This window comes from Melanotaenia boesemani, chromosome 20 (genome assembly GCF_017639745.1).
Source record: "Melanotaenia boesemani isolate fMelBoe1 chromosome 20, fMelBoe1.pri, whole genome shotgun sequence".
NCBI lineage: Eukaryota > Metazoa > Chordata > Actinopteri > Atheriniformes > Melanotaeniidae > Melanotaenia > Melanotaenia boesemani.
In genome coordinates, this window is record NC_055701.1 from 14,384,497 (window position 1) to 14,456,585 (window position 72,089).

At 40.2% G+C, this 72,089-nt stretch overlaps 1 protein-coding gene across 1 annotated transcript; it reads left to right on the forward strand.

The window, feature by feature from the left end:
* Nucleotides 1–35,091: 35,091 nt before the first annotated feature.
* sox11a (SRY-box transcription factor 11a) lies at nt 35,092–38,072 on the forward strand. The gene has a single exon (XM_041972903.1). It carries the CDS (start codon nt 35,222–35,224, stop codon nt 36,311–36,313), a length of 1,092 nt encoding a protein of 363 aa, XP_041828837.1. The 5' UTR covers nt 35,092–35,221; the 3' UTR covers nt 36,314–38,072.
* The last annotated feature ends 34,017 nt before the right edge of the window (nt 38,073–72,089 follow it).

Consider the following 72,089-nt stretch of genomic DNA (forward strand, 5'->3'; position numbering starts at 1 on the left):
AAACAAACCCACCACAGGTCAAACATTTCACACACAACCTGGGAATGTGGACATTTGAAATATTGTATGCAGGTGGTAGGGGTGGGAATGGGGACAATCAGCTTCACAGTATATTTGATTTAGATACGGTATGTAATGCTCTTGGGGATAGAGGGCTGACATTCAAATTAAGGTTTGAAAGCAAAGATTTAAAACTAGATCAATTAAAGCCCTGTGAGCAGCTGAATGTCCTGCACATGGCTCTTCTTGCATCTCTCTTTTGTTGCTACTGATGTCCGGGGGCCTTTCTTCCACAGTGAGTGTAAGGTGGCACCATGCTGCATTTTAATTTCTCTTGTTTTTAGGCAGCAGACTCCATCACTGTCAATGGCCCATATAATAACCTTTTATTGGTGCACACAGTGTGGCTTGCTGATACTCCACAATAAAGACGAGGTAGAAACAGAGAAAGAAAAAGAGAGGCCTCAGTGCCCCCATCGCTGTAGGGCACTCTTATCCGTACCATCAACTCAGATTGTAATTCAAGAAGCAACAGTGTGGAGGGCCCAGCCCTTTTTTATGCACAGCCATTATTGGGGCAGTGAGATGCAGTAGTGGCTTTTAGCACAGGAGATGCCAGATATAGATGGGCCGTCCAAGTGTTTTACAATTGAATGTGCTAAACTACTGCCACTGTGTAGCCACACCGGCAGCCAACGATGGGCCCCGATTCAGGTCTTTTGCTCCCCCTCCTGCTGTCCTCTGCTCTGGGCCTCAGTGATGGGCAGAGAGGACTGAGCTGTTATCCCCTCTGGTAATTACCACCATTAAAGCTAATCCTGGTCCAATTCAGGCTGCTTTTGTTTTGAGCTTTATCTCCTCAGTGCTGGAGAGTTTCTCCTTTCAGAGCAGCACACAAAGACACAGTTTTTAGAGTTGGTAATTATCTGTTATATCCCCTCTGCTGGGAATAGGATGAAAAGTACTTGAGATGGACAGGAGCATATTTCCTCTCTTTCTTTTTTCGCTCCCTCTTTCCATCCTCTCCTTTCCTTTCTCCTCATCTTTCTGTCTCAGGCTGACGAAGAACATAATTGTTAAATTCCGTGCTGGATGTTATTGAGAGATTAACGAGATTGAGCATGAATTTATCAATCTCTTTGACAATACTGCGATAAATGTAATTATAGTCAGTACTTATTAGCATGATGGTAACGCTGGCCCCTAATTTTCCGCTGTAATTGCGGCTCTATTTTTATGAGGTGTTAACTGCTATTAATCACGTTGATGATTCAGTAAATGTAGCGCAAAGATTTTCATTCAATTCTATTTCCTCTGACCTATCTCTCAGCATATCTGTCTGTTTTCAAAGAAATTAAAGATCACTGTTACATAAAAGAGGAAAAAAAAGACTAAAAGAGATTATTTCAAGAAGAACTTGGTGTAATAGAATTTTTTTTTCATTTTTCACCCTCATATTCATGTGATAATTTTCAATTTTATATTTTCCACTTCAATTTTTAATGCTATGAGCTGGCAAATTGTCAGCTGTCTAAGTGACACCCTGCAGCTAGAAATAGATAATGATATCAGTCTGATAAATATGCTCTGTGTGTGTGATGGAAGGTCTGTTAGACTAATCAGAGAAAGTAGCAGGATACCATGTCATGTGCACCCAGTTAATGTCAGTAACAGTATTCTACCCATCATAGTTGGCTATCAAAAAGTGGTCTTCAAACCTGGTGTGAGAGGACTGGGCGCCAGTGCACATCCTTAATAAGCTACTAGAATCAACAACATGGTGTGATAGGCAGCATGAATCCAAGTGGCCTTGTTATATCCAGGAGCACACTCCACCAGCTTTCCTCCAGCATGTCATCACTTTGTTTCACTTGCCCACTCACAGCTCATCTTCACTCCAGATGGCGCTTTACTTCCTGGTCCCGGGCCTGCTGTGTTGAGACCTTCTCTGATTGGCCAGTCCACCTGGTTCCCTGCTGCCTGAGCCATGATTGACAAGTACTTTCCCCAAACAGAGGCCCGGTGCCGCCGACTTTCAGTCATTGAATGACAGCCCCCACAGTGTCGCGCTCCCCGCTGATGATCCTGGGCATGACATCATTAGTGTCTCTCGATCAAACAGCTGTTCCTCGTTCCTGGTGTTCATAAAATGAGGTGTCTGATTCTGCAGTCTGTGTAAATAATATTAATTAAACTCTACATGCTTTGCATAAAGCATGTTTGTTGAGGTGGTATATCAATGATTTCAGTACATAACACTAATTTAGAAATAAATCATAAAGAAATCAATTATATGTGCAACAAGATGAAGAGTCCTCTATTTACCTACATAATTTTAATCCCTCTCAGTGTGTGAGAAATCTGGGTGTTCTTTTCGACTCTGAACTGGATTTTACTAAACACATCAGAACTACAACAAAATCTGGATTTTATCATCTTAAAAATATCACCCGAGTCGGCCCATTTCTCTCTCTTGCCAGCACGGAGGCGCTGATGCATGCTTTAATTTTTAGTAGATTAGATTATTGTAACACCTTGCTCTCTGGTCTTCCCAAAAAGTCCATTTCAAACCTGCAGCTACCTCAGAACTCGGCGGCATGATTTCTGATGAGGACCAGAGGATGGGAACACATTACACCAGTTTTAAAATCGCTGCATTGGCTCCCCATCCGTTTCAGGATTGATTTTAAGGTTCTTTTAGTAGTTTATAAATATCTTAATGGTTTTGGGCCCTCTTATTTATCAGGCCTTCTTTTAAATTATGAAACCTCGTGGAACCTTTGGTCCTCTGGTACTGGCTTTTTAGTCGTTCCAAAGGTGAGGACCAAGACATACGGCGAGGCCTCTTTCCATTGTTACAGCCCTCGTCTGTGAAACAGTCTGCCGGTGGGTCTCAGGGCTGCAGAGACAGTTGATGTTTTTTTTAAAGAGGCTTGAGACCTACCTTTTTAGCTTAGTGTTTAATCTAAATTTTATTTGATCTTAATTTATTTTACATAATTTTATTTCACACTTATTTTCATTTTATTCAACTGTACTACTTCTTATTTGTTTATTCATTCATGCTTAGCTGTTGTTTCTTAAGGTTATTTAATCTTTATTTTTACTCCAGTGTTTTCCTCGTGGGGATCCTCCATGCCGGGGGTATTGCCTGCTCAGTCTGGGGGCTGTTGCCGCAGTGATTGCACTTTTCGGGGTGGCTGGGGCCCTGCACTGCAGCCTTATGGCTGTGGTGTGGGCCCTGGTCTGTCCTGATGGGGATGGTTGGTGCTGTTGGACATGGGTGGACTGGCCCCTGATGGGAATGGATCCCCATGACATTGATATTGTTTCCTCACAGCAGCATCAGGCCAGATGTTTATCCCTTTTAGCATTTTATACCAACATTCAGTTCAGTCATGTTTGTACAGTATGTGTGTGTGTGTGTGTGTGCACGTGTGACTGTGTGAAATATTTTAATGAGTGTTTTTATTGTTATGTAATTCTACTTTGATGTATGTAAGGGATTGTTTTATTTTTAATATGCATAAGTGTTTTAATCATGTAAAGCACTTTGTGTTGCCTGTGGCATGAAAAGTGCTTTAGAAATAAAGTTTGATTTGATTTGATTTGATTTGATTTGATTTGATTTGATTTACTGTAGTATAAAACTACAGTAAATCTACTAAACAAGATTGCATTAGATTTTTATTGATATGTATTTAAAAAATGTATTTAACATTTGTAATTTCATGGGTGATACGATTAAAAGCAGCAGCCTGAAGCAACCTTTTCATTGTATTTTTTTTTTTCAAATCTCTTATATAATTCAGTTCTTTACAAAGCAAACACCTCCCTATAAATTACTGCGTTGAATCTCAGCAGGACATTTATAACACTGTACAGGTGCTTCTCTTTTTGAAGTCACTGCATGTATATACAGCCTAAAGCTTAACAATATCTGTCAGATTGTTCTTTTCCCAGTAGAGAAGGAATAAGAGAATGCCACCTGTGCTGACAGTATTGCCTGATGAGTCTGAGTGACAGGACGAAGGCTAAATGGTCACACCACCGGAGGCCGCAGCAACATGCTCTTCAAGTTTTAGCCAGATGGTAGGTTTCAGGTGTGTGTGCAGCTCAAGAATCTCAGCAAAGGAAGGAAAGCAGACATCAGTCTCTGTGCATCTCAGAGGAGCAGTCTACACAGGTAGCTAATGGATACGCTGCCTCAGACACCCGCGGGCATCCTCGGGCAATGCACTGGCACAGCACCAGCAGGAATCAAGCCTGTCATCATTCAGGCCACAGGCAGACGTAGGCCAAGAAGAGTGTTTAGTTTTGTGTCTCTGTTTTTTTTTTTTTTTTTTTTTGTATTTTTTAAGGGATGGAAAAAGGCATGTATACTTCCCCATTCCTACAAGTAGACAAATGATAAATAAATAAACATGTGCTGCTTTTTCTCTCAGCAATCATCCACTTCGGTTGACCCGACACCAGCCCTGAGAACACAAATGATTCCAATTTGCAGGGCCAGCCTGGAGCAATGGTGTCTGTTTTGCAAGCTAACCGAGGCCACTCCAGTGTGTCTAATTATGAGTCCGTTTTGACAAGAGAAGACTTTGTTTTATGTTGTTGTCACCTCATTCTAGGCAGCTTTTGACCACAAGGCATTTGAATTGTTATGCTGCTAGTTCATTTATTTATTTATTCATTTATCGTCGCCTTTAAATCTGATTATAAAGTATGGTTCTTATTCTGCTGAGATTAGCCATCTGGCTGTGGGATGCAGGGAGGGAATCTCTCTGCTTGTTAGTGACTGGCTTTCACAGCTCTCCCTCCGCTGAGCTCAAAGCTTGCTGAGTGACACTGCTGCCCACTCACACAGACAAAAATACCCCGCTAACTGGATGGCACATGTGAGACATTCACCACAGGGTATAGCTTTGTGTTTTTCTGTGTGTGTCCAACAGAAAGACAGACTGTGGGTGAAGGCAAAACAGAGACAGGAGAAAAACAGGCAGGACAGTGTCATTTTTTCCCCTCTCTTTCCATAGACTAATACCTTGTCCACTGGGGTGTGGAGAAAAGGGGGAATTAACTTACATGTGGAGGAAAGTTGGCTGATAGCCTTCCAAGATAAATTGAACCCCCAAGTGAAAGTCCAGGACATCTTTCCCTCAGAGGTTTGTGTGGGAAAGTGTGAATATCTGTCCAAACCTGGTGCTGAGGGCTCTGAGTAGCAAGCACATGTAGGAGAGGTGGACTGAAATATGTTGGACAAATTGGGCTTTGTCAGCTCTGCCCGTTAAACTTTTTAGATGGTCTAATTGAACTTGACATGGCTTTACTTCTGTGGCTTCCTCTTTGGCCTGGCCTCTGTTTGTCTTCTCACTCATGTTATAGTGATTAGCAGTGTACGTCTTATTGTCCTGCCGTGCTGCTAAAGCATGCAACCACTTAATAAAGCCTCCGCTGTGAATGACACAGTAGCACTTCTATGATCAAAAATAAATACTGGAAAGTGTGAAATCTGTTCAAATACTGATCGAAATGAGATTTCATTTGACTATTCATATTAGTGTTCCTAAATTTATTCTTTATTTTTTCAGCTCTCCTTGCCAATTCAAAATCAAAATTCTGTTGGCTAATGTTCCTAAAAAAATTTTTAAAAAACAAAAAAAAAAAAAAAAAAACATGTAGCTTCCACATTTTCTATGAAAAATCTAATAATTACATCCAAATGACCCCAGAATGTAACTTAAAGTAGGAAATCATCCTGTCAACAGGGGGCGCCACACTGTTCAGCACAGTCAAGGGAAGAACTGCTCTCAGTGGCCAGCTGTGTGTCTGTTCACATGCGCGCACACACACGCTCGGATCCCCACATGCACGAGGCATTCGATGCCTGCTAAGAGTTAAAAACAAGTCACCTCTCTGACATTTATGCAGGGCTGCTGCTTCTTTTCAGATGCACTGTGGGATATGACAATACCCGCTGCAGGAGAGGCATTGAAAAGACTTCTGAGGAGACAGGAAGCCTCCAGTAGCACAGTGCACCTGGACTACCTAAACAACTGGCACAAAAAAGACCCACTTGATTGAGTGAATGTGGGAGGACAATGAGCACAATAAAATAAATGGAGTGGTGAAACAATGCCAAATGATGTCACCTGGCAATCAACAAGACCCCTGCTGCCTCAGTGGTTGGGTTGTCTTGTCCTGTCTGTAACAAAGAACTTATGATGTGACTTCTGTATGCTTCAGTTTACCGATCCCGTCAGACTCCCCCCCCCCCCACACACACACACACACACACCCAGCATGGGTGAGTGAAGAGGCTGTAATTCTTGCTGTTTGGTTGGCTTACCAATGCAATTTTTCAAAACACACTTCACAGATACTACTGGTGCCATCAAAGACCCCCAGAGGAACATTAGCATAAAGGAGTGTTTATACTTTGCATTGATAGTCCATTTACTCTGGCAAACATCAAAGAGGAGAGTATCAGCTTTGTTGAATGTCATTTACTGCAGCATGAGTTGTTTCAATGAAACAAACTGAATGAGGTTATCTTTCTTGCTTCATCTCCACCAAGAAGAAACTGCAGAGAAATTATAAGGATTCAAGCAACAAAACAGCATAATCAAATAAATATAAAGGAAGTAGATGTAGACATAGTCAACTGATAAGAATTTAGTTTTTCTCATAACATAAGAAGCTTAAAACATCCTCTTCTGCTATAAACCAATGCCATATTGTGGAGCTGACTAACAGCATCATCCACTGGCACATTGACCAGCATATGCCAATAGCATACTAACATGCTAATCCTTATGCAGCTGCTAATCACTGCAGCCACATTCTCAGCACTTTGCTGTTCTGCGTCCAGGTTGGCTGATTTGATGAGCATCAGATAGTATGGAGCCAAGCTTCCTGCGTTGCCTCTCCATTTGGTTCCCATTTAACCTGTCTCACAGCTAATAAAAGACCTAGTCAATTACGGCAAACGGGGAACTTCATATGCAGGAAATAGGCCAATTACATTAAACCCAGTGAGCTCCTGCGGCCAGCAAGTGAGGGGTTAAAAGGGAAAAAAGAAAAATATGTAAAGAGGCAGTGAGTCAACCAGGAACGGCAGCAGTTTTGAGTTTCAATCTGCCAGTTAATCTTCAAACAGCAAGCTGGCAGTGTGCTGGTCACTGATAAAGGCCCTGGTCTGTCATCACACAGCGTTACCTCCAGTCACTCAGCCCTCCTGTCAGGACGTCATCTGGAATCTGGGAAACAGCTAAGGGCAAGGAGAGAAAGGCTGCAGAGAGACAGCGGGTGGAGGGGAAGATCTGTTTTTGTATGTCTGGGTGCATCTGTCTGCTCAGCTCCCTAGTCTGTGCACGGCAGCGTCTGTGTGAGCTCGCCTGTCTGTATATAAATGTGCTGGTTTTGCTCTCTCATGTCTGTGGTGCGACCCCTTTTGAGACCCCTCACTCTCCTTTTCTTCTGCCGTTGCAAGCACGCACACTCATATACATACACACAGCTTAGGTCGGACTCATAAAACCAAACACTGATTGTGTGATCATGGGTAATTGTGTGAGGAGAGGCCGTAAAGTCGAAAAAGAGGGTGTATTAGTGTTTTGTGGCTGTGTTTTATGGGAAGGTGTGCTTTTACGTCTGGGGATGGCTGTGCTGAAAGGTGAGAAGGGGAGGTATCAAAGAGCTGACTTTGTTGTCTAAAGGCAGTCCCCCTGAGGTAGACTGCCGTTGAAAGACAATGTTTACTGCCTGCTGATTGACACTGTAAAGGCACCCAGATGGCACTGAAGAACTAATTGGATATGGCAGAAAGAGTCACTGGTCTTGATGTTTATAGAACTTCATCATTAATTTTGACATAATATGATTTAAACTTCATGTTTCTGATTTGGAGAACTTAATTCATTCAGCAAACAGTATTGGAAACTTGAATGACTGCAGTAAATTCTGTGGACTCCGACAGATAAGGGTGTTTGTGTCTTTTTTGTATTTTTATATTTATGCGATACATGATCTTCACATTTAAGAACTTAATATATATTATTTATCTTTGATTATGTTATACTAAGATAAACAATAGAACTATAGATTTTGCAACAGAGGTTAAAATATAGCTAGTTGTTTTATAGCTTATATAAGAGTAATAACACAAAATAAATTCTACAGCTCATTATTACCCCTAATGATTATGTTTTTGTATCTCTGGCCCTATAATTTTATTTTTATATGCCCTAAATGGGTCCTTTTATGTCTGTGCCTTGCTTCTTACACGTGCAACCTATTTGCATTCAGTTATGATTAGCTGCTTATCCTTGCTCTGCATCATGTAGAAATGATTTATGCAGCCAAGCCAAGGCTGCTCATAGTTTGCTGTCGGTTTAATCTCTTGCTGAACATATACAAATAAACCGATTGGGATGAAGGCTGATTTACTGTAAGGGCCTGGTGTGAGGCCATTCTGCTACAGGAAGAAATACTGAACTAAAAATTTGAGGACTCTGTGGTGACAGAAACATGAAAAAATATCTAGGCTTTTTTTCTTTCAGCTGTGTTTCTAATGGAGGTTGCCGTTTTTTCTGTAAATATGCAGAAATACAGTTCAGTATAGAGTTGCCTTCTTTCAAGGTCCATTTTGCTGGTCACATTAAAGAAAGCTGAAATGTTATCACAGTGGAGTTATTCATCTGTCAACATGACCTTGTTTTCCAAGGGGAAAATAAAAACAAAGTACAGTGACAGTTTGGCTGTCACATCTAAGTAAAGATATGACACAAAACTTGGACTTGGCAGAGAACACATCAGTAGCAGAGACCCGTACGATGACTTACAACAAGTGGTTAAGAAGTTCCCTGAATTTGCAAATGCTGAAATCTTGGTGACCAGCAAAAATTCAAACATGCTGCAGGTACTGAAAGCCTACCAATCCCTTGAAGCTTACGATTAATGGAGCTGTGACCATGTTAGATGTATGGTGTCTTATCATACAACATAACTGGATAAAAGTGGGGTAGACTTCTACTTATTCACAAAAAATATAATGAAACAAATAAATCAATGTATGGACTTGTATTTAAGTGAACTCAGGTTCATTTATACAAATGATTCTAAACTGAAATGTGATAGTTAGTTACCCTTTCAGTCATGTTAATTTTGACTGGCAAACTTGGTTTTTAATGCATAATTCTACATCAAATATGTATTATCGTACCTGTAATGAAATGATCTGAGAACACTTTTGAGTGTTTAGAAGGGTGGAAATCTTTGCGGTTGCTGCGAGCAAGCCATAATATTTGTCTGCGTCTGCTTAGCTATTCTGTCTGCTCATCCTTGATCATGTGCACAGCTGGAACTGACAGGAATTTTCGCTGCACAGGGTCGGTGAAACGACTCCTACATCCATTCACAACACAACTGTGAACCACTGTTAATGTTAATCATAAAATTAATACAACAATGTGCTACTATCCTCTGCTATCATTCTCTTTGAATGAAATGGCAATGCGCACTGCGATGGCGTCATATGAATGGACTACATACCCATGTCCAACACAGACTCTGGTCTTTTTTGCTTTTATTTGAAAAAAGCTTTTAAACAACTTTAAAACATTGACTCCAGATTTAAATCAAAGCATTGGTTTATCTAGTGGCAGACAAATCTCTTTTCATTTCACTGTGCTGTGCTGTGCCTATAGAACAGAACCACAGTTCAGTTTCAGATTAGTTCACTTTATGGCCTTGCATTCATACTATGTTCTGTAATGTCCATTTTCCCTTCCCTTGTAAGCTCCTAGATCATTTCCAGGCCCTGAATCCAATAATATTTGGTCGAGCATATACACACTGGCATAGTGAGTCAGTCAATCTTTCATTAGGCCCGAGGTGAACAGGGTCACACTCCACTCCTTCACAGCTCAAAACAAGCAGCCCTTCTGCAATAGGGGTGATGCTTGGAATGATAATGCCACATTCTCCTCTCATTCCAGCCTATCTTTCCTTCTTTCTCTCCCTTCTTTATTCCCTTCTCTTTTTTCTGTTTGTCTCTTTGTCTCATCAGGAGGCTTCTGCAGAACAGGTACAGCAGCATCGCATTGGAGCTGATTATATGAGATCTGCCGACTCAGACTTGACCTTTACCATGTTATCCCTCAGACTGAGACCAACACTGGTGGACTCAAGTCCTCCCCTGTTTCCACTCTGTTCCTGCTAGTTTTTTGCTGTTGTTTTATACAGAGTTCACAGGGGAGGCATGTCTGACTGTATCCATGGAGTAATGCCCTGCTCCTGCAGTATTCCACGGTGGATTTGTGGTTTTTGTGTGTGAAGGTATGTGTGTGTACAATTTTAACAATTTAAGATTCTAATTACAGGTATGGCCCTTGTAAGTGGAATATAAAATTTGGCAATTAAATTAAATTCAGCAGATGTTGTTAAACTTGGTTTATGCTTATGGTTTATTATTTACTCTGAATTAGTGTGATGCTGTCAAAAAACCCTTTACAAGAAAAGAGAGTAATTCAGAATTTGAGCATAATCAGGTGGTTCCTTCCATTTTACCTGCATTTTAAGTGCATTGTTCTTTGTTCAGCACCAACATTCAAGGCAAATGAGACCAAGTCATGTGCAATTTACTCTGTTGTCACGAAGGGATGGCAAACATACCTCTCTCTCTTTCTGTGAGCATTGCTGTCGCAGCAGTTGCTGTCAGTTTGAGCAGTGCCTGCCCCCAAATATAATAGGGTTTTCTTGACTGCCTCCCCAGGGATTGACTGGCAGTGAAGAATTCACTATGGCTCATTTGGAGCAGTAAAGGGATGGGCCTCATAAAACTAGCTGCTCCATGTCTCCAGGCAGGTCTGTGGCATTCCAAAGAAGGTGTTAGTTTCACTGATAATACTTTCATGGAAAAATAGTACGTAGGTTTACCATGTTGTCTGTTGTGCCTGACTCAAGGCTGCCACAAGGCCTTAGAAGGAGACTGTTAAGTCTTAAGATGAGGTGAACACTAAAATCTCGGTAGATCTTAAGCAACCAAATAACTGCCATAACAAGAAGAATGATAATTTAAATTGGGAGTATATAGTTTTCATGTTAAATTTAAAATTATACTCATATGCAGAAAAAGTAATTGGTGTCTGTAATAATTGCTCGTGTCTGTAGCAGACATAAAAGTCCCGTGGTTAATGAGAGTTGAGTGATGTCTATCAAATTAGCAGATTACGATGTTTACAGTGAAACATTGCCATGGACAATGAAATTTGACTGTGAAATAGCTCCATGTGGCTAATTAGCATAAGCAGCATCAAGAGTAATGTATCATTACTTATGCACAGCTACGGTATTTTTTCAAGCCATACTGAATCTTTATTGCGTTTAAACTGTTGGTGACTGAGATGGATTTTTTTTCTACAGCCTGGAAGCTAACAATTATTTTTCTATTTATTTAAGCTCATGATCCGAGGCTGCATAATATAACCTTTACCAGCAGTTTTTCCTTTTATTTTTCTTTTTGTCATATTGGCAAGTTGTCTGCTTGAGGCACAGCACTGCGTTGTGTCAGAGGGTGGCGAACGGTGGCCCTTTAAGTAAAGTAATTATTAACAAGTGGATATATGAATCAAGTTTTATGGATGACCTGCTGTTTTTTTAAATAATCCAGCACTGCATTGCATCACACAAGTGGCATTAGATTATGGTAATATTCACTGAATAGAAATTTCTTGCCATAGTCTTTGTTACTGCTGGTGTTTCTGATGACCAGTCATAATAAGGATTGGATTTTGGCTCAAGCATGTACATAGGGATATGGCAAGTTGTGATTAACAGTTAAGAACATGACATGTTGTCATGGAACAAGTTTTAATTTGCTTTCAGAACTTCAAATTCCAACAGCAAGCTTAGATACAGGGCTTGGGATTGGGGAGACTAAGGCTATGTCCACACGGCACCGAAGCCGGTTCAGGTGTGAAAACGGTGGTGTCAACTAGAGAAAGGCTACAACATCCACACAAAACCTCTATAGTACATACTACAAGGCTGTGGGGAGGCGCTACAATGATTAAAGACTAACACTCCAAAGCTAGAACAAGACATAGCGCATGCGCAGGTAACGGCATATCTGCTTGCTCCCGCTGTTGATGATACAGTACTATGTTGTAAAAGCTGTGCATTTTGGTGCTGAAGCTATACACAAGCAAGGACTGTCTGGAGCAGCACCAACGCAGTTGGTCACAGACGCCATTATTGTTGTTGTGTTTGGCGTGTGTTCGTCACATTGACGTCATATCCTCTAGTGGTGCAGTAGCACTGTCCTCACAGTACCACAGAGGGTGGAGGTCTCAAACCTACCCACCTTTGTACCTGGTTTCAGACATGATCGGTTTCATGGAGGCTAATCCCTGGCTTCGTGGGGATAAAAGGGTGGTTTGCTAAAATACGTTTGCGCTTTCACTGCAATACTGCATCGTGGGGACGGCCCCTTAAAGAATCAGGAGCTTACATGACTTGTTTCCAGCAATGAGTGAATTAAGATAAGATAAGATAAGATAAGATAAGATAAGATAGATAAGAGAAGATAAGATAAGATAAGATAAAATAGATAAGATAAGATAAGATAGATAAGAGAAGATAAGATAAGATGAAAAAAAAAAAACAAAACTGGGGAATCGTGCAAAATTTGTACAAAACTAAAAAATATAGAGATGGAAATTAGCACAATATTCCCTCTTTAATCCTTTAGTGCCAGCATTTTTTATGATTTAGAAAGCATTCGGTGTTAGGAGGGTAAATACAACTGAAAGCTGTTTCACAGCATATGTGCAATTGGAAGTGAGAAATAGACATTTACATTAAATTATATTTTTAACTATATGAATATTGTGTGGAAAATTGAGAATTAAGCACATAAACTTTATTTATCTGTCTTTCATATAGAAACTTGTTCCTCAACTTCATAAATGTCTGTTGTCTCACCTGGTGTGGTATTCATCAACGGTCGACTTTCACAAATTTAAACCCACATTTTTAGACACACAGTAGGAACCACATACACTTTCATACTCACACTCCTTAACCACAGGCCAGTATCTGTGGAATGAGGGGTTTCTTGTTGCTAGACAGCTGCATGCCTCTGCCTCTTCACAGCAGTCAACTGAGCTCCAAGGAGCTTGACAAAGAGGCTTAAAGTCCTCCCTAAGTCTCTAGTCCCTAGGTTGTCTGCATACCCTGAGTCTAGCTCTGGAAAAGGCCTGAATGCAAGTTTAGCAGCTATGGTTACACCCCGGCAGGCCCCCGCCACCGCTCTCTAGCTTGTATTACCATTTTTTCTCTGGGCTGCTTCAGTCTCATAGCCCAGCAACAGGTTCCTCTGGTTCTCTCCTCTTATTTCATAACATGATGAAAAAACTGACAGACATGCTGCTGCTACTAAACATGAGCATGTACAGTACATCTGTGTTTGCTTCACAGTCTCTGTCAGGCTGCATTCAGACAGTGACACAGTCATTGCAGTCATGTACTCTGACAGAAATGAATCTGCATTTTTTCTTGTTTTTTTTTTTTGTTTTGTTTTTTAATCTTGCTTGGTTTGTTTGGAGTTTTCTTTGGTGGTATAGCAGAGAAGTATTTTTCATGGTTTGTTACCTGTTGTATTGCAAAGTCTTTGTGCAAAAGAGAGTATTAAGAGTGTAGACAATAACTAATCCCCATTCCAACCAGGTCTGCATAAAGGAAAGTAGACATCTGTGATAACATGCATGCTACACAAATAAAAGCTAAAGAAGGGCAAATTATGAAGCAATAAGAAACTGTTGCAGGCATTTCAACAAATGAGTGAGCTATGTGTATATGTGCATGTGCATAAAGGGCAGTCTTTGTGCATGTGTTCTATACTACTCCAGTTTGTACCTGTGTGTATGTCATTTTCGAGTGTGTGTATGTGTGGGAGTTGGTATTCAGTGTCGGCAGCTGGAAGCACTCAAGCTGCTGCTGCTGCAGAGAGAGGGAAGGAGAGAATGAAAGAGAGGAGATGTCTGCACAAGAGTGAGAGGCTAAGAGAGGTACCAGCACAGGCTCCCTCCTTACAGGGGCTGAACTCTTGCAGAGTGAAAGCCCCTATAGAAAGAAAGCAGGGTCATTGCAACGGCACAGCAGCCTTGCACACACAAACACATACTTGCTCGCATGCACGTCGGAGCAGAACAACACCAGGGCCAGCGTGAGTGCAGCGAGTGCACAGCAGTCCTCTTCAGGAAGTGGGTCTTGTTTAGACTTACAGCTATGTGCAAGGAATAATAAGGACCAGGACAATGTTGGTACAGACATGCAACACTCCTTGTCTGCCTTTTATGTCTGCATGAATCTGCCTCTTCACTGGGACAGATACTCCCATTGTATGATATTGTAGATGAAAGAGGATTAGGCATACCTATCTTATGGTCAGTGCTGAAACTCCCACCTGGCAATGCCAAAACAGTTAGATGAAAGATCTTGTGGTTTTTGAAACTCACTGCAGGTATTTTGCCATGCTTCTTTGGTTAGTTCATATCCTTTCTTCTCTCGTTTTAAGCTTTGCTGTCTCTCCCTCTTTTTCCCTTCATTTTTTTCTTGAGAAAGGTAATGAAGGGGAACTGAGTTGCTCAGCTTCGAAGTGCCAAAACTGTGATTTTCACTGTGAAGTATTAAAGTTTCAGTGCACAGCTGAACTTGTGTATCCAAGCATTTGGCAGAGTTACAGCTAGCTCCCTTATTCATCTTAACAGCAAAATGAACAGGTGTTTTAGACCAGGGTTCTCTTTCTCTTTAAAATATGTGTTTGTATGTGTCCTAACCTCCTCTTCTTTCTGTCACATTAAAACAGGTCATTCAGGATCAAGGACTCTTTTTTTCCTCTTCCCTTTTGCACAGATCTTTGCTGTAATGGACACCTCTAGCTTTGCGGGGGGAAATACAGCCCGGTACTTTGTGCTTTTCCCTGACAGAAACATCAGTGAATCAGCTTAGAGATTTCAGTGGGTCATTCCGGAAGATTTTGTTACCTTTCAACAAGCAGATTGGGCCCCCGGGCCAGGGCCAGGCTGAGGCCAGGGAAATGTACCCAAAGAGAAAAGTATTTAAATGAAGATACAGAAACCAAAGCAGCAGAGGTTGATTTTAGATATAAAAAAGAAGAAACAAACCAGAAGTGAACACTAAAGAAATAATTAGATTGTGATGGGGTGAGAGAAAAGATCTTGAGACTGAATATGAGGGTTTGAGAGTACTCAGCTCAGTGGAAATCCTTGAGTTCATACCATGTTCCAATCAAACACCATTGACCTGGCAGCCCTGTGAAAAATTATCCCAGCAGCTCTACATGTGACTCAATCAGCATGGAGGATAGCTTTCTGATGAGCAATAGGTCTCCTCGTATATCAACCAAATCACCCCCTGATGACTACATCTAGACGCAGCCTACACGTCTCTTAGTGGAGGGCAAGTTGGGATCTTGAAATCAGCTCTAACCTATTGTCTAAAGAGTACCTTTGTAGCCAGTGCTGCACTTTATTCTTTTTCCACTTCTTCACTTCTATGGTCAAGATGGAAGAACATAAAGTTCAATTTCTAAATTTCATATTTCAATATGCATGTCAACTTCATGAGGACAGGGAACACCCATTGGTGTTTCAGCTGAAAAGGAACTGGTATTAATTTTATAGAAAAAAGAAATACTGTGTAAGGACTATGTTTCATGTCATATCATTAACATCCTGGCTGGTAGTTTAATTTGAACTGCTGTTAGCTGTCCATTACATATTGTCTAGATTGAATGAATATTGGATGCCACCACATCAAGCACAGCCCCATCTGTTACTGCACGGAAGGTACACACCAATCACACATGAGAGACAAGCAAGAGGACACCTGATATGCTGCTGAAGGCAAGTGGATGGCCTTACTCTCCAGAAGCCAACAGACCCAGCAGAGCTCTGAGCCATGAGTAGTGAACATCTAAAGGCCCACCTCTCTTCTTGTAATTGAATGTGCACTCACTAGCAAAGCAGCAAGAATGTGTGTATATATCTTGCTTGAGAGATTCTCCCAGGAGGGTGTCTATGGGGCGTTTCATTTAAAGTCGGTATCTGTCACATGAGCAAATGAATCAGAGAGACAGATGAAAGGTGGGGGCCACAGGAGGGGTCAGTTACACACTGATGGTTTCCTGTGATGGCTGGATGACCCCTCACCTCTGCCAGAGGATCCTGGGTAAGGGACAAGCCATCTGTGATGATGAAACTGAGTTAGCTCCGGAGGCTGTGATGACTTAACCCAACCTGCAGGTATGTATGTATTTTTTTAAACTCAATTGACACTAATGATCTTTCTCCAATCAAATGTTTAATACTGTTAACCTTTTGCAAAGGTGAGGAGCAAGCCAGAAAACCATAAACAGAGGCTCAACTTCTCTCTGTTTCCAATTTAGGCTTGTTTGGTGTAATGAATTTTCCATCTGCCTTCAAAGCGGAGATCCAGTCATCCATTTATATATTTATAATTGGACATGTTGCACAAACCAGATTCCTGTGCTCAATGGAGCCTTTCATGGCACACTAATCAGATCAGACGCCACCAGACAACAGCTATATTTACTTGTATCATGTCAGAGCAAGCCCTCCTCGAAACAAACTACTCTTACATTTTGGATTAGGTGTCTGCACAGCAGCACACAACAACGCCAGCCACAGAGTCAGAGAGTTCAGTGCTGTGATCAGTTTACTGTCACCGTCTTCGCACTGCTGGTGAATGAATCTTATTTATACAGCTCTGAAGCACAGTAGTTGTTAAAAGAAATCCACCCCCCACTCAGCCAAAATCAGAATTCCACTGTCTTTTGGCAAAGAAGCAGCATGAACTTAATGTTCAGTAGAAAGGACATTAGACAGTTTACAGTTAATTGTTTCTGATGGAGTTACAGTCCAAATGTGACCTGCTGTTAACTACCATATAAAACATCCACATGTTCACAACATCTGGGAGCCTCTAAGTAAACAATACATTGAAATATACATACAACATTGAACTTTATTTTCTCCTTTGGCTCAAGTAGAAGTCACGTCTGCCTAAGCAGCTGCTTGGCCTTTTTAACTCCCTTAGTCATGTCAGCACATGTCCACTGTCAGGGAGCAGTGCCAAAAACGACCACTGTGTCCAATTATATTGCAGTAATTGTGCATGATACTCATTAATCAAATATGATAATCAGTTTTAAACAGCATATGGTTAGCAGGGCTGCACTATAAGTGGGCAGTATCTCTAAAATATCTCAGTTAGCAAGTAAGTATTCTGAACCAAAGAATACATTAAGTTTAAACATCATAATCAAGTTCATAATTACCATAAATATCATTTTAATGCCAGCTGATGCTTACAGATGCAGACCAGAATAGCAAACAGTTGAGGCCTCTCTCTTCAAATGTGCATGTAGCATTAAACACAAATTAAAATCTGATGTCATTAAAGTCTGCCAGAGTATTACATTATTTACATGATGTAACCTTCCGTTACCAGGACGTGTCACTCAGGTCTCCATTCGCCGTGACAGGCGCACAGACCATCACCTTGTGTGATTGTGTGTGAGTGCAAACACCAAGGTAACACAGCAGGCCCCTACTGCTTGACCCAAGTGATGGCCTAAAGCTGTCAGCTCTTTCCTGAAGAAGGAAGAGGAGTGCTAAACAACTGATTACCTGTTCCAGTTACCCACAAATACAACTAATAATACCTTGATAGTCGAGGAAGTGGCTCAAGTGTGTGTGTAATAAACATGTGTGTTTATTGTGCTTGCATGAGAAATAAGAGGAGGGCAATTTAACTCTGCAGAGAGGTTTGCTAACAATACATTTCGATGTGGTGAATATACTTAAATTCATATAAAATTAGACCCCTTAACAGTTTCATTAGACTAATTTCAAATTTCAAAGGATGAAGCTCTTTTTGGGGCAACTGGGAACAATTTGAGTCCAGAGGCATTTATGAACTGATTGAAACTTCATCTGTCAGAGCTTTGAAGTTTTCCTTAATCCTTTCTTTCCCCATATTACTCGTTAATCGTCTCCATTTTTTTACACCACAGAACTAAATGGGTCGACTATTGGGCGCCTTCATTGAGAACACCTGTTCAGTAAAAATAAGCATCCCATTACTAATACCGCTACCATTGCATGTTTATCTTTGAGCTTCTTCTGTTCCAATATAATCAAACAGGAAGGCACACATTTCCTGTCTTTGGCCCATATGGACTGAAAGTTAACATTCATGTACGCTGCTGAAAATATTTTTTTTTTTCCCTTTTCCATTCGCACTTACTCGTTTAGTTTGTCTGTCACTCTCACATGCCTCTGTGAAGTGTGTGTGCTCTCTTTCACGAAGAAAGGTAGCAAAGTTTGCTGGAGCTTTTGAGCTTTGCCTTGATCTGAATACAAAGCTCTGAGGTTCATGTCGGTTCACGTTTGGCTTCCAGTGCTGCTCAAAGAGCTAATTGTGTTCTGCAACATCACAGTGCGACATGATGGCTGACTAATGCATTAGACATCGTTGTGTTTGATAGAAGGAGAAATGCACAGACAGAATTCCCGCTGCTGTTCGAAATGCACCTCACCCCTTGTGAGGCAGCAATGGGAGCCTTGTAGTGGGTGCTCACTTGTTTTGATGGCAGCCTGCGTTCGAATGTTGTTTTGATCCCTACTGTCAGGGCCCAGTGAGCTCACCCTGACACAGCTGGTTTGGGTGGAGCCGCTAGGGTACACGGGGAGTTGAAGGACATGGATCTGTGCCAACGCATTTCATACATAGCGCATATCTTACAAGTGCAGCTGAGAATTAGAGATAGCGGACCCTCACCCTTTGCTGCCCACCCCACCATCTGCCCGCCTGGGGCTGGGGGCTCTGTGGCTTAGCTTCCATTTTACCAAGCATGACAGCCCTGCCCTCAATCAACCTCACACACACCTCTTCTCTTCTCTTCTCTTCTCTTCTCTTCTCTTCTCTTCTCACTTTTTAATGACAGAAGTATGTCTCTGTGAAACATGTCCCTCCTTAATGTCAGCGTAAATGAGAGATTACTGGCCTTTAGCAGCAGCAAAGAGGGAGGACAATATTTCCCTCTCTCTAATTTGGTCCCTACTTAAAAGGGGCTCCAAGGCCAGAAAAGGTTAGGTCACAGCACGGGTGTGTGCATGTCTATGTGTGTATATGCTGGTGAATGTGTGTCAGTGGGTGGCTGAGTGTCTCAGCAGAGATTGCAGGCCTCTGACTTGATATAATTAGAAACTTCCGTGCAGCTTCAGGAAAAATACTCGGCTTCCCCTTGCTTGTTTTCTTTGCACCGTTTATCTCTCTTCTCTGGTGACACGATTAGGGAGTGAACTGCCAAGTCCATCTTTGTGTCTCAACTTGCTCCCGTTTGTCTCTGCTGGTGTAAATCTCACATCCTGTTCCCCATCAGCCAAACAAAACAGCAGGACTCAGTAAAACACATAGAGGGGAATCCCATGAATCAGCATGCAAGACGATTCAGTGCCTCAATCCTCGGTGGAACAAAGACTGGACAGAAGAAATGTTTATATGACTTCTACAAGAAACATGAAGAGATTAAAGATGCTTCTTCTTTTAATGTAATTCATTGAATCTACATATGTCAAGATGTAGTGTGGATAGATGACTTTTTCTAAGTATGATACTATGAACCCCTTACAGCAGCTATGTGATGATATACGAGTGTGATGATGCTACCAGAGAACACAATCTCAGAATCAGTACTTCTGCATTTTGTGTTCTGCAAGTTGGTCCAGCTGTCTTTGCAAGCCTTTTATGAAGACACAAATAATACCAGAATACACAAGAGGGCACACATTTCCTTTCCATTTTCTACAATCCCCAAGGTGATGACCTCTATGAGCTTCTTAAAGTGCTTCAAGTTTGGTTCCACTTTCAGTTGGCTTTGTTTCTAACTGAGATTCTGACGTCCTGATGCAACACCCTTTGGTTGTCTTAACTCATACACTTGAGCTTAAAAAGGGTTGCAGGGTTCTGCTTCCTTCCTGGGTAAAAACAGAATAAAAAAAGAGGCAGGTTTTCATTGACTACTGTAACAAATTTGATGTTGTCTTTTCAAAAGCTACAAAAAGAAATGTGAATCAGACACAGTTCCATTCATCTGTTTGAATCAAATAAACAACACTACACAGTTTCTGGTATGGCAGTATAGCAGCATTGTGTGATATGAAGTACCAGTCAAAAGTTTGGACATACTTTCCCATAGAATCTGATGGGGAAATGTGTCCAGACGTTTGACTGGTATTGTAATTCAATAGAAGAAGTGGTTACAAAAAACTGATTTATATTTGGACATTCCCTAAGCATCCTCTCCAAACTTTTTGACAATTTAACCCCACAAACTGAAATACAAAAAGTTTTCATTGTTGTGCGTACCTTGTTACTGTCAAATTAAAACTGAAAGAAGCAAAACATTAGCCAAGAAACAGTGGATGCAGTGGGTTTGGGATCCCACCCTTCCTGCACTGATAGTGGCCCCAGTACCTGGGAAGCTCAAACCATAGTGATAAAATCAACAGGGGTTAGGAGAATGAAAGGATTATTCACTACAAATGCTAAGCTAATGCTTAGTCTGTCAGAGAGACAAGGGGATTGTTTCCATCCTTTCAGTTACGTGTCACGTACTTTGAGAATTCATTACTTAAAATTCACTTTTTATTTTCTACGTGCATTTCCCTAAAAGCAATGCCGCTGTCACACATGCATTAGAGTTGGGAACTGCTGTTGTGCAATTGGCAATCCTAAAAATCTCATATTTTTATGGGTAAAAGTAATGATTGGTGGTATTTGACTGCTTGTTAACTTACTTTAACCATTAATTTATTTTATGCTATGTACTATGCTTATGTGTCATTAGACTTAATAATATAAATGCAGATAATTCATTGCATTCTTTTACTACTGTTGCCTTTTTTCTTTCTATAAATGATTATAGGTCCTGGGATTTTGTGGGTCAAATGAGACCTAAAGAAAATCTCACAGAAGCAGCCCTAATGGCCAGAAATGTAGCCAGAATGGGAAAAAGACAACAGGGTTCTAGTAACCACCCTCTCCATAATGTGGTTGAATTACATAAAACTGCCAGTAAGCAGGCACTTTTACTTTACTTCGTGTAATTATATTGCAGCTTCATGGTTTTACTTTGTGTCTGTCAACAACTTGAAATCAACTCTATTTGAAACTCTAAATTACCTTTTTAGTCATGCATCTGAAGTTGTTAAATAGTTTTAAGCTGTTTTATCCACCTTATGCATAGTCAATCCAATCTCTAAGATGTGGAGATACTTTACATCAGGTCACTCCCTCCAACATGAAAGCCTTCTATACATTTAGAAATGACAGTTATTAGTAGAAAGCTGTTGGCAGATCACAGAGAAAATTCTCCAGTGCCTTTTATCCTCCTACAGGCTGCTATAAATAATAGCAGGTCACTAAAGATAGGCTGAATGAGTCATACACCTTCTCCTAGCCTGCTTCCTCTCCTAGGCCTTTCAGAAAAGGCTTAGCACATACAGACACACAATTTCCCGGTAGCAAAAATGCACGTATAGCTTTGCATTGTCACATATTGGGTAAGGTACTGATAAAAGCTGAAGCTGAGACACAGCAGCAGTCATTGGGACACCAGTTGATTTGAAAGATTCTTGATCTACAGATGTTTGCTCTCCTTTTCTAAGATTTTAATCACACTCTAATGCAACTAATTAAGGATTTTAATCAAGAACAGCACTATATTGTTATCAGGCTAAAAGCTGGTTAATGTTAAATACCAGTGGAATTATTACTGTTCCACCAGAGCTGTCATCCACCCAATCATTCCATCACCTGTTCTTCATCCTGTCACTGTCGCAAAAGAAGACCAGTAAAAATGAGTTGAAGCCACCCCTGGCTTGGAATTAATCACTTGTCGACTTCTATTGACACGTCCACCCTTTGATTAAATAATTACCTAAGTGCCATAAGCCTCCTTGATTGAGTCATAATCCCAAATAAGCTGTAACCAGCTATGGTCACCTCCTTCTCTACGATTAGCTCATCATTTGTTCGGCTGCTATAACAGCAACCCACCCCCATCTGCTAGGCTTTGATTATGAGACAACAGTTTTTGGAGTTTGTTGTTTATGAAGCCTGGAAGCAGGCTCTCATTTGACTCCTGTTGCAGTTAGATCGTGCGTGTGCATGTACAGACACATGCACACACATATGCCAGTGTATGCAAATACATCCACAGTCATGTCTGCATATTTTGACAAGTGCAGTTTCTCATTTTATACGATTGCTCTAAGCCACACACACTTCCCATCACATGCAAGCACATGCATGTCTACCCACCTGCCCACGCAGCACTCCCACACCTCACACAAAAACAGCCTGGCATCTGTCACAGCAGGAGGGGGTCACACGTGCATGCACACACCCACACAAAGACAGTCAGAAACACAAACACACCTCTGTTGTCTGCTGTGAGTGTCCCCTTTTGACCCTTTGACAGGTACATGGTGGATCTCAAAGAGAGAGAAGAAGCCTCAGAGCAGGTCTACAAGTCAGAGACGTGCCCTCTCCATAGGTAGCTGTCGAACTTTTCAGGGCTCCAGGGGATGGCGGTGCCTCTCCCAGGAAGCCATAACTCTCCTCTCAGGAAGTGAGGTGTGTCCAGACTGTTATCTACATCTGTCTGGGTGAGAAGCAGGAGGACAAGAGGTCAGACAAGAAAGGGACTACTGATATCATGTTTTATGTATGACATGTGGCATGTGTTTGAATATTTACATGTGTCTGAAGGTGATGCAAATAGAGAGTAAAAAAAAAAATAAAAACGGAAATAAGTTCAGAGAACTATGCTTTCTTTGTCAACAGAGAGTCTCTGTAAACAGCTGAGTGTGATGCAATCCAAGGGCTGAACCTGTAACACCTACAGCTTTTTAATCTATTGATCTGAACCAAACCTGCATATATTAACATTTTGAAAATTAGCTCTCAATTCTCTGTCAAATACTCAATTAATTATGTTCTAAAACCTGGCTTTTTATTGAGTCAGATGTGATAAAGAGAGTTAACGAAACATTTAGTTGTAATGGCCCATTAAAGCATTTTTCCCGTCTTTATCACCGCCTTTAACAACAGGGATGACCTTCAAATGTGAACATTGATTTCAACACTTTCCTTCTCTCCAACTGGTGGTTTGTCAAATTCCCTCTGGTCCTAGGTATGTTGAAAGACCCCTGAAATAACACGGTGAAAGAATATAAATGATCAGCCCCCACAAAGTGGAGTTAAAAGCTTTCGAGGTGATCCTTGTGAACTTTTAGAACACTCCCAGGCATATAATTAAAAGGTAGCGTCTAATTTCTATGAGAAGTAAATTAGCAGCCCGGCTTCATTGTTAAATCATGGCTGGTGGCACGTAGCCTGGGGAGATGGATTGAATGGATCAGAGAGGGTTGGACAGTCACTGGATAATTTTGACAATGGGGTTCGGGGGCTATCATCCATCACTCAAGAGCTTACATGAAAGTTTTGACAGGTAGAGGTCATGGAAATGTGGCAGGAGCCAACGGAGATGGATGCCTTTAATTTGGGTAATGAAGAGTTAACCATCTTGGGAGAGCAAGAGAAGCGTTAAATGGGAGAGCCATTCGCCATTAAAAGAAAGTCTTATTTAATTCCTCCAACCCTAATGAAAGACATCGAAACACAATCCTTGATTGACAATGAGGCCCCAGCTGTAATTCCCTGCAGACAGTTCACTTAAGTTCCCTCCCTTGTTAATCTCAAATATAATGAATTGCAAAACTAAGGTTAAACGTGGCAGCGTGAATTCATTATCACTAATACGTTAGCCCATAAGATTATCTACAGTTCGGTCTCTCTCTGATTTTCATTAACAGTGAATGGCTTTGATTTAGTTTGGCCTGTTCATTCTCACCATCAATCTCCCTCAGTTGGTCATTGTCCTCCTTTATATCTGACCTCTTCACTCGAAAATGGAGCAAAGAATGAAAATATGTAAGAGCAGCCAACCTGCTGAAAAAAATTATTATTCTGCTTTTTAGAGTGAGTACAAGACCCCTCTTTATCGCTTCCGTGGAAATTATATTCATCCCGAGCTGTCATTCAACTTCATCCTTGACCCTGGTCTTATTGTTGCAGGCTTAATGGTAGTGCTTTTGCTGAGATAACAGTTAATGCTTCACTGTCTTCCAGCAAAGGCCTGCATAGACTATCTCACAATAAAACACCAGGGACCCTATCTGCATACTGAGCTGATATTTATATGGACATTCAAAATGCCTGTACATGTTCCTCTATCATTCATTAACCAAAAGAAAACTATGTGAAATGCATGTTTCTTTCTGTCGTGTAAAATCAACACATCAAACGTGCGGCTTGAAGCACTGTCTATTCTTATTAATGCTAGGAGGAATTTCATGCATAACTCAGCCTCTTATGTTGATGTACCCCTCAAGCAACATGGTAAACAGGCCCAATTTAACTAACTGAAAATACTATCCTTTCATTTTTGCATTGACTTTCTAAGCATCTACACATATTCATTCATATGTCTGCTTTATAGGTGCAAGTAAGCTTGTGTGCTCACCTCCACATGGCTGCTGCACAAAGTTTAACAGTGCACTAAGCAGAGGCAGAAGCTTGGTTGAGTGACAGGAAGGATATGTGCTCCTAATGATAGGTTTTTAACGCTATAGCTACTGCTAATTGGGGTGATGTGCCCAGTCTCATGTCCCCCTAAGACATGTCTAGCTACCAGGGATTAGCCATGATTAAGGTACTGCTCTTCGTAGTGCTTGAAGACCTCTCTCAGTATTTATCCACAGTGGTCAGATTACTCCAGTGATGGACAGATAGAGATCGAAGGGGTCACGATATATCTAGACATTTACTTTGAGGCCTATTTAAGCCATCTTCACAAGTGTGGTTTTGAAAGTTGCATCTATCACCAGATGAGATTTAAGTGCTACATGCTGCAGACACACAAGTGTCAGCTTGTCATATCAAAACAGTTCAAACATAAGGCCTCAGGATATTGTTCACTTTTCTTTCTGAAAGAAAAGAGAAGCTGTTCTTATATTAAACACAATTAAAGTAAAATCATTATGTGCTGTTGGCAAACAGTTTAGTCTAGCACCACACTGGGTATGCTTTAACGGTTTTCTGCAATTAACAAGACACTAATTATGTGTTGCTTCTTCAACAGGTTTATCTACAAATGTTTATGAACTGCTCTTTTATTCTCTTTTATACTTCCAATCCTCTCATGCTACTACAATATTACTCAATCTTGATACTAAAGCACCATCTTGTTCTTATAATAATAGTCACATTGATAATAATGTGAGTGAAAACTTCTGATGTGAATAATGAAAGTCAAGTTTCTACTTAAGTTATCAGCCAGGAATTTGAAAAAATTACAGTATTTAATATAAAGATTCATACGCTGAATCAAATAAGCCCGATCTGCCTAACTTTATCTCCACTTTTCCCTCTGAAAATAAAGGGCTTACATTTTCATTATTCTATTAAACACTGCAGTGGTCACAGTGAACTTGATTCCAAGAAAAAACACATTCACATTTAAATGATTCCTGTTAGTCTAGGCATGAGATGATCAAAAGTACTAACTCTTATTCTTTTTTCCTTGTTAGCCAGCGCATGTTCCGGAGGAACCTCTCATGTGTTTTCATTTGTGAAGAAGCCTGTGAACTTAAGGAGAGCAGGAAATTCTACCTTGTTAAAGTGAATTGTCATGTATGCTTGACAGACGCTTATAATGAGATTAGTGTAGGAATGTATCAAAGAGGAAATGTTGGAAATAAGAGAAGCACTAATCCGCTCACACTTTTATGACTAAATTCATTCTCTCCATGGTTTCTCAAAACTTTGCTTTCCTGTTCATTATCTGAATTGTTTTACAGCACTCATCTTGTAATCCTAAATTCTTCTAGAGACTAGACCGCAGCTTAAAAAAACCCCAAGAGACTGGGTTGATAATAAATTTGAGATTTAGTGTTGATTATATCAGATTTGTATTAATGTTTTATACAAAGGGATAAAGCCTGCTACTTCCACAGATTAACATAATCAGTAAAGAAAATCATACACATCTATTAACATAATCAGCATCTAATCATGATGCTGTTGGGAGAGGGATTGTGGCTGCTGACACTGTGGCTTTACATTCGACTATTGTGGTCTACAACATCCAAAAGTCAGATTATTAACCTGTTTACATCATAAAGAGACCACTGTGTGATGAAAACTATCAAGCTCTGCCACACATGAGTGGATCTGGGTCTGTGAGCTGACAAACCAAACCCTCTGTTATTGATTATTAGACAGATAGATAGATAAATAGATTCTCAAAAGCGAGGCATGCACACAGCTTAGCCTTTCCATATCCTTAAGTCTCCTCCAGTGACCTTTACTGTTAAGATAAAGGAGGCTTTCAGCACACACACACGTCTGTGGAAGATTTGCAAAAGAGGACATTTATGAAAATCTTTCCTGAAGCCTGTCTTAGAAATCCTTAAGAGACATGAAGGAAAGGGCAGCGAGTTAGTATATGGAGAGGACATACTAAAACTCTGATATGGATGGGATGCAATGGAAAATTCCAGTCTATATGTGCATATGTAATGCAAAGTAGAAAGGAAGTCACAAGACTCAATTGAAGTGCTTTCTGTGGCACAATTGGTCTCCCCAGACATACTAAGAGCATAAATATATTTGAAGAAACCTTAACTTGTGATTCAGTGGGCTAATAAAAGTTGATATTGAAATGACCTCTGTGGAATTTAGTTGGCATGTAAAGGATGAGTTTGAATCTTCATACAAGACAATACAATTTCAAATCCTCCTTTTGCCTATACGTCAACATCAATAGGTTGTTGTGAATGAGTATGAAGAAAAACAGGAGAAAAGTAGCTTGTCTGGACCATGTGATCATGATTATAATCACAAAGTTGCACATTGTTTACTTTGGGTGTTTCATCGTCATTCAGGAATAACAAGACTTTAAATCTTTTCTTTTTTTTTCTTCCCAACTTCGTGGTTTCTGGCAGAGTGAAGCAGTTGGGGGCTCAACTAATTTCGCTTCAGTTTTAGGTGGTTATTTGTCACCATATGTGGTTTGAAGGATTGATTTTCTTCCTCCCACTACATTGATGAAACCCCTCCTGGGGAATGCTCTGGGGATTCATCTCGTGCTGATAACTTTGAGCTATCTTATCTGGTCACTGTTCAAACAAGAGTGAATGCTCAGATTTGCTTCAGGTGTTTGTCTCTCCATGGGTCCATTTCTTCTTATTTTTGTTTTCAAGGTTAAAGCCTGATTGATGTCCCTGATTTTTTGCTGGATGGTGTTTGTCTGGCCACGTTGGAGCTTTTGATTAAATCCCTTTCATTCACTTATTGAAAAAGTAATATCCATGGGATGAAAAGTAATTTTTACATTATTAACATAAACTCTGTTCAGGCTCAGAAGAACTTATAACGTGGAGAAGACAATGAATTAAATGTGATCATGAACAAAAGTCAGCGTATGAACTTTTTGACCAACACAGAACAGGCTTGTAAACTGAGTTCTAGACATTTTGATTTGTAAGCTGACAATGCTGGTCAGATCTGACAGGTATCAAGGCAATGATCCCACTTCCTCCAACAGTCAAAAACCATGTTTGATTAAATGCTGTTTTACCACGTTTTGCTTGATAGACGCTGGGATAGGCTCCAGCACCCCACAACTCTGAAATTGGTGTCAGGCACATTTCCAATAGAAATGTAGGTTTGGTTATTTTATATTTAATGAGAAACGTTGTCCATGGCAGGGCGGAGTTGTGCACACGGCAATGTGTCTTAAAATGCCACATGGGTTGTATTTATTTTCGTGCTTTCTCACCACCTCGCTCAGCTGTTCATTAAAACTATACTTTCAACCTCGCATCAGCAAGAAACCAGGAGTGAAAACTTTACGCTTCAAGCTTTTCCGCATTAACCATGCCCGACCAGTCATACAATACTTATCAAAGCCCCACAAGAAGAAAAAGTTCTGTTCGGTCGATGTGTAAGAACAAGCTGCAAGAACTCCCAAACAAGGGCTGCAAGAATAAAATGACGTAATTTTGTTCTTGTAGCCTCGAGAACAAGAACAAAGTTCTCTCTTTTTGCAGAGTATGTAACAGCCTTAAGAAACTACACTTATAGCTTATAGCTTATTTTTCCAGCTTGGGGCATCATGTACAATTGCGTTTTACTTTGCAACACCATGTCACATGCTGGCAACTGGATATCAGCTCACTGGTTGTTTTAAACACACACCATGCCTGATTCAGGAAAAAAAACAAAAAAAAAGCTAAACAAACAAACAAAAAAAAAACCAATAAGGACATTATCAGAGGAAGCAAGGAAAAAAGAAAAGAAAAAGTGACAGAGCAAGAGATAAGACAAGAGCCAACATTAGACTCACTTTTACTCACTGGAGAGAGCTCAGGGAAGAGACAGGATGTCAGACGGATGCAGAAATAGCTTTCGTTAGAGGGCACCAATTTGTGAAAATCTGCCAAAGTTTAATAGTAGTGCTGCTTTAAAGTGTTAAATCATTGTTCAGTTTGGCAACAAATGCCTCTAGTCACTAGGATTCATCAGCTCAAGATCTGATCAGCACTGAAAGAAGCACAGCAGCTGCTCATTTCCAATGAGGATGCTGCACTCTGGGCTGCAAGCGTAGACAAGGCTGACATTTATTCATTTTTTGGGTGTTTTTTTTTTTGTGCCTGCATACACTGTGACTAAATCTATCATTACACATAAGGACCCTAAAACAAGCAGTGACAGTTTATGGCATAAAAGGCACCCAATTGATTGACTGATCTTGACTCCAAGACAGCTGGCAACTCACTCTCAGTCCTGCTGTAGAAATGACATCCACCATCAGGTCACAGATAATGAATAAGCTTAATTATCTCTGAAGAATGTGTTTGTCAGAAACTGTGGTCCAACACAGCTTGCAGGATACAGTTAATTGCCATCCGTACATTGCCGTCTTTGTAGCTTACTGTCTCTGGGGAGGTAATGGTAGTTACTGGAAGTAACTTCAGTTCTGTGTTTATTGTGGCCCTAATTGCACTGTTGGTAAATACACTGCCACTGGCAAAGAGAAAAGATTTAATCAGCTTGTTTAAGCAGGTGTACCCATATTTAAAAATTATTTAAGCATACTACTTTTGTTGTAAAAACTATATAAGCCACATAGTCTGGTCAGAAAGTGGCAGTATAATCTGCTTTACAAATGGCTGTAGTAAACAGAATACTAGTTGTAAATTAGAGATTTACAGAAAACAGGAAGCTAAAAACTTCCTCACATAGAAAAGGAAATTAAGAGTTGATCTGTTTTGATTATACTTTCAGGTCTGTGTGTGACTATGTGTATTCTTCAAAAGCAAAAACATCTGATTGTCCATGTGCTCAGCCAAATCATTAAAACAATTACCGTCTTAAATTAAATGGAAAAAACTGTTTCCAGCCCATCTCATGTGCATCATCTATTTTTCCAAGGAAGTAAAAATACCTGACCATATTTTTCAATTTCTATTAACCTTCTATTAATGCAAAACCCAAGTAAACAGATTACAAGCAAGCCATGTCCAAACTTATTTGAAGGTAATCTCAAACTTGGGTGTTTTGAGTCAAACTTTACTCACACAGAGTTTAAAGCTCTTTTCAATCAGGGGGTTATTTTTGTGCAGTTAAAAATAATTAATTAATCTTAAATGTAATACAAATATATGTTAGGAAGACATCAAGAGAAAACTAAAACTAACAATCCTTGACTTTAATTTTGGGTTATCCTACCCATTAATTAAGGACCAAAAGCAATCCTGCTTAAGATTTGTCCACAGGGCATGGATTCTCAATTTGTCATGCTGCTTTGAACTGTCACAATTCAACTGGCAGCGCAAAGATCATAAACCAGTAAAACTTCAGAGCACAGGATGCGAATGAGTGTGACTAAGCACAACAGAGGCCCCACACGAGTCTCTACACACACCAGTCTGTAGTCAACACTATCTTATCTCGTGAGGGGGCAAGTCAGGGCTGGCCAGTAGGGAAGCAGAGCCGCGTGGCTTCAATAGGAAAAGTCCTGCTCTTCTGAGAAATCAGCTCCTTGAGTTAAACTTAATCAACAAATCTGTTTCTCTAAAACTGTATGTTTAGCCACAGAAACTAAATTGATGAATTATTTTAGCCTTCCAGCACCAAACAGCTAGCAACTGTAAACAAGGTCCCCATTTGTTATTTCTAGGGTAATGTTGGCTGGTTTTCATTTAGCTTGTTTTAACAAGATGATAATAATTTTACTTTGCCATGTGATGCATGCATTATGTTTCACAAGTGTACAAAATTTCCCTTGCTCCTTCTGTTGTCTCCACCATCGTGTGTGAGAGAGCAAGACCTGACCTGCAGCCATACAATCCATCAGCATTAGTCCTACAGTCCCTAGACTAAACACACTCTCATTAGAGTGGTTGTGAGTGCCCAGAGGGCTCTTCTTCTACACAAGTTTATTAACACAGGACGCATATACAAAACTAGGTACACTGGACTCTAGCACTAAACACCACTTCAGTGCTGCTGGTATACTGGTATATAATTAAAGGATTTAAATGGGCAGAGCTTATTGGGAATGACATGGCAATATGATTATTGTGGAGCATACTGTACTGTGTAAGCCAGAGGTGCTCCAGGATGATGTCATCTCTTTAAGGCCTTTGTGGAGCCATGCTAAACTGTAAGGATAGGAAAAGACAGGAACGGAGACAAGATTAGTTTAATGCTTTTGTAGGGATTTCAAACTCTTGTCAGCTGTGTTTACACTATTTATATGTGGCTATAATAAAGGTGTAACTTGGATATCAAACATTCAGTGCAAGAATAGCCTTATAGTCACATTGTACTAAGTTACAAATTGTTGCTACACCTATACTGGATTCACTAAACATTTATAGTCTTTCTATAATGTATGTGTGAGGAAGCTGAATTAGGTTAAAGCGGAAGTGGTGGGGTGTGCAAATCTTTACTGTGAGAAAGTATTTTAAAATGTGAGGTACAAGGATGGATTGGTTGGTATTATTGTTATTCTTATTGAAAACAGCTGTATTGAGATAGAATTCCATGCAAACAGCATTACAATTATGTAGCTGCCAGCTGAATTTGGCTTATCAATAAATAAAAGTCATGATTTAGAAATGTGTTTGAGTTGTTTTTGTGTGTATGTGTATAGAATTTGTAGCGGTATAATATATTCCACACACAGATATGCAGATGAAAGGAAAACCAAGAAGAAACAGTTAATAGTGAGTACTTCCACTTTGTTCTTAATTACAGAACAATGCTAGAGGGACCTACGTACTTTCCTCCACTCCGTATCAATAGAACAGTGTTATTTCTCTGGAAATTATTTTTTATTGCCTCTCTTTTTTGCAGTCATTGATGTACAAGGATGAGCAACTTATGCATTTGCAACAAAATTTTAAACCAATGTTTGCTCACCTAAAATAAGTTGGGGGTTCTTGCAAATGCAACAAGCAGCTTTGCCCTGTGATTGCATTTGTGAGTATATCTCTGAGACAAACATTTCCAGCACAGTGTTCAAACGTCAGCTGTTTACATTCGCGACTCTCAAGTATCTGCTAAGCATCGGACCTTGAGAGACAGGGGCCACATCAAGGAGGTCAACAAAGAACCTGACACCCTGGAGATACATTTGCATTGAGTTGAGAATGTAAAGCAACAACAGGGCAGAAAATTGCCTTGGAGGCACCAAACACCTAAGTGGTGAACCAATAGCCTTCAAACTGCTGTGAAAATCCTCCTCATTGTCAAAGTTTTTCTTATCTTGGTAGGGAGTGAGGAGGACAGCGTGATCTTTAAGGAATGAGACCGTAGCAGCAGGCAGCCTGCGAGACGAATGCTTGGCCAGCTGACATAGCTCGTTTTGGTATCATCTCACAAGTTAAGATAACAGAATGGGTTCCAGTAACTGGCATAAAAGAACAAACTATAAATCTTCGAAGACATAAGCTGATATTAGATTTCATCTCCATTCAAAGCCTAGAGATGTCTTTAGGTATATATAGTAAAAAGACATGGGTAGATTTGCTGCTGGAATTTGTTACATAAATCCCATGCATAGCACCAGATTACTATTGAATGACTCTACTATACAGAGCCCCAATTTACAGAATGGCAATAAACATTGTAACCTGAGTATAGCAGATACTTTAGGATGTGTCTGTCAAGTAAAAAGTTAATTTGTGTTTTTGCAAAACAACCCCCCGTTTCCTCATCCCACCCGCTTTTACCCCTCCACCTCTTCTTCACCCATTGTGAAGCCATCAGATAGTGGCTTCCAGAAGTCCACACCTGTCTCAGGGCTATGCAGAGGAGATGGATGCATGCATTTTGAGCATCAGATAGCCTCTAGCAAGGGTTAGTATTGATCTAACGCTTCACTGGCCCTTTGTGAGCACAGCAGCTGCTTTGGGGGGCTTTTAGATAAGCAATGCAAAGGGAATTGTTTCTCCTGAAACCCTCTTTCAGTGTTAGCACATGAAAACTATCACTTAATTCAACACTCCATCGCTCTGGAATAAAATGTCCTTTCCCATGACATTAAAATCAGCAAATAAGCATTAAAACATTTGCCTTGGGGGTATTAGAAAGAATATGGGAAATCACACAGTGATATGCAGCTCTCTAGATTTTCACTGTTTAATCATATGTAATCACTAAAGTGAAAAAAAAAATTAAAACAACATTTTGCAGTATTTCACACCTTCCCTCATCATTTTGCTTATATCCTTCCTCACTGATTATGCAGTTGAAGTCGAATAGGAAGGAACACGTTGGGGGTGGTTATATCACTGAAGTGAGGCCGCCATGGCAATGAGACCCTCCCTGAGATGACTCATAGGCAGTATGGGTGACACCAGCACCTCATTCACAGCCAATAATGAGCCATGCTAATGAGCAGGACATCCACCCTGATGCTCATTATTAAACAGTCTCATGATTCATGTCCAGCATGACACCATCACAGAAAAAAAATGAGGCTGGCCGGAGGAGGTGGATAAGCAGAGACAAGGGATCAGTTGCAAAAAGGCCTCAAGCACTGTGCTGCAGTTAGCAATATTATTAATCAAAATTCTTTCATATTTTGGTAAATCTGATTAGTTATTTAACTGTACACTGCAAAAATGGGTTAGCCAGTTTTGTTGTGCTAAACAGTTCCAAATCATTGAAGATATATAGTAAATATACGGTGGCAAATTATGCAACCAAGCGGCCAGTTCATTTTTAAAAAGACATTTAAAATGACAACATTGAATACCACTCCACTGGATCCATCAGAAAAAAAAGAAAAAAAGGGGGAAACAAAAAGCTGACAAGAAAACAAGCATTTGCATGCGGCAACCTCCTGAGACTCTGACTCTGACACATATATCTGATAAGGCTTAATCAGCACATGGTGGTCATGATAAAGCATTTCAGCTCTGTCTGTCTGGGAGAAACAGAGGGTTGCCTCTCTATTCCAAGGATGGAAGGATAGAGCCCCTCTATCCATCTCAGCATTTCTCTTCCTCAGACTGATTCCCTCTCCTTAGCCTTGTCTCCTTCCCCCCCGTGTGCCTCTTTTTCTCTTTCTTTCTCCCAGCTATCCAGTCTCTGTGCTTTCTAGCTGCCTCACTCTGTATCAGATGAGACACTTCTTAAGCCCCAGCTGGGGAAAATACGGTGGCTTGGTGGGGGGAGGGTCTCAAAAGGGTAAGTGATTGCCCTCTAGGGGACGAAGCAGTGAGGAAAAAGCAGGACGCCTTATCGCCCCAGCCTCCAATAGCACTGCTGGCTACCACCCAGAGCCATGGGGGAGGAGTGTGGAAGGGGGTGCAGGAGACGTCAGCTAGATGCTACACTGCCTCTTGACACAGCAAACTCAGCAGGGTGCCTTCCATCTACCCCTGCCTGTATGGACTCAGATAGGCTACACAGGCAAATGTTACCATCTGAATGAGTGTTGTTGCTCTATGCTCAACATGAGCACTCATTTAGATGGGTAAAATTTACAGCTCATGTTTAGTTTATGATTCTTGGATTTATGTGTAACCACAATTAGCTCCAATAAATCACCAATCTGAATGTGGTTATCTGTTTTCTTTTAATAATGTTATTATTTTTACCTAAGTATCTGTGGGATGGTGCATGTGCACTGCGTGTTGACGCACTGTAAACAAGAATTATAAAGCAGAATGTACTACTGACCTATTTCTTTGATTCAAAGGCAGACATCAAAACAAACCAGGAAAGAGAGAGAGAAAGAAAATATAAGAGCTTATAGGCGGGAGGTATTTGCGGTTATACTACAGTCAATGATAGCACCGTATTTCTCTAAAGCAGTAACCATCTGCAAAAGCGTATCCTTAAATATCGGCCAAGCAGACGCACCGACGCATCCAGGCGTCTGCAACAGTGTCCAAGCGCCACCTTCAGTATTCAGTCTAAGGGAGGGAATTATTTAAAAAAAGCTGCCACGCAGGCTGCATTATTTTCTTAGATACATCGGCAAAATATCTAAAGGATAAGCTTACATATTTCATGAAGAAAAAAAAAAGAAAACAGACTTTTGGTTTGTGTGCGCTTTGGTAGGTGATGGTCCTCTCAAGAGTGCAGAGCGCTAACTGTGTGTTTAATATGCTTGTCTCGCCCGGCGTGTTGCCCCAGACACTGTGTACCACAAATCCCCACCTCCACTCCAATGAGAGCTGGGGAGGGAGGAATAAAAGGGTTAAGGGGAGTCTTGGATGGAGTCTGCTGGGCGGAGTGGAAGGGACGTGATTGGATGAGTGTCTGTGACGCAGGGGACATGAAAAAGCTGATAACTAGTTAAGAAGGCAGTTTGTAACTCTGGAAAAAGAGTGCAGAGCTTGAGACACATTAAGCAAAGGACGTGGACAAACCGGCGCAGAAATAGAGAGTTGAGCCGTTTTGGCGGTGAGGAGCTGTGAAACACTGCAGCGTCCGGAAACAAAGTAACTTGAAACTGAGGACAATGGTGCAGCACACGGACAACAGCGAGACGGATGGGAGCATGTCCAGGGAAGCTACCGATTCGGAGGAGAGTGAATTTATGGCATGCAGTCCCGTGGCGATAAACCCGGACTGGTGCAAGACAGCGACCGGTCACATCAAGAGACCCATGAATGCATTTATGGTCTGGTCCAAGATCGAGAGGAGAAAGATAATGGAGCAGTCTCCGGACATGCACAATGCAGAGATTTCCAAGCGCTTGGGGAAGAGGTGGAAGATGCTCAAGGACAGCGAAAAGATCCCGTTTATCAGAGAAGCCGAGAGGCTGCGGCTAAAACACATGGCTGACTACCCCGACTACAAGTACAGACCCAAGAAAAAACCAAAGCTCGACAGTTCAAAATCATCAGCACCGTCTCCAGAGAAGGGCGGAAAAATTGCAAAGACTCCAAACAAGAAGTGCTCCAAGATAAAGACTAAGAGCGGCTCCAAGTCTTCACACGGCTACGGAGACGACTGTGTGTTTCCCAGCTTAAAAGTTACAAAGACTGTGAAAAGTGAGCTCACCGATGAGGACGATGATGACGAGTACGAAGAGGACTACCGGATGAGGATTAAACCGGGAGAGGAGGAACGCCTGAGGCCGTACAATGTAGCCAAAGTTCCCGCGAGCCCAACTTTGAGCTCCTCGGCCGAGTCCGAGGGGACGAGCATGTATGAAGAGGTGCGGAGCAACAACAGACTGTTTTACAATATCAAAAACATTTCCAAGCAGAGCACATTGCACGCTGCTTCCGTCTCACCAGCATCCTCCAGGTCGGTCTCCACATCCTCTTCCTCGTCCAGCAGCAGCTCCTCCTCCGGCGAGGACGCGGACGATCTGCTGTTTGACTTTAGTTTGAATTTCGCTCCAAGCGCCCCGGGCTCGGAGCTGGGCAACCCCAATTCAGGAAACCTCTCCCTGTCTCTTGTGGATAAGGACCTGGACTCTTTCAGTGAGGGCAGCCTGGGCTCTCACTTTGAATTCCCAGACTACTGCACGCCAGAACTCAGCGAGATGATTGCCGGGGACTGGCTGGAGGCGAACTTTTCCGACCTGGTCTTCACATACTGAAAAACATTTACTCTAGTAATAACAGAGAAGGGAGATATGAAATTATATGTGTCCTGGTCAAATTGTCCCTAGTCCTGCCTCCTGTGGGTTTTCTGTAAGGTCCCGGAGAAGGAGGTGGAGGAATCATGAGCCGAGGTGAGGTTTGAGGAATGAGATGCTTATGAAGCTGGTAGCAGAAAAAAAGAAAAGAAAAAAAGGCAAAGTCTGCAGACTCTCTTTTTTTTTTTTTTTTTTTTTTTTTTTTTTTTTAATCTGGCAGCATGACAGGGTTTTATGGATTTTTTCCCGTAGGTCTGCATTTACTGTTCAGCTTAAACGGACCACAAAGGGAAAAAGACGTGAACTTCTATGCATCTTATCCTCTTAAAAACAAAACAAAAAAAAAACAACAACTAAATAAATAAACTGCAGGGAGCTGAACACGGACTGTGGACTGTCTCAAAGCAAATCTGTGAACTGACAATTGTTCAGGATGCTACTTTACAACGGTTTATGTCATTTCTAAATGCCGCAAAATGTTTGTTTGTTTCTTTTGTAACTGATTCCGTTTACCTCCTGGTTTGGAAAATTAAGCAGCCTAAACCTCTGCAGAATACAGGTGTGGAGGAAACATTTTGATACATAACAGACCTCATCTTTTTAAAAGAAAAGTAAGATATTTTCAGGCATATTTTTGTACAGTTAAAAGGGAATGTTCTTACTGTGCTTTCAGTGAGTTTCAGGCACTTCTTCCCTTTATCATTTCTTTTTAGCATGCAAGGGAGTCCTGGTTTTAAGGATTAAGTTAAATTAAGACTTGCATCAAAAATGCCTTGTGATTTTAAACTAGGTTTTGTACAGTTGTAGAGCAGATTTGTTGAGTATTTGTAGACGATACAATGGCATCATGGGGAACACATACCTCAGAGCTGGAACTAGTTTCAAGATTGTATATGTACTGTAATATAGTAAAGTTAGGAGTTTATGTATATCATACTCGTGATATGTGGATGGGTCCCAATCGCAGGTGTGAAACTGGATTTTGGTATTTTTTATGGCACATACTGTTTTTTCCCCCCTTCTCATTTTTTGTGCAATATATACTCTTGAGATACAGACCATCAACAATTGTAGCAAGTGATGGAAAAACAGACTCGTGCACTGTCAACATCATTTCATGTTATGATGCTGAATTCTGTCCGGGCAGGAAAATAAACAAATCAGCTGGAACTGATACAAAACAAATTAATATGGCCTTGTGGTGTGATGCATACAATTGAGACAGATTAATATCACAATTTCAGTGTTATGTGACACACAGGATTGGATAATGGGCATATCCAGCATCAAAATTCTCAATCTTGACTGCAAATTAGGCAAACAAAAAGGAGTTCCGCAAAAGGGCATAGTCTGATACAGTGGTGGTCTGGCATTAGTTTAACAAGCAAGCAAAAAAGAACATTCCATAGTCCTGTTTCATGAAATGAAACTTTATTTTAAAACTGAAGACTGCCTTCTTTTTTTAAGACATTAACCACAAACCTGTATTTTTTATTTCTTGCACTTAAAAAAAGCAGATATTGTTTATTTTTATGTGGGTCTTACATATGAAGTCTGTTTGATAAAAGGTTTTGGAATATGACCTAATTATATGCCGAGACGTCTTTTTTTTTTTTTTTTTTTTTTTTTTTTTTTTGGAAGTTCTAGGCAGTAGTTACTTCACATTCCAAGTGTGAATCTGTCTTTGACTCATCTTTTAATAAATAAGTACCTACCACCATCGACTGTCCTTTCAGTTTGTGAATATATGTACACAAATGTGTTATTTCTTGCGTTTGAAAAGGATGTGATGACAGAATGATGCCTATTTTGTATGTAGGCAGATACTCGTAATGGATGGGCTCAAACTACCATGTGAATTCACATTTAATAAAAAGAAAAAAAGGAAAAACTTTTGAACTGCATTGTTGAGGTGCTTTACTGTTTTACTTTTTTCTTTTCCTTAAGCTATTCTTGCTTTCACAAGAACTCCCCAATAACAGACACTGCGCCTTTAAGAAATTGAATTGCCCGCTTGCTGGCGCTCAGCACTGTGATTGGTGGGCTTGGCGGTCCCCTTGGAAACAGAGCTGGAAACAGGAGCCTCCTCTCAGCGTGTGGGAGCTCTCAGGCTGTCTGGCTTTCATTCAGAAAAGTAGCACTCTGCCCAGCACAGAACAGCTTGGAAGACTGTATGAATAGATGGCTGAAAAATACCTAAATGTGACATATGCAATTTAAACAGTCAAGCTTTATGCAAGCACCCCCCCCACCAAAAAAAAAAAACATGGGAGTCTTATTTAGAAATGTCATTCATATGAAAACACGTGGTAAAATGTGACCTAAGTCCACTAATTCTTATTGTGTCAGTAGTTAACACTACAAACTGATGCAAGGTATGCATACCCTTTTTTAAGGTTCAGGAAAAGCTCTTCTCTGAATAGATTAGTTGTGTAAATAGTAATACAGACTCTAAATTACAGTAAGTAGTAAACAAGGCTCAAAAGTACAAGTTGAGTGGTTCTGGTTGCAGTCGTTATCGTGCTTCCCCATTCTTATCTTTCTTATTTAAAACCAGTGTCCACCTGGAATTTCAGATAAATGAATTAAAGCTTGTGAGATTAAAATGAAGCAGGGATTCAACAATATGACAACGACTAAAAACCTCTGAAATCTAAAGAAAGCCATAAATAGAAGTGAGTAGAATTCAGTGGAAATTACTATGAGATTACCTTTTGAATATGGCCACAGATGTCTGAGTAGCATGCTGTGTATAACCAGAGCTGATTATGTTACAGCTCACACAGATGCAGAGATGCTGTCCTGGTGTTACTTCTATATCGCAGTCACTGATGTGCCTGTACTTTGTCAGACAGCATTAGTGAAACACATCCATATATGATGTCATACAAAACACAATTAGTACAACTACCAATAATTTAGAATGATTACATCCTCAGAGTGCTGTGCGCTTGTATGCCTCAGGAGGACAACAGATGCAAGCATTTGCCTCCTTTGAGGCTTGTTTGAAGAAACCCACATTTAACACAAGACACATAAAGAACCAAAGGTCCTCACCACAGAGATATCTGTGTTCAGCACAGCAGTAGAATCTAATGATGAATATTTGCCATGCGTGGCTGCCCAGGTAGTAGCCCCCCCCCATTAAGTCAGTTTGCAAATCTGTAATAAAACATTTATCTAGCTATTACTTTACGTGACCTATTGGTCAAAGTTGCTAATGGGTTCTAAGACTATTCCCAACAGAATCTCAACATTGATTTTGTGCTCCTCTGAAATATTGGCTCAGGACTAATGCCACTGGTACACGCTGAAATGAAATTAGTGACCCGTTGAAATTTCCTTCTATTTCCGCCTGAAATAAATAAATGGAAATGCAGAACACTTAGAAGACTCTCTGTAAGATGCCATCATCCAGCTTTACTCCACGAAAGATGTGGGGGGAATTGTGCAAACAAAAAAGACATTTTCAATCCCTTGAACATTTAAATCATTCATATAAGCTGGGATGTTACACTTAAAGGCTGCTTGTGACACCTATGCAGAGACCCCTGCTGCATAACCCGCTTTGTGACTCGTCTCTGTCTCAGTCTATTGATACTAAATTCAGTAATAATAAGGCTTGTTATGATTTCTTCACATCTTTTTTTTTTTTTTTTCCTCCACACTGTCTCTCCCAGTGAGCTCGGATGCATTACATCACCGCTTAGCTTATGCCGCTGCGCAGTAAGATTCCATGTTGTGTCATCGTTGATCCACATGTGCTCTTCTTCTCCCAGTGGGAGGTTGTCTAATACTGCTGTGGGAATACTGATATATACTCTCCGTGCTGGTGGTTTCATAACAACAATAACGATGCTGTTTGCCTACATTTAAACCTGTTTACTGTTTATTAATTGACAAGCGGGAAAGATTTATGCAATTGACTCCACATCCCTTAACTGCAATCATGGTGTTGACACCAGTTCTGACCAAGCAAACCCTGCTGCTGTTATTTCATACAAGCATGACATGCTGTTACACACCACCAGTGTGGCACAGATCCTGCAAGGTGTGTAATAGAATTATTAAAATGACACACCAGGACTTGTTCCCTTGTGTAACAGAGTCCTGCAACATGATCTGAACAGGTAGAAAAAAAAAAAGCTACTTGGACTATAAATATAATTTATTATCTTGTGAATCCAGATGAGAAAACCACATGTTTATCACCAGCATGCCTGTATACCATGAAATCTTAGCTACGGTGACCTTATAAGCATTCGCTCCTAATGGTTTGCAGTTCCCTTGCTGATCGGGAGAATTTGTCTGTAAAATTGCCTGCCTGAGCAACAGTCCGGTCCCCATGTCCTCTGCTTCAGTCTTGGCCTGGGGCGACTCCTGCTGCTGTTGATGGCTATCCATTTGCTGCGCCCTCTCTATGTACAGGAGGGAGGCAGAGAGGGAGCATCAGCCCCATCTGCTGCGCTGATATTTACTATCCCTTCACATTTGTGAGAAGTGGGGGTGGCCATGGCCCCAATTCCCTCATGGAGTTTTAGCGCTCTAGCAGATACGCACATGTGCACGCACATAATGAAAGAGAGTGAAAGACAGAAGGGGAAAGACAAAAGGCAAATGGAAGTAGTGGGAAAATGTGGTTCTTGTAAAAAGAGTTAAACTCAGATTTAACCTGATGTGGCTTGGACGCAAAAGAGGCGAAGTAATGGATGATGAGTGTGCAGTCGGAGAAAAGAAACATGCACGGTCTGCTGCTGCCTTATTTTCTATTCACAACTTCATTGCGGGTTTTCATTATAGGGACACTGAAAAGAGTTTAGGGGAGCTGCCGCACTGAAAGAAGGCACAGCAGGTTGTCGTGAGCAGTTTAAGCTGGCAGTGCTATTGTCTCGTGGACACAAAAACAAACAGTTCAATCACTCCTAGCAGAATCTGTTCTGACACGTAGTAGGATCTCTTCGGGAGAAGGTCACTTTTTTTGTGGTGAGCTGCTGGAGGTCGCACATCACTCATGCGCATTATCTGGCGAGAGGGCAGGAACTCAGTTGCACACCTGCTTCTCTTTTCAAGGCTAACTTCTGTGTATTATTTCAAATGAATTGGGTTTTTCTGGGTGACGTGTTTGCAGACTGAGGGGCTTCAGTGTGTGCTTGGCGGACTTTCTGTTGGCATCAGTGGGGCCTTTTCCCTTTTCAAAAAATGCCATGAAACTGCACTGACTGTAATTTAAACCAACTTGTCAGGACATCTAGCTTTGTTTAGAGAGCATTCACATACACAACTTTGCTTGATTGCAGTCAGTTTGGGATTTATGTTACCTTGTTTGGAATTAATTTGGAGATATTTAGCTTGGAGCTTTTCAGCAGCTGCAGGAAATCCCTATAGCCTACTTTCCAATAAGTAAAAGGCCAGATGCCCCCTATTAGCCAATGGATTCATAATGTATTCAGTATTTTAGAAGTAAATTAAAATCATATGGTAATGCATATGAGGGTGTATTAGTTTCTTTTTTATTTAGTCACACACATTTGAGATAGTTTTCATTGTTTTTGACAATTCAGTGGTCCACATTTATTATCTGTTAAAGTTGTTCTAAAGACAATGCTGTTGCCCTCTTATCGAATGAGGTGGATATTGGTGTATTGTCAGAGCTCAATGCTCCCTTATTGCATGAGTGTGTCTGCTGAGGAAAGTCTGTTTGGCTTTCTGCCCAAACACACAGATTTAAGACCACAGGATTGCCCCCCCCCCCCCTTTTTTTTTTTTTTTGGAGAAGGGGATTGTGTCTGGCTGTTGGTCGGCGAGTTTATAGTGTACAGATTTTTAGGTTGGTGTTTGAGCCAGTGATACAAGTACACTATGAAGACTTAGCTTGTACTAAGCATGAGGCCAGCTACTAACAAATACTCTGTAATTTGCATTGTTTATTGTTTCGTAATTAAAGCACTTTAATTGTAAAAACTTGAGAAAGGAAAGGTAGAAGGTACCCTAGTCCACTGGAGCTCTTTTACTTGAATGATACGAACAACAGACATTCATGACCCCCTGCTTCCTTACCTCAGGATTAGGCCATGCTGTTATCCAGATTCTAAACTGCAGCTGAAAGGTAGCCCATGCAATTTCCCCCTAAAGCTAGAGCAAAGCCAGCAGTTGGTCATTCATATGCATTTGAAATCTAATACTCTGCTGCTGTGCCCCCCAGCGGCCCCACCTTCCCTGACTCACCACTGAATCTCAACTCCTCCACCTCACTCTGACCATTATATACCTCAACTTTCCTCCCAGTCTCTCTTTTTTTCTCTTCTTTTTTTTTCTTTTCTTTTCCATTTGTATGTTACCCAGGTTACACTGTCAGGGTAGCCCCTCACCACACAGGGTCTCATTTGATAGTTTTTTGCTGCTTCAGTAAATAATTAGCACACTCAATACTCTAGAGACCTATACAGGAAGCATGGCTTGCTTACCAGGGAGGGGGGTGGGGTGGGGGGGTTGCACTAAGGTTATAATGATTGCTTTCATGCAAGGTTTTTGATCGCAGGTCCCCCAAGATAACTATGATTTCATAGGTTGTGTTTTTGATGAAAATAATCAGACAAATTTTCTAAAACAGCTGGTTTTAGACCATTATTTCTAATAAGTCTAATTAACTTATTGATGTGCATTTTCCTCAATAAAAACAAGTTTGTACAAATTACACCAACATATTATACCGTGTATTGCGGATTCATTCATTTCATAAAACATTTATTCCAAACAAGAGTTGCAAATTAAGTTCCACTGCACTCTTACTGAATAATTTTGTCTTTCTGGTAAAGTAATGCATATTTTACTAAAACAGAATCGTGAAATAATTGTCAGATGGATGTTTAACCTCAGTGATTAGCAAAGGAGACACTCAGGCACAGTAATGTCCTCTCAGGATTGCCCTGTTACGGGAAAACTCATGCCAAAAAATCCATTAACTGCATGTAGGTTTTAATAGCTCTGTTCAACTGTAGATGCAGAGACAACTTCAGGTGTTATTGTAAGCAATGGAGAGACTAAATGACAATGTGCCAAGAACTGAGGAGGGCTTTAAAAACTTCCCTCCCCCATGCCTTCCATTGAGTGTGTTGGCCCCCAAAAAAGGGGAAAAATGAATCAGGTTTTTGAATAATTTATATGTACGTGTATGAACAATTTATATGCATCCTGCTGAATATATATCCATTATGGAGAATGGCTGCATTCATGACAGCTACTGCACACTCGAAGCTGTACCTTGAAGATGGTTGGGAAACAAGTGAGGAAATCTGTTTCTGGAGGTTAAGCACAAAGTTGGCAGCTCCCTTCTCCCCCTAACGAGATTCGTTCTTTGATTTTATTGGCTCTGTAGTCCTCCCATCACACCACAGACTTTTTGGCTCAGACTAAAGGAACTTATGACCCGGTCAAGAAAACAAGCAAGACAGTGTAGAGGCATATTGTACATGCTACTGGCACAAATGCAGTGCACACAGCTTCTGAGAAGCATTCTGCATGGTTGTTGTAGCCGGTGGGGACTAGCACTATAGTGTCTAAGGATATCTGACATGTAGCCCCATGCCTTGCCACTGATACACACACACAAACACACACACACATTTTCTCTTTCTGGTCCAAGTTATTCATTTTGTTGAGCACCTCAGCCGCCAGCAGAGAAATGCTGTCAGTGGGTCATTACAAATACCCACAAGCGGTTAAGAATGTCCTCATAAATTCAGTAGAGAGACATGGGCCTGCATACTGCTGCCTGAGTGCTGCTGTTTGACTATGTTCTGGATGACCTACATTTCTCTCTGTCAAATATTTCTTATTGCATCTTAAGAAATAGAAACACAACAGAATAGTTATTTGTTTTGTCCTGAATTAGATGACCGGCATACACAGACAAACCAGTACTGTAGCAAAGTCCATTCATCCTACAGTGTCACAGCAGCTGATGTTCTTGAACACAACCATGGCTTTTGTAGCAGGTGTGCACAAAAAGCCACATTAAAAGCCAGAGATTTGTTGTGATCAGGAAGACTTGTCCATGGACTGGATTTGTTGTACCCATGTGTAGAATGCCAAACTTTCGGAGCAGTTTTTTTCCAAGTGGACACTATGATCCCTTTTCAGATATGAGGAATATAAACATTATGTGCCTCATCAATTTGTTGAAGTGACTATGTTCAGTTATTCTGACATACTTTGAGATGCTTTACATTTATGTTCTTTGTGTCTTCATTTGGACAAACCAACTGAAGTAACAGAGATAGTAATAGTTATAGTACATGCCCAATATTTTACTATCTGTGCAAGTTTACACAGTATGTCAAGTGAGGTTTAACATAGTCTACTTGCTGCATATTGCTCTAAGCAATATTATTGCAAATGTTTTAATGCACATTACAGTGAGAGCATTTATTATCAGTTCTAGACTGACATTTTTTTCTTCAGGGTCTCTTCAGTGTATCTAACAATATTCACTGTGTTTGTCCCGTTTGATCTGCCAGGAGTTGACTTAAATGACGTATAAGAAATTTTAGCTGATGCACGTAATTATTGGTGGGTAAACAACAACAAATATATTAGAAAAAAATCTCCGAAATTTAGGATATCATTTTTTTTTATCATACAGTTAGTCTTTTTTGACTGTGTCTACTGTTTCATGGCCCTTACAGTTTTCCAAGTGCTCATTTACAACCAAGTATAAACGAGTACTTAGATGTTATCCCTAAATGCTAAAAACTGCTTAATTAGGTTTAGACATAAGCTACTTTGTTCATGGTAAGATAACAACATGGCTTGCATTAACCCTTTCACACTCAGCATATGCTTGCTTTTACTGCTCAGCCTTGATCCGATCTGAGCACTGCATCATCATTTTCAAAACATAGGGTTTTTTCCTGTTGGTTTTGTTTGTTTTTTTTAAATCAAATATTAATAACATAAAAACAAAATACAGTAAAAAGCTTAAGGGTTAAATTACCAAATTATCTTTTCTAGTTTCTTCACAGACTGAAAAATTGAAGATTGAAATGAATAATTTATAGTACTAATAGTTTTTTGTGGCATGGGCCTCACTTCATTTACAGACTGTTTAATGTGTGGTACAGAAACTAAAGAATGAAAAATTCTTTAGTTACATGATTTATACTAAAAAAGGTTAATTTCTAGCATTTTGTTTTACAGTTAACTGTCATAGTATTCATATTTGGCACTTATAACATCCACAGAAACATTTATAAGTATATAAAATGAGTAAAGATGGTTTGTGGTTTGAGCTCCATGTGGCCCAATAGTGTTCTTTTACTTTTCTTTTACTTTTCTCACTTATTAGATTAATGAGGCGTAGGTATAAAAACTGTATGGTTGGGTTTAGACTAAAAAAAAAAAAATTAAAAAAATAAACTTTATGGGATCTATGTTACATTAACACTGCCCTATACAAAACCCCTTTTCTACCTTCGTTTTGAGCATCTAACACATTATGTAATGAGGCGGCTGGAACTACATTACTGAAAGTTACGCTGTCTGTCATGCCAAAAATTAAAAACACAATTTCTGCTAATCTTATTTTATGAGTTGCCATGTTATTGGACTTATTTAACTCACCAAAATGATCTGATTTTCTTTGCAATATTCTGTTTATACACACTACATTTGGGATGAAAACAGAACATGTCTGTGTTGAATAGTCTACTCCTGCTGTCACAATAAAACGTTTTGCTTTTTACACCAAATGCAGACCTGCAACTCAGCTTCTGTACATGTTGTGTTGGTATGTGGTTTACCTCTGTGGCTGTATAGTCATACTCCATTTTTCATGGAGTAGTAAGATGAGGGACACAACTGTGATCAAAAGAGCCCCGCTCATTGATTTTCAAAACCACACATTATGCTGAAAAAGAATATCAAAGGGAAGAGCCTGCATGGCCTGTGTGATATGCTCAGCATGATTTAAACATACTAAGACCATGTTTAAGCCCCGAGCTAACACTTTTTAACTCTGAATAACAAGGTGTTACAGTCATCATGCTTGCATGTTGGAACTGGTGTGGCAAAACCTAAAGTAAGAAAAAAAGTAAAAAAGAAGTGAAAAAGAGAGTAGCAGGAAAATGTGATAGTGTTATTCAATGAATTATTTAACTCCCTGTTGCAGATTTGTTAATTATAAAGGGTAATCCAGTAATTAACCTGAGGACCAGTTTGCTGGTACAGTATATCACTGAAAGATACGGTGTAATTCCCCTACCAGTATTACTGTGAGCTGCAAGTTCCCCTCACATAACAACTCACTAATAATCCCATTAGGCCTTACTATAGAAATACTCTCCTCATCTTTTAAGTGCCAGCCTCGACCGTGTAATTGCCCTGCATTTAAAGCAATTTGGTCAGTGGCGACAGAAACCTGCTTACTGCTGAAAAGTTAATGACACTGAAAGCCAATACTACACTCTGACCACTTAGCCCTACCATTTGACAGAATTTGTCATTACACAGTTCCTTGCTCAAAAACTGATAGATTTTACATGTTTGGTTTTGACTCAGAACCCCCCCTCCCACCACCACCACCACCACCACCACCACTACTACCAAAAAAAAAGTCATTTATGTAAGGCTCCCTGATCAGGGATTAATACTTATGAAGACTTGAACACAGATCAGAGTCTTGTTTTTAGGGAGTTAACGCCACTTGACATGAGAATCCGAACAAGAAGAAAAATGTTCAGTTTGGGTTTGATTTGAGATACAAGGCACCAGTTGATCAAATGGTAAGATTTTGTTATTTTTGTCCAATGTCAATCAGGAAACCAGTTTGTTCCTGTCATGACAGGGTCCCCTAGCACATTGGAATTGCGTGACTTATATCTCATATGCTGGATTTCTCACTTCATTGCACCTTAGAATTCAACTTGCCCAACCCTAACCCATGTACATACTCACCCTTCCCCCTTCTCTCTTCTCTTTCCTGAAACTTCCATCCTCAACCCCCACATCCAGACTAAACCACCTTCATGGCCATATTTCTGTAAAGTCCACTGCCCTGATTTGCTTTGGCATTCCTGTCCTTATTCATCCGCTGGGGCTGTGAGTTGGAATAATTAGGAGAACGCCATAAGGCCCCAGCGTCCTGACAAGTGATCAACAAACAATGATTTATGAGGCCATCTTGTATCAGGGGGATGACCATTGATTTAAACACACAAAGAAAAACACAAACACACATGCACTAACACACACAACTTCTCACATGGATGACCATACGCATAAATCAGACTCAATGTCTGTACATTCTCAGGATGTTCTGCTTTATGCTGACATGTCTTCTTTAACCATCATTCACTTTAATAAACACCAAAACTCCCAAGCCCACGGGTTGATATGGATTTGATGAGTGATCTGACTGGCAACATTGTGCACAGTTTAAACCCACTTGAATGCTTGATCGAACGTTCTGCAAATCAATTTTGTGGCAATTTTATTTCATAGGTGCTGATTCCACATATTTTCTTGCTGTTGTTTTAAGTATCGATTGTCATACAGGCCTAAAAGACACACAACAATGCAATGTCTGTATCTTACTATGTGGAATTAGGCCACTACATCACTTGGCCTGACTGTTGCTCTGGCATGCCTAGGTAAGGTTTCTTGATACACATCATGCATACTGTGTTTTATTACCCTGCCAGCTGCAGCCACATTAGACATTGCTCTTTCTGTGAAATTGCAGGATTGTATTTCTATGTGTACTGAAAAGCAGTGGCTTCATAGACTGATTAATGAGTAATGAAATGGCTTTTAGTTATTACAGGATGAAAATATTAATATTAGAGATGCTGAGTGAGAAGAAGGACGCCTTTATTATGTTACCAGTCTGTTCCATCATCTCATAGATCTGTCATATGTTCACAGTGTCAGGGAGATTAAGAAGTCATATTAGTCATGAAATGTTAAGTGATCCTGGTCCTATTAGAAACAGTGCAGGCTGTCATCATCACAGAAAACTCATTTTAGCACACAATAAATACAAGTCTAGAATAATTTCGTTCTTATCCTGTAATAGCATCAGCCAGGTTTCTACAATAATTTAGTGATAGTCTATAACAAATAAATTCCATCCTACCTGTGGGAAATGATTATTGTTTTCTAGAGCAGAACACACATGTACCTTAGAGAAATTAAACAATGTGGAAATGAACTCTGCGTTATTGTCTTTCCTTACCACAGATTGATCAGCACTGCAGTCAGGTCGATATGTGTCTAAACATGACGTTAATAAGGTGACTAGACAGACTGCCTATACCATAATACCATGGAGTATGATGACGCAGAATTATGAGTAGACTGTACCTGCATGTGTAGATTTGGAAAGCCTGATAGAAATCAAATGAATGCAATTACTCATCCTCCCTCTCCTTCTTCTCTGGTGTGGGATGATAAGAATGGGCATCATTATGGTCATTGCAATTATACTGTTGTTAGTGATTGTTGTTGGTCAGAGGCAGCAGATCAAAAGGAGTGGACCTATATTGATTAAGTGCCATCATAAGGGAATGACCCAGCCAAGCTCTCACACAGTGGCAGAACCTGTGCTGTGTACACAGTGATTGACTCCTCCTCGGCTTTTAACTTGTATTGTGGCAGTGGAATAATTGTGCATGCAGTGTGAATCCAGTATAGGAGATTCATGTGTCTCAGCCCACCTCCTCTGCTCTGTGCTCCCTTTAGCTGCCAAATGATTGAAAGGCCCCTGGTGTCTCCCTGCTTTACGTGGATAAGCAGTTGTCATAGGAAACATCAATACTTGAATGGATAGACAGTTTTATCCATTGATTAAACACTGAGTGAATGCACAAGTACTCACCCTTGCAGAGACCGACGTTCATGCCAGTAACTACCCGTTCTCCATTTTTGTGATTTAGGGCACATTTGTGCAGTGGTTTCTAAGTGAAGTGTCATTCCCTTACCTCACCATATTTGCAAGAGCATAATCAATAACCTCATTTGAGCCCCACTTTCATGTGGATGGAGACTCATGGAAGTGGGGAAAGCAATGTTTTATATTGTTGCATAAGGTCAAGCCCATGTTTCTCCCTCTCTGGGAATGGGTTTGGAAATAGCCCCATCAACATTGATGAAGCAGTGACAAATGAGAATTATAGTTTGACAGGTCAAAAATTACCACTCGGAAAATTTTAATCAATCACAATTCCCTGATCTTACAGCTCTAAGTCAACTGTAATTTTTCATTTCATGTATTTACTTCTAATCTGGTTTCAGTCCAGTCTCCAATACAAAAACATAATGATTATTTTATCAATATTTATGTGGATAAAACATAGCATTCTTGAATTTACATTTTATATTCTGTTAATGAAAAAACAGGAGGGTTGCATCTGACAGACACTTGTACACCTGCATACAGCTGGTCAAACAGGACTCCTATTAGAATAAGGATCTCATTCAGATGATCATTAGACTATCAAATTAAAATAATCGGCCAGGTTCTCAATTATACAGAAGCCAATTCTGCCGGTACTCCAATGGCCTTTTAGAAAAGCTCCTAGTTTTTGCTTTTACGCTGATTGCTCTTTTGTGTCCGAGAGAGCTCACTGTATATAAAAACCCTTTATGATGGCAGAAGAAAGAAAGCCAGTGGGTAAAGACCTGCATGTATCCCTAAATTTCAATATCAGACCTTATACGTCTGACACAAACCACATTAGTTACTGAATAATTTGATAAGATTATGTTTTCTGTTTGTTATTGTTTTTAATCACCTGTTCCTCATATATTTCTGTCATTAATGTGATTTATATTTTGACCATATCTTGGAAGCCTGACTCAAAAGGCATGCATGACCTCTAACAGTCTGAAGCATTTTGCTTTCAAGGGTGCCCATTTGCTTTCTCCTAGAGGCCAAAGCACAGCCGCCGTTGCCCCTTAGCACTAACCCCTGCTGAGTCCTAGAGGTTAAAACTCCTGTCTTGATTTACAACAGCCAGTGGACACAGTGACCATTAAAAGGATGTAAATTTAGGCTGTTTGTAGAGAGAGAGGTGCATAAAACCAAGTGACAGACCACCCACTCTCTCTTCCTCAAACAACACTCTCTTTGGCTGTGGCTTGCAAATCGGGGGGGTAGCTTTCATTTTGGGAAGGTCACAGACCTTTTTATCACCTTCTTAAGATGCCCTTTGGAGCAATACAGTATCTCACACTGCATGAGCGGATGGTGCACATCATTTTAGCCAATGCCTATTGTGCATTTCTGTTTGCTGGGGTAAAGGAATAACTGAAATATGATTTTATCAGGACATAAGTTTAACTAGAGTGTCTTATTTTTACAGTAAAATTATTTAATTGCACTTAACCCAGTTTTTACAGCTTCCAAAGAACACACAGACACAAGGTCTGAACATCCTTGACAAATGCCTTTTGGCTCATATATGATGGAGAGATTAAATGTCACCTATGCCCTCTGTGTTTCACTTGGTTTATTTATGGACATTATGGTGTGAGCACTTATGTTATTTGTTTCTATGAGATATTAGTGTTGTGTCTGTCAGTCTTGCTGTTTTTTCTTTCTTTGTTGTTGATTTTTCACGACCTCTCCTGTCCTGACGTGCTCTGCTGCATCCTGCGGCATCTGGCAACCTCTCAAGTAGCCTCCTTCTTTGCAACACACAAGCACAATTAGCTAAGATAAGCAGGGATTCAGTGACTTCCTGCAGATTCCTCTTCAGATAAGAGTGAACAATTTAAAAGCCCTGCACAGACAGAGACAAGAGTGTAAAAGGGCCTGACTGGATGGATAAGAAAAAAAAAAAAAAAAAAACGTCAAAGCTACCAAGTTCTTGTCAGTTAAGGTGATGATTGGCCACAGCATCATTCTGTCATACTATATTACTTTTGGTTTTTGCACACCTACCTAGCACTCTTTGCTGAAACTCATTTATCACATAGCAGGGGATAGACACCATTATATCACAGGGGACATTGCTCAAAGTGTGACAACCTTCTGTTTTTGGAAAGGAGCTGCCAGTGCCTATTTGAGTCTCTGCAATAGAGATGATCAATAATAGAGGCTTTCAAATTTACAATCCCATATAAACTCAGTATGTTTCAGTTTAAATTTTACTCATAACATTCACCCCATCTGGAAAGTTTCCTCTCACTTTAGACATGAGTATTTCTGAGAAAAATGATCTGTTTAGGACTACTTTATGATGCTAACTGCTAGTTGTAGTTGGACAAATATGTATAAGAATGACTTTCAGATAAGGGGTTAAGGGGTATGTCTGTGTTGAGTTCTCCCTATTCAGGATTTTGGAGACTTCAGCAAATTTTGTGTGTAAGCGTGTGTGTGTGTCCATGTGCACAGAGGACCAAGTCATCCACACAAGAGATAATGGCTGCATGAGATAAAGCAATCAACTCCTCTTTAAAAAAAGAATATAGTTAAGTGCCCCTCTCTGAGCAGAACTTAAAGTAGCTCTGATTCCAGTGAAGAGGAGTCTGTCCCTCTAGTGTGAATATTACTGCATCTCATCTCGCTCATTGCTGCCTGGAGTGCAATGACAACAGAAGTAAGACTAGATTTAATCTCTCCAGCCCTGCTAATAATACTATTTTACTGTCTGAGTGCTGAACACTGCACAAAGAGCTAATCATCTGTAGTGGTAAGCATTTTTCTTGCATGTACTGTACACATTTTCCACACTGTTCTTGGAGCTGTCAGTAGAAAAGAGATAAAAGAATTGGAGGGGAAAAAAGTCAGCTGTGGTGTGAGAAGTGTCTGCCACCACGACGTCATTAACACCCAGTGGTGCCTGAGTAAGGGAGGGCGAGCAGACGGGGCCTCCAAGCACAAGGAGTGAAATTGCAAACCCAAGGTTCCTGATACAACCTGTTATTATTTTTGACACAAGCCATTTACAATAGCTATGAAGGTGGCAATGGAAAATGTAATATTGATTGTATGCCCTCAAGGCATTGCTCCCATGACTTCTAAACGTCACATGTCTCACATATGTTGGGCGTGATGATATGTTTCTCCTTTTTTTATTTCGTTTTGCTCTATCTGCTTCCACAAATCCTATTTTAGGGGCTTTTTTTGTTTGATTTAAGGAGGTAATTATAGATTGAGAGGGCAAGGTGACGTTTTGGGAGTAGAGAAAATAATAGAAAGCCACATAACTACAACAATGCAATATGAAATTGTTATGATGTGACAGGTGTTAATATACCCAGTGGCAATCTGTATTTCATCTCTTTTTCATGAGGGTGCTTACTGAATTACTTCCAAATGACGTTTATGAAACATTAAGCGACTGCTTGCTCCGTGGGGTAGCATTGGCTCATTCCAGTGTTGTTAAGCTATACTTTGACATAAAGTACAATAAAGGCACACAAGAAGAGGAGGAAAAAAATCTTGTTTTTTTCTAACACAGACATGCGATATCCTTGGACACATGTTTGTACTGACATGTTGTCTCTGAGCTTCAAATGTAGGCAGTAGAAGGTAGAGGAAGCATTTAAACCCTTAAAACACAGTGACTAACTAAACAAGGCATGGAAAAACTGGGATGACTGTTGACCTTCAGAGCTCCCATGCATTGTCTGTCTTTGACAGAAACCTGTCAAAACCAAAACAAATACGTTTAACAAGGCCCCTCAAAGGACTGGAGACAGTCGTGCGAGCCTGTGTGAGGTGCAACGGAAGTCTTAGTATCTGCAGAGATTGCAGGGGTTATCTGCCAGTGTGATAATTACACTTGGGCTTTTCTCTCTGGTACGTGTGACAACTTTCCGCTTGTTTCTAAAATGAATGCATGACCTGTACAGCACCCCTACATGTAGCAAACCACTGATTGTTGTGTAAGAAGCTATCTTAGTGAAAAGCGCTGTCTAAGAGATCTTTTTCTCTGGTTTTAAGTGCTTTGCAACACATTGTTATGGGCTTGCATGATGATTTAGATGACCCTACAAAATTTTTCTAAAAAGAAAGTATTGCAAGGCAGAGCCTTAGTGTTGTCAAGTGTTCTTCATGCAGTGATTTCCCTCTCAGCTGTTCATGTTTCAACTTTTCAAAAGTATTGAAAAATTGCAGTTGAACATGTAATAGCAGAACTGCTGAACCATATTATCTATTTTACTACATCACAAAAGTTAGAGGGAGGCTAATCAAATGCTTGCTATCAGTTGTTATCTTTAGAGCATACCTTTTTGAATCAGTTCATGTTAGTGCTGTCATCATTAGTCTGGCTAATAGTTCCTCTCATTCTCCCATGTACAGTTAGAACAACATGGTTTTATCTCTGTCATCACATTAGGTTGAGTGGAGGAAAATCACTCTTAATGACACAGAGATTATTGGCTTTGCAAGTTGGTATACCAGTAAGTACTGGCTATGCCAATGGGATTTCCCTGCATAACCCTTCACTATCAGTTTACAAAAACTTCTGCATTCTGCTGTTATCTACAAGGATATCAGAACACAATACAGTAAGTGTGTACTCTTTCACTCAGTGACACTGTAAAGCAATAAAAAAGACTAAATGTGCAGTCGGCAGTGTCTTTACCTGAAAATAATGGATGTTGGCAAGTTGTTGTATCCTCTTTGAGCCAACGAGTTAACAGTTACATTTAAGCTTCAAAACTTGTTGTTGTACTCTCTTGAGGATCACCATATTGTCGCCAAATCTGGCGTCATTTGGATGCAGTGCTGTCGAAAGATGTGCATTCCAGTTCTGCAAGGCAGATAAGCAGTGAGTTTCCTCACTTTTCAGGTTAGTCATTTTGAGCAGGATGTGATTGAAACAACACATTATGTGTTATTTTGTGCAAACAAGCACTATAGGCTATGTCCACAGATATAAGGTTGATAGTACTGTATTTGCCATTGATTTAATAAAACAAAAATAGGGAGTTTAATAAGAAGTAGATTACTGCAGTTTTCACAAGCCTTCTACGATTTAGAGGTTTGGTGACCTTTGACTTTCTAAACTGGAAGTTACACTTGAAATTTCTGGTGGGGGCATTCCAAATTATACACAATTTCCTACTTAGAAGTCCATAATTGTGACTTTCCAGTCCAACAGTATGTGCCACCATTTAATCAGTGAAGATTAACCCCTGCCTTCCTGAAGATCTTATCAAAAAATGCTGCAGCCAAATTGCTCTGTATGACACATTGGCTAAGAGGCTGTCTGATGTACTGTAACTAAAATGGCTGTAGCATTTGCTCTGGTTAAAATAGAAAGGAATTTCATATTTGTGTTTACTGACTAATTATGTTAATGGTGTTATTTTATCAAGTTGCTGAAGTTCCTCAAATTTCATTAAGAAGTATTGACAGGGATTAAGATCATTTTTGTATTTTAAACATTCCCAAAGTTTTTTATTATAACAGTTTTTTTTAATATTATTGTTTATGTTAGATTGCATTTTATGTTTAAATATGATACATTTACAAGTCAAGAGAATTACTTTAAATATTTTGTCTTATTTCTTTCTTACTTAAGAAATCTGACTTCAGTTTGTATGATGAGGTGAGTTAGTTCAGGTGGTCAAGGTTACTACGCAGATGTAGAAATTTACAGATATTCACATTTAAAATGACAGATCATAATGTGAAATACTGTATTTACTGACTTCAACATTCTGTTGGAGCATCACAATAGATCCACATGTAATACCACAGTTACAAGTATAAATATGACCTTTTAAATCCAAATAATTGATGTATTGAAGAAGGACGATGTTCAGTCAAAGAAACAGCCACAAGTGCCTGAAAAAGTTTTGAAAACAAACCAAATAGAAAAAGTGTGTACTGGTAATGTAAAGCATACAAAGGCCCATAAACTGTGTTTGACAATCTATATCAATATTCAATGCAGATATAGCCAAACACTTATAAAGCCTCAAAGTTACGATCTGAAGAAAATCTAACTTTAGTTTTATTCTGATTATTTGTGATATAAGAAACTGACGTGAACAAAGATCTGTAGCTGTTTGGATGCTAAATAAGTTCTATTAAAGTCATTGATTATTTAATTCATCTTTAAAAAATTCAGATTCCTCCAAAGGGCCACTTATGGGTTATTCTCACCAAAATGACTATGACTGCCTCTTGGGAGGGAATGGGTTTTAGATATTTAACAAACTGCTTGAAGGAAGGTTTGCTGAATATTTAAAGTTTCATTGCTTTCATGTGGCAGGTTTGATGTGAATTTTGGTCTTAGCCCTGTCCTCATCAGTGTCTCCACTGTCACATATGATGTCTGTTTCATGGACACAGAATTTGCACCAAAGCTTCCCATGGCGAGTGGGCGATGAAGTCTTGATGAAAAACCTGAGAAAGGCTGTGAAAGAAGAGAAGATCGAATCAGCAGCTCTATCGGCCCTCGTAAGTGCTGATCCCCCTGAGAGAGCTTGTGGGATCACAATACTTCCCATAAAACAGCAGGAGCTTGGCCAACCATCTGAAAAGGACCTGCCTCTCACCGGAGTGAGGGAGCACTGAACTGGAGAAGAGAAAGAGTGGAGGGAAAAGAAAGGTTTCTCATATACACAGGTTGAATGAGGGTATTAGTGGTCAAACCTACAGAGCTGAAGCAGTAATGGTGGAGTGGGAGGTGGCATGTGGGGAATGAAGAAAAAGAGGGGGCTTGTTGGTCATTATATGAAGCCTAAAGTAGAACACCAGCCACTCATTCTCCCACTCCTAAAGGTTCACATCCCTGCTGGGTTTACCACAGGCCCCCTATGGATTCTATTAAAGCAGACAGGAATAAGGAGCAGGGCTGTCTCACACTTACCTGAAGCTTAACCTTTTGACCTCAACCCTGCGTGTCTCTCAAAGGGGCCAATTATATTTATGATCAAATTTGAATGTCTTTATTTTAAAATGTAAACTAATCTGAGAAAAAGAAAAGGAAAGAAAGGAAAATATGTTTATAAGTTCTAATTTGAGTGACTTACAAGGTTTAGTAAATTGCCTCTCCAGAGGTGGGATATTTACCATGCTGTTTCACAGGACTTTTTACAGCCTCTTTTTCAGTGGTGTGTATTTGTTTTTTAAAGAATGCAGCTATGGGCAAGAGGTAATGCTCAGTTCATGCCTTGCCGTGAGGTAAAAAACATCAAGTAAAGGCATTTTCACACAATATTGCTTTCTAAAATTTACATTAAACACCCAAAGCTAAGTGGAGCAAATGGTCGGGCGAATGAATCATTTCAGCATGTTTTCCCTTTACCTGTTGATATGCAAGTATGAATGCATGGAATAAATATGTTTCTGCTTTATGAAGTGTGAAATGGACCAAGGCAAAGGCTCTTTCTGCTTCTCATTGTGGCAGCGACTTTATATTAATGGGCATTTATAAGCGTAAATCTAAACACTTTGGAAACCTAAATTTAAAGCTCCACTGGCATTTACATTTCCACAGGGTTCAGTCTTGTGAATTTAGATTTATCTGCTTTGCTATAGTTAAAGCAAAAATAAAAATGCTATTTCCATTTAGATGACGGAAATGGATTATGATGAACACATTAGTGTAGTGACTGGGTTATTTACAGAGCTCATGCCTGTGTGTCCAGCAGATGTAATTAAAATGCTATCCCACACAGCTCCGAATCATAATGACCTAACAATCCAAGTCCCTTACCAAAAATTCCTCATTATGTGTTTAGCTGACTGATTGCATCACCGGTGGAGTGTCTTGGTTTAAGTAATGCCAAATGTGGAAGAGTACAGAACATTCTTATTAAAGAAAAACTGAAAATATTTCATTTTATATGCACTAATGCTAATTAACAACAACAAAAAAATGTGTTTCAATTACCCCTAAATCCTTTTTCTTTTCTTCTTTTTTTTATTTATTCTCCTTTCACATTTCCTAAATTCCTCCTCTGATATATATCAAGGTTACTTGATTTTTGTAGATATTACAAGTTACAACTAAATCAGCCATCATTGCTTTGGCTAAGGATTTTTCTTCCCACAAAGGTGAAGTCAACCAGACTTTCCATCTAGAACACTGAAGGAACTAATCCTGATTTCTTGCAAAATGAGGCTTCACAGCTAAAGTGCATGCAGTGATCAACCAGTAAAATGAGAGACTGAGACAAGCTGTGAGGAGAAACTGAAGTATGAAGAGTAGATGTATCAGAATAGGAGAGCATTCAACAATATTAGAAATGCACAGTTTGCATCTAGCTTCTAACAGCCTCTTGCTCACTTGATTGATCAGCTAATGGCAAATATTGTTCAAGTGATGCAAGAGGAATGCATTATCATTGTACCCTACTGCTACCGCATGTGACCTTGCTTGGTTTAGCTTCTTTTTGATAATCACTCTCTGTTTCAGTTAACTTGTAAAAGCATGTCATTGCAGAGTCAGAGATATTTACTGACATATTTATAAATCCCCATTCACTGAATGAGGGAAAACAGTCTAGTCAGACCCAAGTCACTTTAAGACTGACAATGACTTATTTGTTTATTTGCTGTTTCTTGGAAAAAAAACGTTTAGAAAATGTAAAATGTTTAAGGAACAGAGATGAATCTGTTAGGGGATTAATGAGTATTGGAGTGGGTCTTCAAAAGCAAAGATGTTCTTTTATGAAAATCAATTATTTTGATCTTTTTTGTGTTTATCTTTAAATAATGCTATTATTTCATTACTGAAAAGCAAATTTGGCATTCTTATGGTGTTTTATGTATCTCTGATCCCTTCTCTTGACCATTTGTCCAGATGCAATGCTCCTTTAACAGCATTCTTGCCAAAGGCCAGGACCTTATGTCCATTGATTGTGTGGGATCAAGTCACATCATGGGTGACCTTTGATCCCAGAGTTAGCTCTGGCTCTTGGACTTAGTTTGCAGCTGTGGTGAGAGTTGGCATTCCTTCCCTGTAGGTCAGGGCACCATTAGCCTTCACTGTAAAGAATTTAACACTATTTGTAATGACTGAACAACTCACAAAAACAATCTACATGACAAGCAAGCAACCGGCGACCTCTTTGTTTTGTTTTGTTTTTCCAAGATGCAATGCTTCAGCAGTCTGGAAAAATTAAATTTACTTTCTCCTCACAGATAAGCAGTTGCTTATTAATCTTAAAAGTTCTGTTGTGCATTTTCTACATAAAATTGTAAAAGTGATGGATTGTGGCAGAGCGATTAAATGTCAAACAATGTGCATCTTTACATACATGTAAATGCATCATTCATGGTAAATTTACATGATGAGTGATTATGAAATCCTTTGAAAGACTTATGATCCCTGTTGTTGTGCTGTGTAATGGGATTTTAATGGCTCTGATGGCCAAAACACATGTCCCAACTAAGCTGTCGTATGTAGGTTCAAGCCTGTTCAGGATGACCATTCCACATATGTTACCCTTCCTACACAGCATCTGAATCTTTCTCTGCAGATTTAGGCTGGAGTACAAAAAAACTTGTTTTTTTCTTTAATCTATACTCCGATCATCTTCTCTCTTTGCCTGAATTCTGTCTCTTTTTTTCTCTGTTTGCTTCCAACTTCCCATAGACTTTGTATTGGAAGGCCTGATGCACTGCTTTTTTTCTCTAAGTTTTTATGAGTGGTAAAAAGACTAGAGACATCTCTAAGCCTTTTGGGACCTCACAGCCACAAGTGTCTGCAGGGCTGTCTATGTTAGAGTCTGTTTCCTTAAAGTCTGAGAGAGAAAAAGACCTCATAGTTTTTTAAACCCTTTGAAATTCTGTTTTTGTGATCGATTCACAGACCAATTCAGTAAACCCAGAGGAGCAAACCCCCTGCTCATATGCTCCAGGGAAGATCACATTTTTTGAAGCTGATGGTATTTGCGTTTTATGCAGGCAAACTGTGAAACGTGTTGATTTGTCCAGGGCATCAATTGCTCCACAGGCTCTGCAATGAAGATGTTTACCCACTGTGAACTCCTTGCCAATTTTGTCTCACTGAGGGACATTCAGTTTTTCCCCTTTGTCTATCCTCTACTCCTCACATCATCCTCCCTTTGTACTCTTACTCACTTTTTCCCTTAAATGCAACCACTCATCATTTTTAGGCACATCAAGAAAAATGGAGCTCGTGCAAGTTTATAAGAGCTGACACTAAGAAGAAACTTTTCTTTCCCTCTCATATGAATGCCTGATGCTTGCTCTTGTCTGAACAGTGCAGATGGCTGTCAGATACAGAAATCCTAAACACAATGTTCAGCTGGGAAATGTCTTTGATCTCTTTTGTCATATAATAATGGCTTGTTGTTGTCTGAGATGATCTTGGTTAGCGATGTCAAACAGGGATTTCATCAGGGCAGGCAGTGTGTCTTCTTTTTGTTTTGTTTTACATACAGAAGAAGAGTTAGTAGAGTGCTGAGAGGAAGAACATTGAGACAGTGACAAGATGCATGACCAGTTTTTGTGGTTTATCAGTGATCAAAGTTTGACTTGGTAATCCTGTGAGAGCTTACAGCATTCGTAGCTCACTGTCTGACTTGATCCATGCATACAGCCTAGAGAACACTGCGACATCACTGCAGCGGGGAAGATAAAGAGCAGTGAAATCTGCACACTCTACTAATGTTCAGTACATTAAAAATAACTTTAAATGATCATTTAATTTTTTTTTTTTGGAATTTAAATCAATATTTTAGTGTTTACTCTACTTAACACAGGCTGACTTTGCTGCTGCTTGCTCAAGCCATAAAAGTGAATGCACCTGTGATAAATACTGCCTGCCATTATCACTCATTGAATCAATTAATTAAATTTTCCTAAAACATTTATGCCACTCATTACCACCCTGATTCCAGAGCAAGGAGATGGATTACAGGTGCTTCCTGACAACAGTAGAGAAAAGCACTGATTACATTGGAGGGTAAGGTGTTTTCCCTCAGTTCTCCACCCTACTTTCCTATCCTTCTCTCATCGTTTTTTTTGCACCCTTTTTCAGTATATAGTCACAGAGAGACATTCACATCCGCAACCTCTCAGCATCCAATGCGAGATGATAGAATTGGGTGTGGTGAAAATAAGAAATAGCTCATGTTAAGTTATTTTTCCATGAAGGGAGCAGAAAGACAGCTGAGAGGGACATACTTAGACAGTTGTACACGGGCAGGGCATTCCTCATCCCCTACCACTGCACACACACACTCACACAAACACATTTGCCATGTGCTGCACTTAATTTGGATACCATAACAAATGTAAGCAAGTAAACAGACACATAATATTGGGCAGGGTTCTTGACTCATCCGTTACCCCTCACAAACATGTGCATACGCATACTGAGGGGCATTCCGTTTCCCACTGCCAACATGCCAAGGCTTTCAAACTTAGGCGTATGCACATGTATATCCACATAAACACTAAAACTAACATGCAAACAAATGTGAGCTTGATTAGAAAGCTGTGGTTGCTTGACAAATGACACAGTGTTCATATTTTGCCTGCAGCGTTGCAGAGGTAATGATTCCATAATTGTCCTGAGCGCTCAACACTCACTTCCAATCAGCATCCAGAACAGTGCTGCAGCTGGCTACCCACGCCTCTGGACCGTACAGAGACACACTTTTACACACACTGGCTTAAATGCAAAGATTCAGTTGCAACTGTGGTTAATAGGAATCGCAAGAAGAATGCTGTTCAAGTGTGTTCACTGTGTTCCTCTTTCGTCTGGGCATATGCTATGTGATCCTAGCTGTTAATACATCCAGAAAAATGTTGCTGGCTGAGCTGTGTGTGATACACTGAGCAAAGCAGCTGTGTGACATTGCAGCCGTGCCTGCAGACTAGAAAAGATAAGGACAAGTGAAGTTCTAGCTTGTAGTTATGCTGATAACTTATGATGCTCATTTTAGCATACTGAAACATTTAACCTTGCGCTGCATCTTCTTTTAATACAGTGTTTGGGTGACCAGTCTGTAGCTCTGCAAATGATATATTTTCCCATTCTTGCTTGAAATAAAATTCAAAATCAGTTTGGGGCCCTTTGACATTGTGCCAAATGAACTGCAGGTTGGCCAAATCAGAAGCTGGACTCATTTTCTACAGAACCATGCTGTTGTAATATGTGCAGAATGTGGTTGGAAATTATTTGCTGAAACAAAAACACGTAATGGCAACATATTCTGAAAATACTAATTTGTACTAACCCTTTGAGACCTGTGCCTATTTTGAGGTCTCTGCTTAATAATGATATACCCATAAACAAGGTCCATTTGAATACTTTTAGAGTCATAAAAAAGAAGGGAACACTTGTAAGATTTGTTAAGATGTGCAAATATCACTATATGTATTACTGGTGAAAAAGATAGAACAGCACAAATGAAAAAAGTTTCTCACTTAAAAAATCAAACCAAACAAAGACTTTTAGCATGAATATGAATACCCCTTGATGACACAGCTGTAGGTCTAACCCTTTATTAATCCATAATGCAATATGTACAATATCTCTGAAAGGCCAACTCCGATAAAGTGAAGCAGAACAAAATTAGATAGTAATAGCCATTTTGGTAGTTTGGCACTGACTGGCACCATCTGTTGTCAAGTCCCCCAACTTCAGGTTTTTAAAGGTTAATGTTGCCTTCATGGATGTGCAGATTTCAGTGTTGTAAACCAAAAAAATAATAAATGCTGGATATTGAAATTTAAGCTGATAAGAAACTGGGGAGTTCATGACATTCAAAATCAGTTTGAAAGCTGATGTTTTTTATCAGCTCAGCCCCAAGTTTCTGAATATTTTCTATTTTTCCAAGGGTCTTCCTTAGCCCATGCAGTGATTTCTACTTAATCATGTCTGTTTTTAATGCAGCGCTCCTTGAATGCACAGAGATTTCTCCATCATTCTTTGACCTCATTGACTGACACCATGAATCAAACATGATAACAGCCCATTTTCTTTTTTGTTTGCAGTTTTATGATGAGAAATTTAATTCTTTGCTGCTGATCTGTTGGCAATGAACCTCATGTGATGATCCACCAGGTGTGTTTTAACAAAACTTTTGTACTTTTTAAAAACTTTTTCTAAAGTTTTAGACACGTCGCTAAATTTTTTCTTTAAAAAAATGTTTTAATGGTTTGCAAAAAAAGGAGAAAACAGATCTTTCAATTTTGTGTCAAAGAACTTTGATTTCAAGCTGTATGACTTTCTTTCCCCAGTGCACATGCTAAACAGCCATGATACATGTACAGTCATATATCTGGGTCACAGTGTGCAGATCTGTGCAGAATCGTTCTTCCTCTCCTTCTGTTTCACTTAGAGGAAACTAAATATTCAACAAAGTACTCTGCTTGCCTTGATATCACCCACTTCCTATAAGAGGAAAAATCTTGTCCAAATCAGAGGACTATTACTTTGGGTGGTGGGGTTAGAGATTCTTTTAGAACGATTCCTCCTTGTACCCCATACAGACTTTAATTAGTGATGAATTAAGCCTCTGGTCTCAGCTTGTGAGAACATGGTCCCTCTTGAAGGTTAGCTCTGCTCGAATATTTTACCACTGACCTCTCTGAAAGGCTGCCAAGAATGTCAGATATCCTAGTTGCGTGGGAGTGCCTTGCTGAGTACCTCCTGAGTTGGTTGCTTCCCTCCTCGGCTCTGTGTTTCATCTATTAGCAGTGCCCTCTGCAGGATGCCTGGACTGCATGTGATGATGTAAGCACATTTCTCCTGTGCTGTGCAACTGCCTGTGGCTATGAAGCGATGCGAGGCAGACGGTCTTTTAACTCTCTCTTCTCTCTTTGCTTCCTTTTGCTGCAAGTACAGATTGCTTTAAACTTATAGTTTAAAGATATAAAAGCTACATCAGGTGTTGTCACTGTGAAAGAGGACACATCCGTACAGCATGGCTCAGTAAAGGCTGTATGTACAGTCTGATGAACTGAAATGTGCATAATCACTTAGATGTCATGTGCTGTGGGATAAAAGTTGTGTCACAGGAAGACAGTCCAACCAGCTTGTAGACATTTGTGATTATGGTTTAAAGCAGTAGAGAGCTGATCTAAAGTGAGCCAAAAGCTGACAGAACATGTCACATTCATATTGAATATACAGATTATATGTTTTTGTATAAAAACAGAACATACTGAAAAACATTCAGTATCGGTTGTTAGAAAGACAGATGATGGGGTGGGCTAGTTAGCTGGTTTATCTGCTGCTTAGTAAAGCTTTCAAGGTCTGTCTGGCTTAGAGATGTTCTATATTAGACTGCTGAGGAAGGCCCTCGAGGCCCTCAATGTTAATTAACTAATTACTTTAGTAATTGAACAGTTCGATGTGGCCCCCTCCCCCATAGCTAACCTCCTCTTTATATAATTTTTGAAGCCAGTTTCGACCTTTGACATATGAGGATTGTGAGCTTCTCTCTGAACCAGTGTTTTCTATAAGAGAAGGCCAAAAGCTGAGTTTTTGTTTTTAAAAAATCATCTATTTAATCTGTGAAATCTCTCTGTACTTATTGATACGCAATCATTGAAATGAATGCCTAAAACTGGTGCTGTATGTGATTGAAACCAAAAGTGGAGCAACAAAGACACTCCATCCATTTAAGAAGAGGATTGGATTGTTGCAACACATAATATGCAAAAAGTGTTTGATTCCCCAGAGAGATTAAGCTTAGATCAAGAGTAATATGTTATCTGCAGTGTCCCTCAGAGGGAATATGGGCCTGGATTTAATGCTAAACCTGTAGAAACTGCATGCTCAGCATCCTTGGAAGTTGTGTAACATCAAAATTGCCATTTATCAGTGGACTTTTATATGTTTGGAGAAACTGTTTACAAGATGACTTTTTGGATTGATAAATTAATTGTTTCTGGTGGTAAATCTGTATTTACAAGTGGGCTGTATTGGCTTTGTGGATATTATTTCACCTGTTAATGGGTGAGAGTTTTGGTGTGTATTTGAGTGTGTTATCTCTTTGACTGTGTCTCTGATATCTTCTCTCCCTTTAACCATCTTCTCTCCTCCTTTCCCTCTCTCTCACTTCTATTACTTTCCTCTTCCTCATATCTTTCCAATTTGTTGAGCTTTCTCCCCTTACCCATTTTCTACTCTTCCTCCTTTTCCGCCACAGTTGCTTTACCCTCCATCTCTTTTTCTTGCCCCCCCCCCCTTCCTCCCCTCCCTCCCTCACCCTCCTTTAGAGGAAGGAGTCCTGGGTTGGGCAACAGCAGCTGCAGAAGGAGCAGCTGCTCTATGTGTGTGCCTGTGTATGTGAAGTGTATGTGTGTATACATGCCACAGCTTGTCCCTTCCACCAGGCTGCTTGGGCAGGGTTGCTCCCAGCAGGGTACCACAACTCTGCCAACAACCCACTAACAAACCAGACACTTGTGTTGTGATACTCACAAACACACACATGTGCGCAAAACACCTCTCCCAGACATACCAACTACATTCACAGCTATACACAACCAAATTTCACACACATTCATATTCAAATACACTCCGGTTCAGTGAGAAATCCAGTGAATCATTCAGTTATGAGCCTCAGTCAAATGTATGGAAATAAACACTCACCACTCCCATGAGTCATCTGTCCCCTTATGGAGTTTGTGACAGACAGAATGCAATTTAGAAATATACACCGTATAATGCAAAAGGATGAAGAATGAGGCAGGTGTTTTATATGACAAAAAAGAGAGAAACAGGCCTGATTACAAGCACACACTCAGAAGTCTTTTCACACACAGGCTCCAAGGTTTAGTGCCCAGGGCAATGTTAAGCTGAACTCTCTTCGTGTGTGAGGGTGAAGGGGGATCATCACATTACATAGTCAATGGATAGTCCTCTGAGGTTTTCATCCTGTACAGAGGCGATTTCCATTCGCCCTCCCTGCACAATTGCAAGAAAAACTCCCCTCCTTCCCTCCCACACTCACACACCATCATCAAATTATAGACATTTTTAAAGCATTCTCAAGTTGCCGTTGTCTTTGTTTGACTACTCTAATGAGGGATAGGCCTGGGGCGATGATTTATCACAGGTAAACAAAGCTATATAGGCTAATGTTTGCTTTAGACGGCTGCAATGCCGTCAGTATACTGGGCCTGGATGGATATGACTTCAGCTGGGGGGTAGAAAAAAGGTAGAGAAGCAACAGGAAAATAAACCTTGAAGAGAAAGAAAGAGAGAAAATTAATGACAGCGAGACAGATGCAGACAGAAAGCGAGAAGGGTAGCAAGAAGAGAGAGATTGGTGCTATCATCCAGTTAGCGGCTGGTGCTGAGGGAATACTGTCTTGTCATCAGAACCAGCCATGCAGAAGGGGAAGGAAGCTCTTCTATTGCACCTTGGCGTCTGTCTGTGTCGGTGCAGCACCATCTTATTGCCTTGTCGCTGCCTACTTTGTATGACCACGCTTCTCTTAACTCCCACTTCCTTTTTTTTTTTTTTTTTTTTTACCCTTTTTCATTTAGTTTTCATATATTGCTTCTCTTTTCTGATTTTCTATCCTATGTGAAGAACATCCATCTCCCGCTGCACCTCTTCATTTATTTTTTTTCTTCCACTTCTCAAAACCTCACCCACACATACCCCAGTTAATTTTGCCTGACTTTTTTTTTTTTTTTTCTTCTCAATCCCTCTCGTCATGCTCCAACGCTCTTGTGGGAACTCTAATATTATGCCTGTGGTGTTGTAGCCTAGGTCTGAGGGGGGGTCAATTCTTAGGCTCAGAGGGGTGCTGGTCTTCTTGCCTCTGCAAGCCAGAGGTACTGGACAATGCGCTGGACTGGAAAGATGAACAGCTGGAGGGTTGGAGGCCATCAGGGGCCGGCAGAGGGCACAGAGGTCACAGCCATTCAAAACCTTGGCTCCCAGCTCAAAGGTATGGGGTGAAAGAGGATCATGCTTCTGGAGGAGAAAAAGAGCTCTTGTGTCTCCGTGGCTCACAAAGGACGCAGCTATGCAGCCAGCCAAGCAGGCCCTTCCAAACAACACCCAGTCGTTCTCTTGTCATGTGATTACATTTTCTGTATTTCTATGCACGGCAACAGGAATTATTACATTTGTGCTGCAGCATAGAGATAATATATGGTGTTTATTTTTAATAAACCAGCTGTGTCTGTACGCATATCTCGAGCTGTGCTGGTGATATATAATACTTGGCTGTAGAGTGTTCATCTTTCACATTTATGATGCTCATATCGGTAGGGGTAGAAGTCAATAACTTTCAGGGCCTAGTGCAGAGCTGCTAAGCCATTCCCTGGTCTTGCGGTATTGAAAAAGCAACTTTTTTTGATTAGTAAACAGTGGAGCATGCCCTTCAGGGTACTTCTCAGGACTGGGAGGAACGTAAAGGTTAATCTTCAGTTTATTGCCACCAGCAGTCAGACAGATAGTATCTTTTAAAATTCCTTGTCAGGGGCTATTGATCCACTGACGTCAGAAGCCCCTACACATGACATTTCTTGTTTCCCATGCTGCCAAGACCATTAGATGACTTCCCATGTTCAAGCCATTCAGTAAGACCTCCAGCTTCATCCTATGGAACATGACTAAATAGTCTACAAAACACCTAATAAACTAGCTTCTTTCAGTTTTGAGTGCTGGTGATGCACACTTACATTTAATCTTACTCAGCATAATTCACCTTCCCAGAAAGCAAAAGCAGTCAAGTTAGTGACTGGAGTGATGAGGCACCTCTTTCCCACTGCAATGAGCCATCACCCTGCATTATTGGGCCTATTAATCTAAGTATGTATTTTATTTGAGGAGGACAATGGGGTGAGTGATCAGACTGGCGAATGCTCTGCTTCTCCTCTCCCCTTCCTCTCCTCTCTGTGTCTTCTTTAGATGCTGGCCTGTGATGGGAAATCTATATGGTGCGAGAGGCCAATTTAAGTTGCTCCAACAGTGTGGGTTTGAAAAGCGAGCAGCCAGGGTAAACACAGTGAATAACGCCTCCACTCTAAATGAATTTCAGCACAAGGAGATTGTGCGAGGATGGTGTTTTTCATCAGCTATTTTCCCAGACTGATGTAGAGGAGAGAGGAGCTCTAGGAAGTTTTCCTCTGTTGCTTGCAGCTTATGTTGTTTCCTTAAACCATTCTGTTATCCATGCACTTCCACCTGTATGTCAGTGCATGTCAAAGTCGGCATGTATAACCCAATCTCTGCTTTCCGTAGGGTCCGCTGAGGAGTAACATTGAGGAGTGTTTGTTTTTATTTACTGTGCACAGTTTGAGTATAATTCATGTTTGACTTTTTTCTGGTTTAGTTTATAGCACTTATGAGCCTGCAACTCATTCCTGTTTAAGATATGGTGTATTAGGCTTAGTGGGCTGCAATTAATTCACTGCCTTCAGGGCCTCTCTGGCTTTGTATGAGAGGTCAGACTGGGTCAGGCCAGATTTTTTTCTAAGAGTAAGCAGCACTAGGTTTGTGTTGGATCAGATGAGACTGGGCTAATTCTCTCCAGCAGCTGGTCCTTTTCACTCACTGTTTACCCTCTAATGCAAAATCTGCTGCTTTGCCCTGCCTGCCTATAAAGAAATCTCTTTACACTTCAACTGACCAAATTTAACAATCCTCTTAATTAAAAGCTGAACCAATTCTTTCTTTTTTCAGGACATATTGATTCAGTTGGGGGGCATTTGGTCTGTAGTAAGCAAAAGCTCTAGATTGGACTCTGCTGAGTCTAAATTGAGTCGTGTCATGTATCTTCAAGCCAACCACTTCTTTGGTTTCTAAGCTCCATCATTATCTCTGGTGTCCCTTGTTTTGCCTCCCCCTCATTGGCAGATTTAGTCGAAGCTGAGCAGCTTCTCTGGTTATTTGGTTACTTGCTTGGTGGGTCAGCCAGTTCTCTGTGGCCACCACCTCTGCAGTTGGGAGCTGTTTGCTGAATGCTGTGTCATTGGAGCTTTACTGTCTTGCCCCAGAGCAAGCTAAGTCTAAACACTGCACTTTGTGGCTGAAAGGCCATCTGTCATGGGAGGGAATCCGGCTTCTCCTCCAAAAAGCATAAACAGGGGCGGGCTGTTAAGCTGTGGTGCAGCTCACTGTCATGGAAATGCCCCATCTGAGTAAGGCTCAGGCCCTAATCCTGCACCCTCCCACTCTTGCAGCTGCTTTTTAGGGCTCTGTGGTCGACTGTGCATGTTCTCTGTCTGTGAAGCTGAGAGGGGCCTTATGAGTAACATTCAATCAGTGATTGCTGGTCAGCTTGTTAGCTAGTGGTTTACAGCATGCATATGTAAGCCTAAGCCTGTCCTGCACATATCCTGACATGACTTAATGGATTTACCCTAAAAAAGATAAGTAATGTATCTAAATGTATGTATGGAGATTTATCTGGTCACATTCCCAGACAGGATTACTTTCTAAATGATTACATGTAGAGAGAGCTGAAATCTGAAGGCGTTGCTGCATGTTTGTGTCAACTCCAAAGCAGGCGCTTGATGTCAGCATCTGTTTGTAGGGACTTTCTCCAATAAAGGTGCACTATTTTCTTAAAAGATTACACTTTATTTCCATTTCTACTTTCTTTCATTACAAAAATCATAGATAGCAACTCAGTAATAGGCCTGGAGTGTTTATGGTCCTTATCATCCACAAGACACGTGTTGCCTGGGCGTCAGTGTTACTGAAGAGGAACAGCTGAGGAAGCAGAAGATCCTGATATTTCATATGCTATTGCAGAGATTTACGTGAGGTAATTATTGGAGCTGTGTCTGCCAACCCGGAGAGGATCAATTCTTTCAATCAATTCCACTTTTAAGAGGATAGGCCAGATTACCAGAGCTGAGGGCCAGAGTGGACGAGGGGCCCATAATGCTCTTAATAGGTCACTAAAATGTGTGTTAAAACCTCTGGTTGCAGCCAATGGAGGATTCCTCTGAGATCAGACATTTTGCCCTCTATTTCTCGCCTCTAGCCATTTCACTCTATTGCCTCTTTCCCCCTCATGTCGCTCTTGTCACTTAGTCTCAAAATAAATGATTTGCAGTAGCTGGCTTGTATTATTATGAAAGTCACATTTTTCTTTAGTAACTTTATTGACATGTTTGCAAACAATCAATTCTTTCTTTCTCAATTAATTTAAATTAATTAACTGCCCCATCTTTTTCCCATTTGTGCATTTATTTTATCAAGAGCAGTTAGATGAAACAAAAATACAGAACTTATATAACTCATTTTTATTACAAAGAATCTGTGGGATTTAATCTGTGGGATTTACTCAAGAAAATGCTTTCTTTTTCTAAATGTCCTATAAATGTATTTATTTCCCATCTTTTGTAAACTTACATGTCAGGAGTTTTGCACATTGATATAAAATAGTATGTATATGAATGAGGGGCTGGATTTGCTACATGGTCTAGTCTCTGTTGTTTGCATCAAATAAGGTTAAGGATCAGTTACAGGATGAAAGAGCCAACCTAAGCTTAGCCATTGTTTACTTAGACATTGCAGCAGCCTGTAAAGTCAAAAGTTAGGACAGCAAATGCACACCAGAAGCACAGAAACCTGAGACCAGGGACCAATAACGGTGTCAGACATCTTAGAGAAGGATTTTCAAACAAGAGATCAGTTTTGTGTGTCACCACGCTGGGAGTTAAACTGCATAGAAGGGGAATTGATTGCTGATCTCAGATAGACATCTCCTGTCTGAAAGGCATGGTAAACACAGACCCTGACCGAGGTAGACTGGTCTGTGTTACTAGCACTCGGCAGAAGGAAGGTCACTCCAATTTTGTCAAGAATGGCAGCAACAGCTCATCTTAAGCCGTGTGTGTGTGTTACAAAGGAAAAAAAGAAAACACCACTGATGGGTTCTTGAGCAAATAGTGAAAATTTTACTGTTTATCTAGGAAGGATTGTCTTCCTCTCCATGTTATTTTTTTCACAGAAAAAATTTTATAATTTATTATTTATAATTCTAGCTAGATCATTGTATGTCCTAAAACAAACCAGAAACTGACTGTTATTGTAATGTGGTGTTAAGTCAAAGTGTCATCAAGGCAACTAGCAAAATGGCCTCCATTATAGTAAAAGCAGCCAAAGCAGAAAGGATTTTTGATTTCTGCACTAAAACTTTTTCACCTAATCAAGTTATTGCCTAAACGCAACCAAGAAGTAATACAGTATTTTAGGAAAGTGTTGTGTTGTAACCAGACATGTAAAACCAGCTGTTGTGTCTGGGTGTTGAATGGTTGAGAGTGCTGTGTAATTGCACCACCCACCTCCTCGACTTCCTACTGCCTACTGACTTTGTAGCTTGTTAAAGAAAACACTTGAGAATGATGTTTGCTCAGATGTGAAATTGTTCATATGAGTCGTTTTTCCCTTCTGACACCTGCACATTGAAGGATGGATGCCTCTTTGGGTCATATTTAGGAAGATGAATAAACAACCTATCAGGCTGTTATAATTGGATAACTTGTTGTCTAAGGAATGTATTGATTAACATCTTTAAATGCCCAAGCATCTGTATTATGATGGCATCTATATTTGTTAGGAATAACTAGTAGTTCTCTTGATATGTTGTTTATTTCTTGTGTAAAACCATTAATAGCATCTAAACTCATTAGGCAACAGTTTCCTGGTGAAACACAATTATTTGTAGGAACTCTGTGTAAAAAGCAAATGAGCATTTTATTAATCTCACAACTACCTTTAGTGCTTGAAGGTCTTTACCATACCACCATTAACTGGTTCAGGATTTAGTGCCTGGCTTGAATGCTGGTGGGAGCACTTCCTTCAGCGGTGATTCAGCCATGTTAATCACAGATCCTGATGACTTTGCCATACGTTTCTTATAGGACTTCTGTCTGGATCTTACTCTGTGCAGCTATGAATAACTTCTGAAGGACTTCTGGGGATTTTCTGGAAAGGTCCTGTGATTTTAGAGCTGACTTATGCTGCCAACTTGCAACCACAAAGGTTGTTTTCCTCTCTCTCTTCCTGTTTTCTCTAAACAACATGAAGACAAGCTTTTTTTTTTTTTGGCTTAACTTGTTTTTGTTTTTTAATTGTAGCTTACATATGTATGATGTCAGTCACCTATATTTAATGAAGAGTTTTTGGAACATTCAATTCCTTATTTATTGCTTTTCATTTTCACCTCCTCTCTGCCACTCTACACTCACTGGCACATACCTCTGAGACATCTGCAGAAAGGTTGGCATTAGCATGTGAAAGGGTTCATACAGACAGTGCTATGCATTATGTATTCACAGCATTTGTATGAAATGAAGCTGCTATCATTCTTGCTAACCTGTAATCTACTGGCAATATTTCAGACAAAGCACAAAGAACAATTCTACATCTACTATACTATATGTTGCATACTTGAAAAACTCACCATGTCCTCCACCCTTAGAAACATCAAATGCAAGGGAACTGTCACATCTGTCAGAACTGGCTGAGCCAACTGTCTGGTAGGGAGATATACTACCAAGTGGGCTGTGTTAATAAGGAGGGGGTTGTTTTTCTTTTCACCTAGAGGCAACACAGGCAGCAGTAAACAGAGCATTTGATCCCCGAGACTTGTTGTGTAGTTGTCACTTTATAAAACCAGACACTTTCTTTCTTAGCACCATTCCAAATGCAAGTGTGCATAAATCCTGGATTGTTGAAAGATGAGTAGTGGAAATGACTGGTAATAGCACAAAAAGGTCTCTTTCTGTGACAGCGATATTATTGGAATAGCTACTTAACATTTAAGTTATGCACTGATCAACCACAACATTATAATAACTTGCCTAGT

Coding starts and splice junctions, on each gene's coding strand:
- sox11a (XM_041972903.1), top strand. CDS start 35,222: ATGGTGCAGCACACGGACAACAGCGAGACGGATGGGAGCATGTCCAGG.